Here is a 70,001-nt window from a genome sequence, read left to right as displayed (position 1 = left end):
CCGTGATAAATTTACAATCATTTTTCAAAAACAAAAATGTTTTTAAATGTGCCGTAATTAATTCCTGTGTCAACATTTCGAATAGTTAAGTGGGCCTTCCCACGATCCCGAGTTTGCCGAAGACTGCCGAGTTGTAACGATTGTCTATTCCGAGTTTACCGGAGATGGTCGAATAGTTGTAGGAAGTACCTTTCCTGTTTATTTTATAGCGAATTGACCCATTTCCACGAACATTTACACTGAGGTCTAGTTTCTCTCGAACCTTAACACCATCTATGGGAAGATATTGATGATTCAAAATTAGATTCCATTTTCTCTTTAGTTTCAAAAGATTCACAAACTATATCAAATATATGTTCATTCAGCCACGTCTGTTTATTTTGTTACAAGGAAGAAATAGTTTTGTGACTGATACGAAGAAACCACAAATTACGATCAATGTCACACTGACATAGTTCACGATATCCAAATGATAAGCCTTGTTACAACCCTTCTTAATTAACAATATATTTTTGCAAATCTAAACACATTTTAAACATGCCGAGGTTGTGTCCCGTATTAATTTCAATAGTAGTTAACGACTTCTGGTTAAGTCGGCGTTTCTTCATTCGGAACGCGCAACGAAAAAAGTATATCCCGAGATTGTAGAAGGCTGCCGAATGGTCACGATTGCCTATCCCGCCACATTCGGAAATCCTCGGCCATTTTCGATCGGAAGTACATGTATGCCGGTTCATCTGTAGAAGTAGTTCGTAACGTTTTAGATAATATTATCTGTTAAGTGTAATTTTGAAAGGATATATTATATATATAAGTTTAAATTGATTGCCAGTGAAGTGTATTTATGCATAAACAATTTAGATTCCTAAGAGTAAAGTATATTTGGTTAAATTGAAGTTACTATTCGATCTACTTTGACTTTGTAAACCGTACACATACATCCGAAGTTGTTTTCGATGGAAAAGAGCCGAGATGGTCCGAACGATCCCGCCGTTGCCGGAGATGACCGAGTTGTTGGGGTCACACAACACTAAATAATTTTCTTATAAATTATATCGTTCATTGGCACGACAATTAACACTGACTTGTAGTGTTTAATGACCCCGACATACTATTTATCGGAAGAAAGTTCGAAGTGTGTTACATATCTTTATTAACATTAGGATACCAATCGACCACATGTATACCACGGACCCATGAACCATAGTTTATAGGTCCGTCTGTATACCAAGTAACCTCAAGCGTTCCAATAAACACGAACACCAAGTCAGGAGCGATTCCAGGATTTACGGTAAAGGGGGCGTATACGTTTTGGTATTCATAAGGTGTTACTCTACATACCTTATAAATAGCAATAAATAGGCCGTATTTTCTGTTTTAATAATCTAAGCATAAAACTAACTGTGACAGACTTAATTTAACTCAATGCAGGGTAACAATAACTTTACAACTCTTAGAATTATGTTAGTGTACTACATATAAAACTAACAGTATCAGAAGTAATATTTTTATTCTGAGAGTGAATTTAAAAGTATCATACGTGGAGGATATTTTCTGGCATATATATTAGCATATGAGCGTCAGGTCTGGTGTGCAAGTGGCCGTGGGTCCTGCTGTAGTGGTGGGCGACACCTGAGGAGTAGACATGAGCGTCAGGTCTGGTGTACAAGTGGACGTTGGCCCTGGTGTAGTGGCAGGCGACGCCTGAGGGGTAGACATGAACATCAGGTTTGGTGTGCAAGTAGCCGTGGGTCCTGCTGTAGTGGCGGGCGTCGCCTGAGAGTAGCTATGAGCGTCAGGTCTGGTGTGCAAGTGGCCGTGGGTCCTGCTGTAGTGGCGGGCGAAGACCGAGGAGTGGACATGGGCGACAGGTCTGGTGTGCAAGTGGCCGTGGGTCCTGGTGTAGTGGCGGGCGACGCCCGAGGAGTAGACATGAGCGTCAAGTCGGTGTGCAAGTGGCCTTGGGTCCTGCTGTAGTGTCGGGCGACGCCTGAGGAGTAGACATGAGCGTCAGGTCATGTGTGCAAGGACGTGGGCCCCGTTGTTTTGACGGGCATTGCCTGAGGAGTAGACATGAGCGTCAGATCTGGTGTACAAGTGGCCGTGGGTCCTGCTGTTGTGACGGGCGTCGCCTGAGGAGTAGACATGCGCGTCAGGTCTGGTGGACAAGTGGTCGTAGGTCCTACTGTAGTGACGGGCGTCGCCTGAGGAGTAGACATGAGCGTCAGGTCTTGTGGACAAGTGGTCTTAGGTCTTACTGTAGTGACGGGCGTCGCCCGAGGAGTAGACATTGGCGTCAGGTCTGATGTGCAATTTGCCGTGGGTCCTGCTTTAGTGGCGAGCAACTCTTGAGGAGTAGACATTTGCGTCAGGTCTGTTGTACAAGTGGCCTTGGGTCCTGCTGTAGTGGCGGGCGAAGAACGAAGAGTGGACATGGCCGACAGGTCTGGTGTGCAAGTGGCCGTGGGTCCTTGTGTAGTGGCGGGCGACGCCTGAGGAGAAGACATGAGCGTCAGGTCTGGTTTGCAAGTGGTCGTAGGGTCTGCTGTAGTGGCGGGCGACGTATGAGGAGTAGACATGAGCGTCAGGTCTGGTGTGCAAGTGGTCGTAGGTCCTGATGTAGTGGCGGGCGTCTCATGAGGAATAGACATGAGAGTCAGGTCTGGTGTCCAATTGGCCGTGGGTCCTGCTGTAGTGGCGGGCGTCGCCTGAGGAGTAGACATGAGCGTCAGGTCTGGTGTGCAATTGACCGTGGGTCCTGCTGTAGTGGCGGGCGTCGCCTGAGGAGTAGACATGAGCGTCAGGTCTGGTGTGCAAGTGGTCGTAGGTCCTGATGTAGTGGTGGGCGAAGAACGAGGAGAAGACATGGGTGTCAGGTCTGGTGTGCAAGTGGCCGTGGGTCCTGGTGTAGTGGCGGCAAAGAACGAGGAGTGGACATGGGCGACAGGTCTGGTGCGCAAGTGGCCGTGGGTCCTGGTGTAGTGGCGGGCGACGCCCGAGAAGTAGTCAGGTCTGGTGTGCAAGGACGTGGGCCCCGTTGTTGTGACGGTCATTGCCTGAGGAGTAGACATGAGGGTCAGGTCTGGTGTGCAAGTGGACGTGGGCCCTGGTGTAGTGGCGGGCGACGCCTGAGGGGTAGACATAAACGTCAGATTTGGTGTGCAAGTAGCCGTGGGTCCTGCTGTAGTGGCGGGCGTCGCCTGAGGAGTAGATATGAGCGTCAGGTCTGGTGTGCATAGTGGCCTTGGGTCCTGGTGCAGTGGCTGGCGATACTTGAGGAGTAGACTTGAGCGTCAGGTCTGGTGTGCAAGTGGCTGTGGGTCCTGCTGTAGTGGCGGGAGTCGCCTGATAAGTAGACATTTACGTATACGTGAACTTTTTTTAATTGGTACGAATACGTGATCTTGTCTTATTGTCCGTATATGTGAACATGTGTAATTAGTACGAATACGTGAACTTGTCTAACTTGTACGTATACGTGAAGTTGTCTATGACTGGTACGTATACCTGAACTTGTCAAATAGGTACGCATATGTGAACTTGTCTAATTGGTACGTGATCTTTTCTCATTGACATGGAATCATGTTCGAATGACTTAGTATTATGTCCTGACGACATGGTAGTATGTCCTAAGACATCGTTATGTGTCCTAGGGATATGGTATAGTGTCCTGACGGCATAGTATTATGTCCTAACGACATGGTATTATGTCTTAACGGCATGGTATTATGTCATAACGACACGGTATTATGTCCTTACGACATGGTATTATGTCCTAACGACATGGTATTATGTCCTAACGATATGGTATTATGTCCTAACGACATGGTGTTATATCCTGACGACATGGTATTATGTCCTAACGACATGGTATTATGTCCTAACGACATGGTATTATGTCCTTACGACATGGTATTATGTCCTAACGACATGGTCATATGTCCTAACGACATGGTGTTATGTCCTAACGACATGGTATTTTGTCCTAACGACATGGTGTTATGTCCTAATGACATGGTCATATGTCCTAACGACATGGTGTTATGTCCTAACGACATGGTATTATATCATAACGACAAGTTAATGCGATAAAATATGTTAATTTTAATGCATTATCATTTTTAACTCTTACCTTAAGTGATACACACAAAAAATGATATGATTTGCGTTCAGATAAAAATATAAGCCACCATAAAAAAAAAATGTTTTATACATACGTGGCCAAAAATCCCCAGTAAAAAGAGCCAACCAATCGCTTATTTTATATTTGTACTTAAATGACGTATGTATGTTTGCATGCTATTTGTTTAATAAATAAAGTTTAAACTAAATGATATGCATGTTTTGGTCTTAATCATTAAGTCAAATGAGTTAAACACAATTGTGCTGCATAAATAAATCATTTTTGGCATCAACCTGTAATGTGCGCCTTTAAAAGTTTAACGATAAATACCGTTTGTACATTGACATCAGACTTCAAACCATCTTTAATAGAGCAATGCTTCCTTTATCGACGCACCAGAAATAACTACAATGGACACATTAAACTATAATTGGTATGACAAGAAATTAATATCAAGTACAACAAATACAACAGAGCGAATACTTTAAATATATACGTAAAGTCGAACACCGTTGGCTCGAAGTTCCACGGACAGGCGAAAATACCTCTAGCCTCGGAGAATTCGAGCCATGCAGGAATGTTTACCTTCAGTATAAAGAAGGAAATCGAGCCAAGTGAGTTCGAGGGGGTTGGACTGTACATGTATTTGTTATGTCGTATTCTAAATGCTGTAAATATGTTAGTCTTTTATCATTTATCACACCGTCTTTTCAGGGAATATTTATTTTCAACCACTTATTAGATGTTAAATATTAATTCTAGGATACGCCATATTATGTTTGTATTATTTGAAAGGGCATATCACAAAAACATCAAATACAATATGAGTTTTTAATTTGTTTAAATAATAGAACTTCGGCCTAAAAAAACTTTTGGTTCGAGTTTCCCGGCCATATTCTTACGAAATAGGCGCCGACCTTACCTAACAAATAAGCACAATTTCTTACGTTTTTATTGTCTGTCGGTTAAATGTGTGTGTGTGTGTGCGTGCGTGCGTGCGTACGTGCGTGTGTGTGTTTGTGGGGTGTGTGTGTGTGCTTTCGTGGAATGTTAGTGTTTGTGTGCGTGTGCGTGTGTATGCATGTGTGCATATGTGTTTGTCAATATGTTTTGTAGTTTTTAAAAGCTTTTTACACCATTCCCCAATATTGACACTAAAGTTCTAATATTAAGCCGCATAATAAAAACTCTCTTTAACTTTCTTTTCTGGACAAGATGTAACCCTATCCACGCAATAGTTTGTTTTTTTGCCTTATTTGAAGTGCAGTGAAAAATAAATAACACTGCACTACATCCATAAAAATAACAAGCGAAATGTCCGGGGAAAATCACCGTTTCAAGACACTGTCATCCACATAACCATACCTTTAGATGACTAACGCTTATCTTAAATAAGAAAGTATTTGATCATGACAGGTTATTTGAACTTACTTATTGTATAGTCATATATCCCAATATTGACAATCTAATGCATTGTGAAATTTTTATTACATGTACTACAATGAAGTATATAGGGAAATATCTAGTGGTTGAACATTAAAAAAAACTGTTTAAAGACACAAGTTATGTTGGCCGTAGTAACGTCCTCTTAAAGTGACATGGCATCAGATGATACAATTTGCAAGAAAAAAGAAAATTGTCAAAAAGTTACATAAAAGTTATTATGTTGTGTACAACGCATTGAATTTTACTTGCTTATGTATTACATAACTAACGACACATGTAGCTTTCGCAATTTTAGGCCTCACCAAATTGATAACTTGTTCATCGTATTTTTTCCAAAAAATAATGGGGCGAGCAAGCGAAATGATAATAAAAATATTTGTTTTGCATTTAACAAAAAAGAGGAGCGAGCGAAGAGCGAACACATATATATAGCCATTTAGCTCACTTATGCTAACATTGTATTAACTTATTTACTAAACAATGATATTGTAAACAGTACAAGGATAACATCCCGTTAAAGAATGATAACCCTAAAAGATATTTCTATACAAATATTAGTTTTGAGATCAAACAAATGTTATTTGAGATCAAGCAATGTATTTCTTTCAACTATTTATTAAATGAGAGAACTCAAAACCATATTGTAAAGCATTTCAGCACCAAATATGTCACAGAAAATTCCAGCCAGCACCAGATTTATTTTAGGCTTTCTCAGAAATTAACGCGTAACTTTTTTAAACTTGCAGAATTTCCTTATATTTTGAGATATCTTGTTCAAATTTAGACAAGTAATAGAAAACATAAACATAAATACCAAAGACACTAAGTCTTTTCTTTCTTTTGTACTGCAAATACTGATTGTGTCAATTTTCATATATAGCAAAACATATTTCAAGAAAATACAAAGATATGCAATATTCCTTTCATAGACAAAAAACAATCAGCATAAATATTTAACATTTGGATGGTTTCCATATATAGTTTAAATATACACATGAACATAAAAAAATATACAAACATTTATTCGAAACACAAAGTGTGATTTATACCTTTTTCCAATCACACATGGTGAATGGTAAAACTCATGGGATGGCATGACGCACATAGAAATGCCAGTTAATTTTTAGCGTCATCATACTGTCCACGAACATTGACTCATCGGCGACCAAGGCCTCCACCACGAGCACGCCCTCGTTGCCTCAAGGGGACAGGAATTTCATGATCCGCTGCATCGGAGGAATCTGAAATTTTAAAAAGCAATATTATACATAATTTTTCATTGTAGTATAGTGTAGTATGCATTACTGAAACAATTTGATGATAACACAAGAAAAGTGGTGCTCGTTTCTTAGCCAAACTTTATTTTTCTATTACTGTATTTGACATGCATTGCATATGCATTAAATAAACACTATACTTTGATCTGTAGCAGAATAATAACAAACATGCATAAATCATTAAATGTTTATTTTTGAAGGAAAAAAATAATACAAAAAAATACATCATATTTGCTTTGTTAACAGAAAAACAACAAAAGAGGTTAAAAATACACACCTGAAGTTTTTACCTTGACAGGTGTAGTAGGTATAGATGACCGATTGGAAACTGTCTTTTCACTTTAACGGTCATCCGAATTCCCGTCAGACATGTCCGAATCAAATTCAAACTTTGGATAATCACTGTCATTCACGATGAAATTCAACACTTCTTGCCCAGTATGTATACGTTTACTTTTAGCGGGAGCCAAATTAAAACAAACACATTTGTCCAAAATTTATTCAAACTTTAAATGGTGGTAGAATTGTCATTTATTCACGTATTTTTCAAGAATCAGGAAGTGAAATAGATGTTTTCATGTAACAATTTAGTCTCGATCATCAATACGATTACATCTGGGTCTATATCGTTCATTGACTCTAATTCGAGCGGCTGCATGATTGAGACTAGCCGGTGTTTTAAAAATTATTACGATCGAAAAAAAACGCGGTTATAATGGAAAAGGCTACATTCTACTAAAGAAATTAGCGCTCGTAAAAAATGACTGTTTTTAGATGGTGCGGGCGCAAGTGATAAAAAAATAAAAATATTTTTTTTTATTTTTGCTTTTCTGAAGAAATAGGTGCGGGAAATCCGATGAACAAGTTATTAATTTGGTGAGGCCTTAGCGTATTTTTTCAATTCAAACTGTAATGCGTTTGTCTACGTATCTAAAAGTAAATTTAAAAATAACGTCAGTATATGTATCTGTACTTATCACGTGACTTTCACATGTAAAATATAAAACACAATATAAACTGGGAAACAATTATGCTCGTATTGACAATTCTTTTCTTGTTTTGAGGATATATTGTATTTGCTGATTTGGGAACCATCTGGTGTCTGGTCCCTTATAAAGCGATATTTAGTAGATTCACGACACTTTGTCGTAAATACATGGAACACGTTTTAAAAATCATATTTACCTACACTGCTGACATTTCTATTTTTCATTTTGTTTTCACTAAACAAATTATAATGGAAGTATATAGTTGTCACGACTCTTCCAAAAGTATACCAGAACGCCTTTGACTGAAATGTGTATAATTCATTTAAAACAAAAGCAAAATTGTTAACACAAGTATTTGTGATTCAGAGCAGAATATCAAAGCCTTTAAACATCGGGTTTTCATTGGCTGACCTTTAAACATCGGGTTTTCATTGGCTGACTTTTAAACATCGGGTTTTCATTGGCTGACTTTTAAACATCGGGTTTTCATTGGCTGACTAAAAGCAACTTTAAAAGCAAAATTTCTCAACAGATTAAAACATTATAAGGCGACTAAAAATTAATTTCTAGATTTTCATCCCCCTCTCTTTGCCGCCGCCCCATAAATTTTATTGATTCGAATAAGATATTGAACTAGAGTCTGAATTTGTTTATCGGTCCTGTACTGTACAGGAACGGCGTTAATTCATACCTACGGTGTCGATGTGTTACGGTCGTGTTCCTTGTTGGTCTAAAAAACATGTGTATAGTCCCTTATGCAAAAAGAAAGAGCATGAACTCATATTCAACAGTGAAACAGTCATCAAAGAAAAAAATCACCCACGCCCCAATTTAGAAAAAAAAATGGATACAAATCTAGTTATTAATTTACATTGGCCTACAAGTAAAACATGTCAATTATAGTTACCTGTGTAAATGATATATGAAAACAAAACTGAAACGAAAGATAATGTCTTAATCTGATATCTATAATTCATGTGTGCTTTTAAACATGATAGAAGTTAAATTTTAGGTTGCTATATTGATTTTCCCTGCATTGCCATTTGTTAACTAAAACAAGTTGTTATTGCTTGTTCATTGGTAGAAGAAACAGCTTTAAAAGCTAATAGCCAAAAAACTAAATTAAAAGTAAGCAAAAAAGATAAAACTTTACAAACAAAATTCATTTTATATGTTTTTGAACACAAAATAGTACCTGAAAACCACACCACGTCTTACTGTCAACACGTGTGATTTCAAATGTGTTCATAAATTTAAACAGGCGATGAGAACATGTTGCTTAAACATAAATCTCGAACTAATTGAATGTGATTCAATGTGACTTTATGACATATACATACTTGTCAGATCAAATCTACGCGTATGTTTACTGATTAATGCAACCATTGTTTAATAATCTAGTTTCGGATATTTAGATTTATCAGTTGTTTACCCAGCATCAGTTTAAAATAAATACATGTCGAGTTGTAATGTATACGTTATACATGTTAAAGCAGGGTCGTGAGAGAAGGAGGGTTTGTTATTTTAAGCCAGAGAATGACCAGTTATCTGTTGAAATCAGTCATTTCCTTTCTTAAGTTGAATTCTTAATATTTTCAATTTCATATAAATTTATTAGTGTTTATAACACTAAAGAATGTTGATTTTTAATAATGTTCAATAAAATAATGAATTCTGGAAATTCTTCGTTTTTATTTCATATGACTAAAGAGATTCTTAAATTAGGAAAGTGATTTAAGTTGGAAATGACTTAGGAGGTTTTATGAGTACCGCCCCAGGGGTGATATTTATACTGGTCTTAATTGGATCTTAGAACGATGTATCTAATCGGATTGTTCGGTTTTAATAACGGACCTATACAGTGAATGGAATCAATGATGTATGGCTGTAAGATTGACTTAAATTGTATAATGAATACCATCGCGTTACGTGTTCGTTCGAAAATTAATGGTTTATGGCTAAAAGCGTTACTAACGCTTTAAGTATAATGAATATTTCGGCATAAGACGTTTTTAATGTAAATAAGAAAAATTGTTAATTGATCTTTATTCAGTAGTCTTTTATTACTGGTGTTCAGATGTTCACGCAAAAAATGGTTTATTCCAAGGCGAACAAAAAAGAAGTCGCAACGGTCACTCAGTGAGATTGAAGCTATGAAATAAATAATTAAAGGTAAAATAATATAAATGAAATTAAAGCTTGAATTTTTCAGGAATGATTCTTAAAACTAAGAACAAATAATTATTCATTTACGAAAATGGCATAGTCCAAAATACCGCGTTGCGCCTGTATATGAATACAATACATTGAACGTACCTGTTGGCTTTAATTTTGTTTTGTTTGCTTGTTTTTCTGTGTTTTCCAGAAAACAGGTGTCCCTTCCTAATATCATATGCCCCCTCCTAAAATCAGGTGTCCCTTCTTGGAGCCAGGTGCCCCCTCCTGGAATCATGTGTCCCTTTCTGGAATCAGATGTCCCTTCCTGAAATCATGTGCACCCTCCTGAAATTATTTGTTCTTTCCTGGAATCAGGTGTCCATTAAATAAAAGCTTGTGTACGGTTTCAGCTAAAATAAATAACACCACATTATTTTAAAAAAAGGAAAAATAATGATCTATCTTAAGTAAATGATAGGTTTCATTTCTAACGACAATATTGTTCTTAACATATTATGTTTGTGATTGTTTCATCATAGTGTTTTAGTTCTCACCGTTTAGCCTTTTGTATCAAAAACACTTTAGTTATGGTTCATACTGGACTGAAATGCACCTACCATTTTACTAAATCAGCAGTCGCATTCCAGCTTAAACTGACGATTTTATATGTGGGGTGAAGGTTTCAATCTTACCAAAACTGTAGATGTAACACGTTATATGTAAGTCCCAGTCCAACGGAGACTGTCAATGTAACACTTAGGATGTAAGTCTCAAATTAATCGAGATTTTCGATGCTACACGTGTGATGATAGTCTCAACCTAACCGAGACTGTCGATATTAAACGGAGGCAATAACTCTCAAACTCACCGAGACTGTTCATAAAACATGTGTTATTGTGATGTTAGTCTCAACTTAACCGAGACTATATATGGTTTACGCGGGATGTAAGTCTCAATCTTACGGAGGCTGTCGATGTAACACGTTAGATATAAGTCTTAATCAAACCGGTTTGTCAATGTTTTTCTAGTATGTGAGATGTAAGTCTTATTCAAATTGAGACTGTTGATGTTAAACCTGAAATGTAAGTCTCAGTCTAACCGAGACTTTCGATGTAAAACGTGAGATGTCAGTCTCAATCTTACATAGACTGTCGATGTTTTACGTGAGATGTAAGTCTGAATCTAACCGAGACTGTCGATGTTATACGTGAAATCGATGTTATGCTTTTTGCCTGTGTTCTTGAGAATCGATCGTTCAAACATTTATTTCAGTATACGTTCAAAATCGAGTATGCATTCTTCAAAAGATATTTTTTCGTATGGTTCACGTAAACCCTATCACCGACATTGAAGTAAGACATTGTTTTATTATTTTTCTATTGCGATTCACCTGATTGTGTGTGAATCATACAAGTAAATCTTCATTATATTGAAATTTCCTTTATCATTATGATGGTGTTCTGAAAGTTATAATTGCCAACGTATTTATTGACACCAGAACGAGTTTGATAAAGCATTTATTTGCCTCTTTTTTAATGAGTTTATAAAACGGAGACAGTATAACAAGAAAAGAAAACGTTTATATGCTTGTTAATAGGCAATGTACATACATATTTCACATAGTGTGTTGGATATAAATTGTCCAAAATATGATCAAATAGAAGTATTCATAAGCAGCTTTTGGAATCATATCCGTATTGCTTATAGCATGCGGTGTAAACAAGACAATTATATATAGCCATACTACAATATATTTTACAACAATTAGAAAAATCCAAGTTCGATAGTACCATATCAACATTCATAGCATTAAATTAACTTGATAACAAGAAGTGTGTCTTTGTATTCGCCGACAATCAGGGAGACAGTGCGGCTGCTGAATAATAAATCACGTGGTCCGTACAATCCGTTTTCTTCCCTTGCCAGGGTAGCCAACTTCCTATTCTCGTCTTTGTCAACCTGAAGCACTCTTTCCCGGCAGCAGACGAACACGTGACCAGCAGATGTCACGTGCACTCCGCTAGGGGTTTTAAGGTCAGGGTCAGTAAGAGAAGCCAGCACTTTGCCGTTGATGTCCAGGGTGATCAGTTGATGTGCATCGCCGTTTGTAATGTAGTTTGTCTTCCCGTCGATACTGATGGCACATTTCCACACTGTGGTACCACCAGACTTGTCCTTGTACAGTTTCTTACCTTCCTGTCCCGACATCGTGTAGACGTAAAGTGCGTTACCGGAGGAGATGTAGAGCTGGCCACCATGATGAGCTGCGGCATAACATCGATGGTTGAAACTTAACTTCCGCGTAGTAACGAGTTTCCCTTCCGTAGCATTAATGAAATAAAGTGCTCCTGTATACGCATTATAACCGTCAACACAAACGGCCACTACATTTCCGTTGATGTGGCACACGTCCCATGGTTTCCTTGGGACATCACAGTAGTCGAGCACCCTGTACTCCTTGTCCATGATCTTCACTTTACAATTACCCTTGTCTGCTATGACAAACTCTCCACTAGGCATTTCACATACGCCATTGATATCACATTGATGTTCGTCGTCTCTCATCTTCACGTTGTACTCCTTGTACTCTGCAACACTGAAGACGTGGTTTGGATCGGAAAGGGGATCTTCTTGCAGTTTGGTAATAACAATCGATTCGAACGTCTTTATTGAAAATAAAAGTTCTTCTATAAGAATATTGGCATGAAATGCTACATTGTAACACTCAATGGCTGATATGCCACGAACATGAACGTTTGCTTGTGAAATCATATCCTGACTCTTTCTGTACGTAATATATGATTTTGGCTCGCTTGACTTTGCTTCGGTTTGAAAAGCGGCAATCATGTTTTGCAATTCGATAGTCATTTTATCACAAGTTTCGATATCTTTCTTTAGTTCAGCTATCATTTCGTCTATGTCCAGTAAAGTTGTCTTCTCAATCTTGTCAAGGATTTCGTTGATATGTTTACGTATGTTTTTAAATTCATCAGAAACGGCTGACCGCGTCTTTTTCAGAAATGTTGTTTTCTTCATTCTTGCTTCTTTCATCAGCTCGAATTGCTTTTGAAGATCAGCTATCTTCTTTGGAATTTGTTGAAACTCAATATTTCTCTGAATTCCTTTTGCTATATCTGGAATGGGATGGATTTTGGAACATTGTCTGAAACAAAAATGTTTTAAAACAGTTGTAATCAGGTCTGCATAAACTGCATGTGACCTTGCTTATGTGGGAAAATGTGAAAGAAAATGTTTTAAATTTGACGCAAGGAAGCACTAGCGGTTCCAGGGAGACGCCCCCAACCCCCTCTTAAATCGCCCACGTTTACTTAATTGCTGTGTAGGGGTTAAAAGATAATATAATACGCACCATTCCGGGCTAAAAAATGATATTCTTTTCTTCGGAAAACCAAAACCCCATGACAACACTTTAAACCAATTAAATTTCGGTTCTGAGGGTGTTGCGCAAGCCAACCGGCTACACCCCTGAGTTACGCCCCCTCTTAAGTTAAATCCGTGAGCCGCCCCTGGTAAGTACAGCTTATTTACCGGTTAGTGTCTTAACGCGCACAATATAGGTTGATACAACTATTAGTTTTTTCTTTTAAATTTAATTGCATTTAAAAAAAAAAAATTCTACTTAAATGATCAAAATCACAAAAAGGGTATGATTTGTTTTCATATTAAAAAGATAATATGATATAAATGATATATTGGCGATTTTTCTACTGGAGAATTGATTGCCACGTTATTATTTATACATACATGTGGTCAATGGCAACGCATACAGAACAGCACAGATGGTCATGGTCACCACATACCAGCTTCAGCGCCTCCCCGGGGTGCATCCCGCATCTCTCCAGGGCGTCCGCCACCCCTGGGGCTGCCTCCCATTTCTTCACGTCCTTCCGTCCGAGTACCGCGTGTTTCTGTTATATTCCGTTATGTTTTGAAACACAGTTTTGCCAGTAATATTTTGTGCATTGAGTACAATAATGGTGAGCTTCGGTGTTAAATCCGTTTTCTTCACACGGAGAGCAGGAAAAATCGTGTATGAAGTCACAGCCCCTCTGAAGTGATGATTTAATATTTAAAGTCATATTTAGAATTTTACCGAATGTTTAACGCAACAACCCTTTGTCCATTTTGTAACTATCTGATCCCATGATTATTTGACCTAGCTTTAACTACTGATAATATGGTTTTATTACGACCTGCGGTGCACATAACTTACGAATATTATCATATTATAGCTCATTTATCGATGATATCATAAAGAAATTAGATATATAAATGATAATATTCTATTTTCAACCTTCTATGACTTTAATTGAGGTTACATGTATTTACTATTTACATAAAATAGTCTGGTAGCCTAGTTGTAGTTTCCTCTTCGGGAGCGAATGTCGCAGAGTTTGGTCACCGACAGCTTCTCAACAAAGACGTTCGAATGGTACCGTTTTATTCCTTGCCTGACTTACGTCTTTATAAAGGCAGAGTCGCGATGTATGGAATATTGGAAAACAATGTTAATGTAACTCTCTCATGGTTTGTAAAATGCCCTTTTTAAAATTACGAAATAAAGTGTTGGAAGAGTGTTAAAAGAAAAATACCAAAAGCCGAAACCCTTCAGCAAATGTTGATATGAGCTCAAAAATCGTCTATCAAGACCACAATTTTCTTTAACGTGAATAACGCGATTGAAAATTAATTACGGCTGCGGTGTTGCGTGATTGGTTGATTGACATTATCACGTGATGCTATCAATGTATCTTTATTAGGCCAACATCTCCACTAGTATTGTTGAAGTCCTGGTGCACTAGCCGCCTGTTTTCTGTTGTTTTTTCTTGACTATAGCGGCGTGGGTTGTAACCCGACTTAAACTAAAATACTTTTTATGCTATAACCGTTTGCAATTTCGATATCATAGAATAAAATAATGATAAAATAAGTGTTGGAAAAACTACTTTTTGGTCCAAAAACATGAGCGAGTCACTTTAACGGACACATTGGTATTTCTCATATAGCTCAGTGAGGTAATGTTGTCTCTTTAAGTGCAGACCCTGGGATAACTCAATAATATTACCAACCGCAGATCATTAATTAATGGACCATCATTTAAACTTAAACCCTTTTTAACTGATTTCCTGATGACCTGGCTATGGGGGACATTCACGAGTAACATGATTTCAAAAACTTAGGTGACCACTAGTCAATGTTTATACTAAAATCCTTTTAAACTGATTTCCTGGGGACGTGGTTGTGGTGCACATTAACGAGTTATATGATTTCAACAAACTTAGGTGCCCACTAGTCAATGGCCGTCCGTGCTTAACCTTTTTTATAAACGACTCAAAAATTAGTCTTAGATAATATAATTGAAATACTTTTCTCTCACCTCAGGTAAGTAGATCCAAAAGTTTAACCATGCTAGAAATTATTATCATGCCCCACGGGCGAAGATAAAGCAAGTACCCGTATGGAACTCCTATTTTATTGTCATCACACAATTACCTCCCTTTTTGAAGACTGTCGTCTGTAGCATCATGGAAACCTTGTCTTGTGGCAATATTAAAAATGTTAATTAATTATTTCTCGCTTCAAATGGCACCATAAAAGGTTTTCACGCACCATTCAAGAAATTATGCTTCACTCTCCTCAGAACTATATAAAGACCGATTTGACTATTAGCATAATCTGAATCACTGCGCGTATGTGCACGACAACCACGAATTATCACATATCCATAGGTAATTATTTTCACTACGCACAAAATTATTCCAGCAAAAAATACATTTTTACTTAATTTTGTTTAACTGAGGTAGGAGAAAAGCATCTACCATAGCCGCTCGTGTAAGATCGGTAAACCTTGTTTCCGCAAAACACCCTACGCTCGGGTCGGGATGAACCGATCTTACACCCTCGATCATGGAAGATACTTATATGTTTTTATTTTTGGTCAATCTAAAGACATTTAAAAAGAAAGCCATTGTAAATCGTTAACAAGACATATTTCTACAATATATTATTACGTTCAAAGGGAAGAATAGTTTCTCAACCAAGGTAGTCGAAAGGTATTATAGCAAATATTTTATTTTTATTTTGTGTATGCCGGTATTCCAACATTAAGACACACTATGCTTTGTAGTTTAAGGTGGTGGGATACGTTGCTTCTATCAAACGTTGACCTGAAAAAGATAAGGTTTAACTTTTCATTAATAATGAAATTGCGCAATAGCCAAACAATTTACAAGGACTCTGTTTAAAGCCACAATGTCGAAACCCAACAGACACTTCAGTAGAGACACAGACCGTACTTACGTCTTATTTGAAATGACGTTGACGTCAATGACACTAGACGGTGAACCTGTAAAACTGATACGTATTTGTGACTTTGTCTTATTGATCTGTATATGTGAACTTGTCTAATTGATACGTTAACGTGAACTTGTCTAATTGGTACCTATAAGTGAACTTGTCTAATTGATATGTAAACGTGAACTTGTCTAACTGGTAAGTATACGTGAACTTATGTATTTAATTTGTATACGTGAATCTACATATATATATCTCCGATTATATTTCTAACACAGCTAATTTTCTGTTTTTGCTATTGTTATTTATAGCATTGCACTATTTATTATTAGATACCGTTTTCCCCTAGTTAGAGGCCCGATTTCAAAATATTTTCGCAGAAATGATTCTTAGGTAAGAATTTTATCAAATTTATTAATAATATCGTTCTGTATATTTATGTCATATACTGGTCAGGCGCGATAATCAGCTCATCAGTCAAGAGTTGTTGCCTCCTTTAGTAATTGAAATGTCCAGAGCAAAATAAAAATTTATGTTTATGTAAGTAAATATAATAATATTGCAGTGTTTCTGTTTTCTTTTGATTCAATTAAATTCAATTGAAGTGTCCACTAATGTCGAAACCCAACAGACACTTCAGTAGAGACACAGACCGTACTTACGTCTTATTCGAAATGACGTTGACGTCAATGACACTAGACGGTGAACCTGTAAAACTGATACGTATTTGTGACTTTGTCTTATTGATCTGTATATGTGAACTTGTCTAATTGATACGTTAACGTGAACTTGTCTAATTGGTACCTATAAGTGAACTTGTCTAATTGATATGTAAACGTGAACTTGTCTAACTGGTAAGTATACGTGAACTTATGTATTTAATTCGTATACGTGAATCTACATATATATATCTCCGATTATATTTCTAGCACAGCTACTTTTCTGTTTTTGCTATTGTTATTTATAGCATTGCACTATTTATTATTAGATACCGTTTTCTGAAAATTAAACAATTTTTGGATGATAAAACTAAGCAATTGCGTTAATCTATAAGGATCCTTATATGCATAACAAAGTACAAAAGTAAAGTTTTATGCTAGAACAGTTGTTTGTATTTTCTAATAAAATAGAATGTCCCAAATATATTTTCATTGAATAAAGTAAAATATCACAAGTATATATTTTAGTCGTTTTTAAAAACATCTCGCAAGCATATTAAAACACTTCAAATAAATCATTCTCACATGACTTATATAAAAAAAAAAAGTGTAATCCTCTTGCCTGCGCAACAAATATTTCTTCCTGGTGTCTCAATGAAATATATTGCCATCGGACGACGAAATTTAACAAATATGTTCTATTTAAACACTAAACAGGGAAAGAGATTGTCAAGTGTTGATCCATTACAAGGCCCGTCTTGGGGTAAGTCAAGGTACTTTTGAATTGTGTCAACTTATTCCGAGAGCATCATGTGTCAAAATCACAATCGTCAGTAAGATCAATAGAGCCTTCATGTCATTCAGAGCGCGTGTCAAGCTCTACAGCAATGTGTTCGTTGCTTTCTACTCAATCCATTTAATTTCTTTCGCTTAAAATACAGCCACGTTATTTTGAGATTCAGATAAAAGTCGGTGATTTGTCTGTTCCGCTGCATTGCGAATCTTGCGAGGATCGCTCCAAGGGATACTCAGTTTCCATATAGGAGTAATTGTCATGGCAGTGCTAGTGGCCGGACATAAGCATCATATCCAATATTTCAGTGTGCTTCAAAAATGAAAAAGCAAATAACAGTAACGCATCTTTGTGGTAGAGTTACCTAAAGTAAGTTCATTGCAAATACTAGCTTTACACAAACTGATTATATAAAATGTCTCCAGCAGCGCATGCTTACATTTCTAACTTGTTTGTATTGAACGTTGCTGTTACTTATGATATTTAAGTTTAGTCCTTTCAGCGTTTTATATGTCTCTGTATTAAAAAAAGAAAGACTGCATTCAGGTTCAAATTTGGGCGGAGAAACATATACCATTTAAGTCAATGAACAGCTGTACTCGAACTAAGACTGTCAATGCTATCCGTGGTATGTAAGTGTCAATTAAACCGAGAGCGTCGATGATCGAAGGCATACGTCAGATGTACGTCTCAATCTAAATTAGACTGTTGATGCTATATAGTGGGATTTAAGACTCAGTCTAAACGTAAGATGTAAGTCTCAATCAAACCGAGACTGTCAATGTTAAAGGCGAGTTGTGAGTCTCAATCCAACGGAAAATGTCTATGTTATAACGTGGGATTTAAATTTCTATCCAAGCAAGATTGTCGATTTGACAACGTAAGGGTAAAGACTCAATCTAACCGAGAGGGTCGATGTTAAATATGAGTCGTAAGTCTCAATCCAACCAATACTTTCGATGCCATTGTATTACTTCAGATGTATTTTGTGCTTCCGGTATGTGCTCTCTGGATGAATTATTTATCAGATAGGTTTTTATTAAACGCTCAAAATCTATTTAACTTTTTCCAAAAGAGGAGTTTGATTCGTTTCATTTGGATCCTATAACTACCATTGAGATTGCTTTATTCATAATTCGGTTGCAAGTGATTTAAGTGTGTGAATAAGGCAAGTTGATGTTTGCCTTACGTATACCGATTAAATCAACAAGCTTGTTTTCTGTGCATAATAAATGCCAATCTATTATATGAAGACAGATCTAGTTGTGATAAAGATAAAAACCTTTCGTTTCGATCATCACTCATCTGTTTATTTGGTTCTTTTCTTTCAAGGTTTTACAAATAGAAGATAAAAACTACAAGAGGAAAGAAATACACTATTGATCTGCTAATCTGTTTCAGGCTATAATAAAAATTCATTATTTTAGGTGCAACGTTTTATGTTTACCTTCAGTGCATAATGTTATAAATGGTGTATGTCATTTAAATACTTCCAAATTTAATCATAGCCTCTGAACAATTTTATCGTTTTAAATGAAGTGTTTCTGAATAAATATTCAATGACATTACTGAACAAATAAATACTCACACAATACATGGATTCATATCATATTTCATATAGTCGGTTGTCAAAACATAGCAATTATATATGACCAAACTGCAATAAACTTTGCAACAATATGGAAGAACTGTAAGATAGTGCCAAAGTGGGCATTGTTTGTTTACAGTATTAGATTATCTTGAAAACAAGAAGGGTGTCTTTGTACCCACCGACAACCAGAGAGGAAGTGTGAGTGCTGAAGTATATATCTCTCGGACTTTCAAGTCCATCTTTTTCCCTTGCCAGTGTGATCAACTTTGCCTTCCCGACTTGCAGTCCCGTGTCAACCTGCATCACTATGCCGGAGTCATAGCAGCACACGAACACGTGTCCAGCAGGTGTCACGTGTACTCCGGTAGGTTTTTTCATGTCAGGGTCAGTGATTGAGGCCAACTTGTTGCCGTTGTTGTCAAGGGTGATCAATTGATGTGCATCCTTGTTTGTTATGTAAATTGTTTTCCCGTCGTTACTGAGGACAAATTTCACCACCGTTTTGTCCCCATCCGTGTCCTTGTACAGCTTCTTCACCTTCTGTCCCGACATCGTGTACACGTACAGGGCGTAACCAGATGATACATAAAGCAGGCCACCATGATAGGCTGCGGCATAACATCTATGTTTGAAACTTAACTTCCTCGTTGTTACTAGTTTCCCGTTCGTAGCTTTAATGAAATGAATTTCATGTTCGTCATCATATGAACTATGACAAACGGCTACTTCATTCCCATCTATATGGCATACGTGCGATGGATAAGCCGGGACATCACAGTGGTCGAGCACTCTACACTCCTTGTCCAGAAGCTTTACCTTGCAATTCATTTTGTCTGCTATAACAAACTCTCCACTAGGCATTTCACATACGCCATGGATAAAACAATGTCCTTCGTCGTTCATCTTCACGTTGTATTCCTTTTTCTCTGCAATATTGAAGACGTGGTTTAAATCGGTAAGTGGACCTTCTGGCTGTTTCGCTATTAATGTTTGTTTTCCAAATATTTTTATTAAGGATAGAAGTTCTTCAATAAGGTAGTTTTCCTGAAATGTAACATTGAAACTCTCAATGACTGACTTGCCTCGAAGATGATAATTTGCCTGTGAAATAAAATCCTGGCTCTTTCTGTAGGCAATGTATGACTTGGACTCGCTTGATTCTGCTTTCATTTGAAAAGTGTCAATCATATGTTGTAGTTGGATATTCATTTGAGTGCAAGTTTTGATATCAGTCTTCAAAGATTCGTCAAGTTCAGTTATCATTTCTTCCAAGTTTCCTAATGTTGTCTTCTCAATATTGTCTAGGATTGTGTTGATCTTATTACGTTTGGTTTTAATTTCATCAGAAATGGCTGACCGCGTTCTTTTCAGTGATGTCGTATTTTTCACGTGAGATTCTTTCATCTTCTCGAGTCGCTCTTGAACTTCAGCCATCATCTTTGTAATTTGCTGGAACTTAACATTCCCCTGAATACCTTTAGCTACATCTGGAATATGTTGGATTTTGGAGCAATTTCTGAAAAAGGAGTCGTGAAACGGTTATGAAAAGTGCATAATGTGTATTTGGCCTGGCTTATATTGGACAATGTTTTAGAAAATGAGTTGATGCTTGAAGCACGTACGTATGGATTATTTACCGTTTTGTATCTACAAGATAACGTTTAAAATTTAACTTTTTCGTACTTACCTATGTTCCACGGCGACGCAGATCTGACAACATAGCTGGTCATGGTCACCACAAACCAACTTCAGCTCCTCACCATTGTGCCTCACGCATCTCATCAGGCTGTCCACCACCCCTGGGGCTGCCTCCCATTTCTTCACGTCCTCCCGTCCAAGCACCGCGTGCTTCTGATATAATCCGTTATGTTTTGAAACACAGTTCTCGCAGTAATATTTTGTGCATTGAGTACAATAATGGTGAGCTTCTGTGTTGAATCCGTTCTCTTCACACGGCGAGCAGGAAAAATCATAGATGAAGTCACAGCAACTCTGAATGGATGGCTCAAAATTGGATGCCATTTTCTCTCTTGTGTTTGAAAAAGACTCGCTGACTAGTGTCATTAGTTTCCATTCCGTCCCTTCTGTTTATTTTGTAACTAGGAAGTATTTTTTGAGCGGAGCTGATAAGAAGAAATCCAATAGTTTGATCAATTTGAACACTGACATTTAACTCGATATCCAAATGATTAGCGTTGTTACAACTGTGCTTAGTTAACAATACTTTTTCCCGAATCTATAACTATAAACCATAAACTATATTTTTAAACATGCAGCGATGAAGACCCGTTTTGTTTGGGGTTCCTACACTCGGAACGAACAATATCCCAAGCTTTTCGCAAACTGCCGAATACCCACGATTGCCTATCCCGAGCTTGCCGGAGATAGCAGAGTTATGAGGTCAGAGACATCTAAATAATATTCCTGTGTATTCGATAGTGAATCGACCGACTTACAAAAAAAATAACACTATTTCCAGTGTTTCGTGACCCCAACAGGGGTAATTATCATATCGGCGTGTAGTTAGTCATACCGATGCGTTTTGTAAACCGTATCGTCTCAACCCTAGTAAATACTACAATGACAAAAAAAAATATTTTTTCGTCACGAAGGCATGAAGTTCACAAACATCAAACCTTGCAATATAGATAAGCGGATATGTTTATCATTGATAACATGTGTGATTAAGGTCTGTATTTGGGTCTGAATATTTAAGGTTATTATATATAACAATGTTTTAGGAAATGGCAATAAAACAATGGGCGTTGTTGTTTTTCGTGCCAACAGGGAACTGGGGTTAAGGTGAACAACTTGGAAAGCGGATACCAACCAGTGTATTCTTTCAAAAACATTGGCTTTTTCAAGTTTACGGTGGAAAAAGACTGGGTAGTGTATAAAATTGCAAGATACATAACTATAAAAAGTATGCAATTTTACGACTTACGTTTTATCAAATAAAGGTGGAGTAGGATGATATCATATATAAACTTTTTTATAGGCGGTGACCTCTAATTTAAAGATTCAAGCCCCAAGCCGAGACACTAGCGGAATAATCTAGCCTTTAAATAACTGTTCGGTCGAATATACCATATATATTTTTTTATATATATTTATGCTTCGTTTTGTTTCAGTAAATCATCAAAAGAAATAAAATGATCAACATAATGGACCAAAAACTGGTAATGTAGTTCTTTATATTTGTATTTAGGTACAGGGTGGCACGGATTCAGGGATAAGTCAGTCCATATGTTCATATTAATACTGCACACACACTTGTTAAAAAAGCTACACCAATCTCAATTATAATCGTGTTTATTATTTTGTTTAGAAACACAACAACTTTGCATCTCTTTTTATTAATCTTAATAAACAGTTGTTTGCCAGATTATATAAATACTGAAATTAATATATTGTATTCGGTTAAAATATGTTATTGTGCACAGTAATAGCATTTCGAAAATATGTAAAAGATCAATAAATATACTAGATTGGTGTGATTCACATATACCTTTCTAATAGCCTGGTTGTAGATTCCTCTTCGGGAGCGAATGTCGCAGATTTGGTCAACGGCACCGTCCTGACATTCTAATACTACCGTTTTATCTCGTGCATGGCATTCATAAAGATTGAATCGCGATGGTTATCCGGCGTGAGACCACAGTTATTTTTACCATATGTTTCATATAGACACTAACCTGGCTTTTGACTTTATACACATCCCAATTGAAATACAAGGACATGGCATCTTTAGAACAATTCAAGACACAAAGCATAATCACAAGAAAACACCATATTGGCCATTGACCCGACTGTCAAAATTGAGTCAAATACATAACCCTTCCGCCAAGGAGTCAATCGGCTACAAACAACTAATTTTTAGACTTCCACAAGCTATGATTTTTCCAATATTTACACTGAAAACTATCAATTTCTGCAATAGAGTGTCAAATTCAGTCAAGTTCTCTGCATTTTTTGCTTCTTTTTCATTTAATTTTAATAAAATATTGATACTTGAACACAAGCACTCTTTTGTCTGTATTCACATCCGGATCTTGGTCACCGGGGGGCAGATAACTGTGGTCTTGAGCCATCCACAGAAATACAAACAAACTCCGAATTGTATGTTTTTGAACACAAAGTAGTACCTTAGGACCACACAACGTCTAACTGTCACCACACAATGTGTGATTTCAAATGTGTTCATAAATTTAAACAGGCGTTGCGAAAATGTTATTTAAACATAAATCTTAAAGCTATTGAATGTAATTCCTTCTTGACCTAAACATACTTGTCAGATCAAATATAATAATGATATTTAATAATAATAATAATAATAATAATAATAATAATAATAATAATAATAACAATAATAATAATAATAATAATAATAATAATAATTTTCATTCGGAACCTTTTCACGGGTTTCGGTCTTTACCATAAGTTTAACATGGGACCTGTAATTCGTACAATACGGAACAAATATGGGATTTTTGTACGCGCGTGCGTCCCAATACGGAAATATATTTTACGGCCACGTGGTTCAAAATAGCGTCTACGATTGGACGTATAAATTAGGTATGGAATAATATACAGTACAAAGTGCATATTTATAAAAAAAAATATTTTTCTCCTTTTCGTAACTATAATATTTAGTTCGGAATTATAAGATTTAAAAAAAAATGAGTTTAAAAATCCGGTGCCAGTGATTAATGCAACCTTTTTATAATAAATTAATTTTGGACATTTAGATTGATGAGCTGTTTATCGTGATTTAGTTTTAGATAAATACGTGAGTTGTAAATGTATATGTAAAACATACTGAAGAAGGGTCGTAAGAGAAAGGGAGTATGTTATTTTAAGCCAGAGAATGACCAGTTCTGTTGGAATCAATCATCTCCTTACTTTAGTTGATTTCTTAAAATTGCAAATTCAAATAAATTCATCAGTGTTTTTATTATTTATGTATGGACATACAACAAAATAACAAAAACAATGTCAAAACAGTCAACCTTTGAGAGTGAAGCTATAAAAAAATAATTTAAGTTAAAATAAATGAAAAATAAAGCTTGAATTTTTCAGAAATCATTCTTGTTTTGTTTTTAATTATTCATTGAAATGGCATAATCCGAAATACTGCGACACGCCTATATATAAATACAATACATTGTTCGTAATCATGTGTTCCTTCCTAAAAACATGTGTCTCTGTCTGAAATCATGTGTCCCCTCATGAAATCATGTGTCCCTTCCTGAAATTATGTGTCCCCTCCTGAAATTATGTGTCCCCTTCTGTAATCATGTGTCCCTTCCTAAACTGATGTGTTTCTTCCTGAAACCATGTGCCCCTTCCTGAAATCATGTATCTACTACGCAAATCATATTTGCTGTCCAGAAATCAAGTGATCCGTCCTGAAATCATATGTCGCTTCCGGAAATCATGTGCCACTTCTGAAATCATATATTTCTTCCTAAAAGCTGTTGTGACTTCCAGAAAAAATGAACTGTCACGGACATTATATTTATTGATACATTTGTGTTATATCTGTCACGGACATAACATTTAATGGAACGTCAGAACTGTCATATGTTCTAATATCTTATGCTTTATGTGTAGTTGACATGCTATTGTGTTTAACTGGCATTTTATTGTGTCAAACTGACATGTTATTATGTCTTACAGACATGTTGCCATGCTATCATGTCTAACCGACATGTCATTATTCGTACATAAGTGACATGCTATTATGACAGACTGACATGATGTTATTATGCATAACCAGCATGTTATTTTGTCTAACCGAAATATGATTATTTGTATCTGAAATGTTATTATGTCTAACTAGCATGTTATCATGTCTAACTGACATATCCGCATGTCTTACTGACAAGAAACTTTGTCCCAAAAATATGTTATTTGTCTAACTGATATGCTTTAATGTCTAACTTACATACAATTACGTCTGACTAACATGTAAGTATGACAAATCAACATTGAATAATGTGTGTGTGTGAGTGTGTTTCTGTGCGTGTGTGAGTGCGTGCGTGAGTGCGCGCGTGCGTGTGTATGGGTGTGTGTGCGTGTGTGTGTGCGTGCGTGCGTGCGTGCGTGTGTGTGTGTGTGTGTGTGTGTGTGTGTGTGTGCGTTAAAGCTTTATATTAAAGTTCGCTTTTACGCCATTCCCCAATAGTGACAATAACGTTCATACATAAAGCCGTATAATAAAACAGTACCTACCCTCCATAACTGTCTATTGATAAATGACAAGATGTAACCCTAACCACGCAATAGTTATTTGGCCTTACTTGGAGTGCAGTGATTGCTAAATAAAACTGCACTACATTCATAAATTAACAAGCGGAATGCCCGGGGAATATCAACGTTTCAAGACACTGGCATCAATATTATCTTACCTCTAGATAAGGAAGTACTTTATCATGGCAGGTTGATTAAACTTCATAACTTAAAATGATAAAGCTCATTTTAACCTTATATTGAGAAATCTAATGCAAGGTTATATTTTAAATAAAAGAATGAAAACTACAGGGATAAGCCCAGTAGTTAAACATTTTAAATTAAACCGTGTTTAGAGTCACAAGTTGTGTTGGCCGTAGTAATGTCCACTTAAAGGGACTAAGCACCAGATGATACAATTGCAAGAAAAAACATTTTCAAAAATGTTACATAAAATTCATATTGTTGTATACAGCGCATTGAATTTTACTTTCTGATTTATCACATAGCTTACGACACACGTACCTTTCTCAAATTTTAGCGTATTTTCCCAATTCAACATTTATTGCGTTCGTCCACACCGTATATACCAGTAAACCCAAAAAAAGCGTCGATATATAAACACGTATCTGTACTAATCGCGTGTGCTCTATTTTCGAACGGGTAAACTCAGCTGAGACAGTGGCAACATGGTTTTTATCTGTTTCATTCTAGCTCGTATTGATTTTGTTCGCTTGTTTTGGGGAAATACTGTATTTGCTGATTTTTGACCATCTGGTGTCTAGTCCCTTTAAAGTGACGATGAATAGATTCACTACAGATGTCGAGAATACATGATACACGTTTAAAAATCATCTTTACCTACGCTTCTGACATTTCTGACAAATTGAAGTATTATAATGGTCACAACTCTTCCAAAAATATACCAGACTGTCTTTAACTGAAACGTGTAAAATTCATTAAAAACAAAAACAAAAAATTTAACACCAATATTTTTATATCGATAATTTATCTATGCGGCTGTGCATGGAATGATGATTGTTTTGATGATCATAGGCTGTATATTCTTGAACAGTCGAACCCTGTTGGCTCGAAATCACTTGGCTCGAATTCCTCGTAGGCTCGAACTGGATTTAAGAGCCGACTTCGTTATATTGTAGGTAAGCATTGCCGATTGGCTCGAATTTTCCGAGGCTCGAGGAAGTTCCAGCCAACAGGGCTCGATTGTATCTGAATAAATGTTCCGTTCTGTTTTGTGATATCGAGCAGAATGTCAAAGCGTTTGATCATGGTGTTTTATTGGTTGAATAAGACAAAAAATTAAAAGCAAACATTTCTAACAGATTAAAACAGATCAAAAGTAAAACCAAATGTCACCTGAATAAAGGCTATCCGAAACAATCTAAAAAGAAAATAATATAGAGGATATTTAGTTGTTTCAGTTCAAGATCGTTGTTTCTTCCATGCTTTTCGGTAAAATATGGGGTTTTATCAGTGAAATAACAGCAGTGAAAATGTCAATTTGATATTTTCACTGCAAAATAAGAAGTGAAAATATCAACTTTTAGAACTACTTTTAAAATCCTATGTAGCATCTCCCCCTTGATCAAAACAGAAAAATTCACTTTGAACCAGAAAATGTTGGCAAATTTAAAGAAATGTTTTATAAATTTAAATAAATATATATTTAGAAATTAACAACTCACCGTTTACACTGGTTATCCCGTTTTTCTAAAGTTTTCTTGATCTTGAAGCTGAATGTTCGAACATTTGCTTTCATACCAAACAAATTACAGACGAAAACAACTGTTTGAACATAAAAAAGAATGTTACCGACGACAATATATCATCGTTCACATGTATTTCGAACTGTTTGTTGTTGTAATAAGTAAAACGAGCTTCCCGGAAAATTCACACAACAATTTGCAGATAATCTGACATTTTTTACCCCACCCACGCCTCAAAATATGTCAACAAACTAGCGTGGTCCTCATCATTACCTTGAAAACGACCTGTCTTCAAGCAAAAAAGACTGGTCTCTGACCGTAAGATCACTGAATATCCATGTAACATGAAACACACTCTAAAACTAAGAAAAATGTTTATAATCCAATGATTATCCGCATTTGTTTTGCTAACACATTTGACCTTTCAAATTTCATTCATTAAATCGCGGCGTAGTTATTTGGTTATGTATTTATGTCCCGCTTAAAATAAAAGTGTTTTCGTTATATTTTGGAACATCTGTGCATTTATAAAACTTCATTGATTACTGTTCATAAAAGCTTTGCATTAAAAAACGAGCGAATAATAAACTATAAGAATGAATAGCAGAGAACTTTTTCTCAACAAACCGGAAATAGAAAAGTTGACAGCTATAATTTTGCGTGAGGGGCGCCCTACGGGTAGCGGCGTAAATAACACCTTTTTCAAAAAAGGGGGTAATTAAGAAATAAATATTTTTTTAATACAACTCCGAAAATAAGCATAAAAGAAACAGAAAATTTGTCAAATATCCTCTATATATTTCCCCGAGTAAGCACCAGAAGGTATATTTCACGAGTGCTGTACCAACGAGTGAAATATTTACTTTTGGTGTTCACGAGATGAAACATAGTGCGATCTCACTCTTAAACCAACATTTTTTTCAATATGTTTTAAAATGGATAGGAATGACTGTTTATTGTATTTTTTCAGAAAAGCGCGCCAATTTGTATGCGAACCTATTTTGGAAATGGAATAGGAGAGTGGACTAAAATTTTAAAACAGTCAAAAGTATCAAATTGATATTTTTACTCATTGATACAGTAAAATATCAATTGTACTGATAAATCTATATATACAAGCGGAAGTCATATAATAAAAAGAATGTCTTTGATTGAAATGTATCATACATGTGTGCCTTTAAATTACATATTCCTTTGTATTATAAAAACGAATAGTTATGGTGAGCAAAGCATATTGCTTGTTCATAAGTAGAAACAATTCTAAAAGCAAATAGCCAAACAGGAAAAACTGAAATAAAAGTAAGCATTAAACATAAAACATTATTGATCTATGAACAGGAAATGCTAAAAAATCCTCCTTTAGTCTTATATGTTTTTGAACACAAAGTAGAACATTAAAACCACACTATGTCTAATGGTTAACATACATTGTGTGATTTCATATAAATTTAAACAGGCGTTGAGAAAATGTTATTGTAAAATAAATCTCAAACTCATTTAATGTAATTCCTTTATGACTTATACATTCAGGTCAAATTAAATCTACGCGTATATTTACTGATTAATGCAACCATTGTTTTAATAATCTATTTTTGGATGTAAAAATTTATCAATTGTTTACCCTGCATCGTTTTTGTATTAACTTAGTGAGTTGTAATATATATGTAATGCAGAACCGTTAGAGAAGGGAAGTATGTTATTTCTAACCCGAGTATGACCCAGTTATCTGTTGAAATCATTGCACTCCAATAAATCACTTTTGTAGATATTCAATACTGGTCGTAATTGGATCGTAGAACGGTGAAGCTAATCGGATTGCTCGTTATATTTAACGGACCTTTGCAGTGAATGGAGTCAATGATGTATGACCATTAGATCGACTTAGTAATAGTTAAATGACAAGCTCTTCTTAATCATTAGAAATTACTTGGGTGTGTATATCGGATGACTGGCAGGACCTTTAAACACCCGAGAAACACCCGAGAAATTTATTCTGATTAAGCCTAGAACTTAATGATTGATTATTAATGAATCATTTAGAATTGTCAAACAACAATTTCAAAGAATGAACTTACCATTTTATGTATGAACTATTTCAGGCAATATATTGTTACAATTAACCCGCTTGGTAGGTATCGGTTGAATATTTATTTGGCCACATGTGCTAGTAATAGGGTTGTAGATCATTTCTACCTTCAAACTCTAATCGCTTACATGAATGCACACACATTTTGAATTTGACAAATTTCCTTCAACAGTTTACCTTCAATGGCGTAGCTACATATAAGCATTATAGGCCTGGGCCTATAAATTTTATGAAAAAATGACAAAATTCAATAACCTCAAAATGCAATAAAAACAAATAGCTACTCACACATTTTGAACAACTTGAAAATTTTGTTTTATTTTAACCAAAGCAAATTTGTGTTTATTTAAACTGCATGCAGATGGTATTGCTTGATTTTATTGTAATCATTGCAAATATATTAAAGTGGTCGTAATGTGCATATAAAAGTCCCCAAACTCATACAGAATCATCGCGCCTACAGGTTTTTAGGCCCTAGCTACGACCCTTTTCATCAGTTCATCAATTCAGTTTTCTTTTTGAAAAATAGTATAATGCTTTGAAAAGGCTTGCCCAAAAGCTGATCGATAATGGTGTCCCGCCTAATCGAATAGTTTAGATCATCGGCCATAAATAATTGAACAATTATAGTAGATTGAAAACCAGACACAGAACAGCACAAAAACAGAATTCCGTTGATTTTACGCATACACACTATTATAGTCCATATTTTTTAATCTAAATCTATTGAAATTGTTTTTGAATGTACAAAAAAGCCACATGCCACGGTTTCATTCACTTCTATTTCTACGCGATATGTTTTTTTTATTTCCGAAATGCTTTTGATTAAATACATGTTTTGTGGCTCAATAAATGTTAAAATCATATGTTTCAATGATGCTAGAAGGGTTTTATTTAAAGTTAATTTAAATTGCAACAACCATTTCCATAAGGTAGGGAAATGTTTTAGTGGACGTACTGCTCGCGCGAAAAGGAGTAACCTTGACACATCGGTTATGCCATCGTTACTCGTGGTAACAGAAACATATTTTCAATATTTTTTCTGTGACCACTCGTGAAAAACATGTATGATCTTATTCTAAGCATAATATGTTTGTATATGTTATATACTATTTTCAGTTCTCACCAAATTGTATAGGTGTATGTAACAAAAACACAGGCGTTATCGTTCAATTATTGCATGAAATGTGTGGGTCCGTTATCGCGGTGCGTTAAAGCGTAAAACCCCGGGCGTTTTCAGTAGAAAACGTGCATTATTCAGTAAATTCACGTGCCGTTAATGACCGGCTTTTTGTTTTACATAAGCGGTATCAGTGACCGCATCAGAACACTGGACGCTGAGCGACCTGGTTTCTGACCGAAATTGGGTCCACGATGCAAACCTCTTGCACAAAACATATTTCAGCATGCATAGCTGTATACAAATATTAAACAACCATTAACATACATTTCTTCTTCTGTGTTGTCTTTTCCTGGCAAGCTGAGGCGTCTTTCTAGACAGTACTTTCTGCAGTTGTTTGACTATTTATTTGCTTAAAAAGCACTAAATTAGGTCTAAAAACCTTTAACTCTTCCCAACTTTAGTTATTTCTGTCGATTTTATTCAGAACAAACGACTTAAATGGACATGATTCCATAACGTCGTATGCAATGAAGAGAACATTTTAACATTTTTTTCCGTTTTAAATTAGTTGCCAAAACATATTAATGTTAAATTAGGAATACATCGGTATTAATCGATTACCCGATAGCTATTGTGTGTAAATAATCCAAGTTATCCAATAAATTAAAAAAAAACACAACACTTTCCATTCGACTGAACACTTAACAAAATGGCGTCGAAACAAAAATGGAACTGTCGAGTTATGTTGCGGCCCTAATCGAGCTTAATGTTAAATTTTTTCAACGACATCACTCGTGACGTCACACACGTACCTGTTATGGAGGTTAGTTTGAACTAAATGTTTTTACATTTTCGTGACATTGAATAGCTTTTTTAACATAAAAGTTACTCATGGTGTGTATTTTTATGCAATAATAACGATAATACACATTTTTTCGGTTGTTACCATCTGCAAAGGCCTGCAAAATGGTTTACAGCCCGATCGCGAAGGTGTATTAACCCTATAATGTGGAATGAGATGCACCGACTAGTTCAGCCATCGCAGTCCAGCTGAAACCGACGATTTCAACCGAACTAACCGAGACTGTCAATGTTATACGTGAGATGTAAGTCTTAATCAAACCGAGACTGTCGATGTTGAACGTGGGATGTAAGTTTCAAACTAGCCGACTAGCCGAGAATGACGATGTTGAACGGGGATGAGTCTATAACTAGCCGAGACTGTCGATGTTAAAGGTGAGATGCAAGTCTCAATCTTACCGATGTATCAATGTTATATGTGAGATGTAAGTCCCATTCCATCGGAGACTGTTTATGTTAAATGTCAGTCTCTTTCTAACCGAGAATGTCGATGTTTTACGATAGTATACGTCTTACGTATTATACGTAAGTCTCAATCAAACCGGGATGTATATGTTATATGTGAGATGTAAGTCGTATTCCAACGGTGACTGTTGGTGTTAAACGTGATATGTAAGTCTCAATCTAACCGAGACTATCGATGTTATACGTGAGCTGTAAGTCTCATACCAACGGAGACTGTCGATGTTTAACGTGAGATCAAATTATGTGTTCTGGAGATGAACTAAGAGATTGTTTTATTATTACTTATTGCAATTCACCTGACGACTGTGATTCATTATGCAAGTAAATTGTCATTACAGCTCGAATCAATAATTCAATATGATGGTGTTCTGAAAGTAATTAGTGCGAACGTATTAATAGACACCATGACGAGTTTGATAGGCGGTTTATTTGCTTCTTTTTTAATGATTTTAAAAATAGGATACAACATATTAAAACACAACAACAACAATACGTTCATTTTCTCGTTTATAGGCAATGTATATTCACGAATATTGAATAATCTACATTCATCGAAAAGAACATATTATTACAAATAGTTTGTGTCATATAAAATTGACACAAATTCGATCATATATAAGAATTCACAAGAAGCTTTTGGATTCATGTCATATTAATTATAACCAGGGGTCTAAACTCAACATTTATATATGCAAATACTGCAATAAACTTTGAAAAATCCCAGTTCGATAGTACCAATTCAAACATTGATAGTTTTAAGTATTAATTTAACTTGATAACAAGAAGTGTGTCTTTGGATCCACCAACAATCAAAGAAGAAGTGCGGCTGCTGAAAAATGAAGAACACGGTCCGTACACTCCGTCTTCTTTCCTTGCCAGTGTGGCCAACTTCTTCTTCCCGTCTTTGTCAACCTGCAGCACTGTGCTGGAGTTCCAGCAGCAGACGAACACGTGTCCAGCAGGTGTCACGTGTACTCCGGTATGGTTTCTCATGTCAGGGTCAGTGAGTAAGGCCAGCTTCGTGCCGTTGTTGTCCAGGGTGACCAGTTGATGTTTACTGGAGTTTGTGATGTATATTGTTTCCCCGTCGTTACTGATGGCACAATTCCTCACCGTGACACCCCCAGACTTGTCCTCGTACAGCTTCTTCACCTTCTGTCCCGACATCGTGTAGACATACAGGGCGTCACCGGAGCAGATGTAAAGCTTGCCACTATGATAAGCTGCAGTATAACAGTCATGGTTGAAGCTTAACTTCCTCGTAGTTACGAGTTTCCCTTTCGTAGATTTAATGAAATGAAGTTCTTTGTTAATACAAACGCCCACTTCATTTTCGTTAATGTGGCACACGCCATAAGGACTCCGCGGGACATTACAGTGGTAGAGCAACCTGTAATTCTTGTCCAGGAGCTTTACTTTCTTACTATTGAAGTCTGCTATGACAAACTCTCCACTAGGCAATTCACATACGCCAAAGATACCACATTGACTTTTCTGATCACTTATCTTAACGTTGTACTCCTTGTACTCTACAACACTGAAGACGTGATTAGGATCGGAATGGGGATCTTTTCGCTGTTTGGTCATAACAGTTTGTTCTTCAATCGCTCCAAACGTCTTTACTGCAAATAAAGGTTCTTCGATAAGAGTATTGGCTTGAAATGTTACATTGTAACACTCAATGGCTGATATGCCACGAAGTAGATCGTTTGCTTGTGTAATCATATCCTGGCTCTTTCTGTACGCAATATATGCTTTTGACTCGCTTGATTTTGCTATGGTTTGAAAATCGGCAATCATGTTTTGCAGTATGATAGTCATTTTATCAGAAGTTTCGATATCTTTCTTTAGGTTTTTTTCAAGTTCAGCTATCATTCCGTCCAAGTCCTGTAATGTTGTCTTCTCAATCTTGTCAAGGATTTCGTTGATTTTTTTACGTATGGTTTTAATTTCATCAGAAATGGCAGCTCGCGTATTTTTCAGAAATGTCGTATTCTTCAATCGTAATTCTTTCATCTTTTCGAATTGCTCTTGAAGTTCAGCGATCTTCTTTGGAATTTGTTGAAACTCAATATTTCGCTGAATACCTTTTGCTTCATCTGGAATGTGTTGGATTTTGGAACATTGTCTGAAACAAAGAAGTTGTGAAACAGTTGTAATCAGTTCTGCATAAACTGTATATGACGTTGCTTATGTCGGAAAATGTTATAGAAAATGATTTACATATGACGCAAGTAACCAATAGCGGTTCCTCTTAAATCGTCCAAGTTTACTTTCTAATGTTATATTAGAGAACAAAAGATAATATAATACGACCAAAAAACACCATTTCGGACTAGAACTTGTAAGATATTTTTTGGAGTAACCAAACCCCTATGCCAACACTTAAAACCAATTAAATTTCGGTTCTGAGGGAGTGGCACAATTCAAACGGCTACGCCCCTGAGTTACGCCCCCTCTAACGCCGAATCTAAGAACCGCCCCTGGTTAGTATAGCTTATTTACCGGTTAGTGTTTTTAGGCGCACAATATAGGTTGATTCCAAAAAAAGATTTTCCTTTTAAATCTTAATGCATTTTAATGTTTTATTAATTCTATTTAAATGTTCAAAACCACAAAAAGCGTATGATTTGTTTTCAGATTAAAAAAATAATAAGATTTAAACTATATATTGGTGCATTTTTAACTGGGGAATTTATGGTCACGTAGCTATTTATTAAAACACCGTATGCATGTATAAAGGCTTTTTTAATCATCAAAAGTCGAATTGGTTAAATATTATAACTTATAGAAATATAATATACTTCTGCAACAGCTTATGTTGGGTGCCTTTAAATTGATGTTTTGTTCATACATACCTGTGGTCAATGGCAACGCATATAGAACAGCACAGCTGGTCATGGTCAGCACATACCAGCCTCAGCGCCTCCCCGGGGTGCATCCCGCATCTCTCCAGGGCGTCCGTCACCCCTGGAGCTGCCTTCCATTTCTTCACGTCCTTCCGGCCGAGCACCACGTGCTTCTGATATAATACGTAATGTTTTGAAACACAGTTTTGGCAGTAATATTTTGTGCATTGAGTACAATAATGGTAAGCATCGGTGTTAAATCCGTTCTCTTCACAAGGAGAGCAGGAAAAATCGTAAATGAAGTCACAGCCCCTCTGAATGGATGATTCAAAATTGGATGCCATTTTCACTCTTGAGATTAAAAATGACTCACAAACTACTTCAAACAGTCGGATTCTGTTTATTTTGTAACTAGAAAGTTTATTATTTTGTACTGAGCTGATACGAAGAAAACCAATAGTTCGATCAATTAAACACTGACATCTAACACGATATCAAAATGATAAGCGTAGTAACAACCGTATATAATTTACAATCATTGTTCAAATACAAACATCCCGTATTTTATTCCTGTGTCAACATTTAGAATAGTTATCGACTTTCCAGTGGGCCTTCCCACGATCCCGGGTTTGCCGAAGACTGCCGAGTTGTAACGATTGTCTATTCCGAGCTTACCGGAGATGGTCGAATAGTTGTAGGGAGTACTTTTCCTGTATATTTTATAGCGAATTGACCCATTTCCACGGACAATAACACTGAGTTCTAGTGCTTCTCAAACCCCAACACCATATATTGGAAGATATTGATGATTAGAAATTAGATTCCATTTCTCTCTTGAATTTCAAAAGATTCACGATCTATATCAAATATATGTTCATTCAGCCACGTCTGTTTATTTTGTTTCAAGGATGTAAATTGTTTTGTACTGACACGAAGAAAACACATCAATGTAACACTGACATATTACACAATATCCAAATGATAAGCGTTGTTACAACCTTGCTCAATTATTCTTGTCAAAATCTAAACACATTTTAAACATGCCGAGATTGTGTCCCGTATTAATTACAATAGAAGTCAACAACTTCAGGTTTAGTAGGCGTTTCTACACTCGGAACGCACAACGAAATAAGTATATCCCGAGCTTGTAGAAGGCTGCCGAATGATCACGATTGCCCCAGAGACATTGGGAAATCCTCGGCAATTTCGATCTGATGTATGTTAGTACATCTTTGGAAGTAGTTCGTAAGGTTTTAGATAATAGTATCTATTTTAAGTAGTTTTGAATGTGTATTTTGTGTATTCAAGTTTAAATGGATTGCCAGTGAAGTGTATTATTGCATAAAAAATTTGGATTCCCAACAGTAAAGACATTTTTCCTGTTAAATTGAAATTACTACTCGATCTACTTGCAGCGGAATTAAATGTATTTGTAAACCATACACATACATCCGAAGTTGTTTTCGATGTTCCGAATGATACCGACGTTGCGGAGATGGCCTAGTAGTTGGGGTCACACAACTCTAAATAATTTTCTTATAAATTATATCGTAAATTGGCCGATTTGCACGACAATAAACCCTGACTGAAGTGTTTAACGACCCCAACATACTAAATTTGGAAGAAAGTTCGAAGTGTGCAGTTATCCTTATCAACATTACGGTACCAATCAACCACATGTATACCATTAACCATAGTTTATAGGTCCGTGTGTATACCAAGTAACCTCAAGCGTTCCAAGTAACAAATACACCAAGTCAGGGGCGGTTCCAGGATTTGGGGTGGGGGTGGTGGCGTAATTGTTTTACCTGTATAAGGTGTTACTATACATACCTTATAAACAGCAATAAATAGGTCGTTTTTTTTGTTTTAATAATCTAAGCATAAAACTAACTAAAACAGACATAATTTAACACAACGCAGAGGTTGTGCGAGTAAAATAACTATACAACTCTTAGAATATTGTCAGTGTACTACATATATAACTAACAGTATCAGAAGTTTTAAATTTTTATTCTGTAGGTGGATTAAAAAATATCATACGTGGGGAATACTTTCTGACATATATATATGAGCATATGAGTGTCAGGTCTGGTGTGCAATTGGCCGTGGGTCCTACTGTAGTTGCGGGTGACGCCCGAGGAGCAGACATGAGCGTCAGGCAAGTTGCCCCGTTTCATTAATGGTCGCATCGCAAATCCAGCAAAGTCGCAAGAAATGCGACCGAGTTTGCGACACAGCGCAATTTGCGTTTCATTAATCGCGTCGCAAAATAGAGCTTGCGACTTTTTCCTCTATCGATAATTTGCGATACGCAGTCTACGAAATGACGTCACAGCATCACTGCGAGTACCTGTTTGTTTACGCGCCATCTGTCAGATTGGACAGACGGACTTCTGCATAGAACTTCACAATGTCAGAAAGGAAGCAAAATTGGTCGTCGCGGGAGTTGGAAGAACTCGCTACTGGGCACACAAAACACAGCACCTTTTTAACTTCCAAGCACGGCCCAAGTTCTTCAGAGGCAGAGAAGAAAAGAGTTCTAAATGAAATTTTGTTGAGGTTTGTATTTTGTACAGTAGCTGCCACTTCAATGTGCGTAGATTTTTATCCCTTTAATACTAAGTTAGTGGATGCAATGCTGTCAATGATGAGTTTTATCTTTATGCATCTTGTTCAAATTATTACATATTTAAGTCAGCCCGGGTCATAAAAATGATTATATATCACGAGTAGAACGACATATGCCATCTAATCAATGTTATAACAGAGAATAACGTATATTACTGTATATTCAACTCTACAACATTTTTATATCAGTGTGAACAGTGTTGGCGGGAATGGGAGGACGATTGATGAAATGTCCAAGAAGTGGAAGGATTTGAAGGTATTATTTATATGTTGAACTGTCTTAGTAATTATATATAAGTATGTTTAAAATAACAATGATAAAATTATATCACTATTTATATAAGTTACATGACTCATGAGGTCAACCTACTCTTATGACAACTACAATGTATAGTGATATTGATCAATATTTCTAGCCCAAAATATTCATAAAAATTACTCAAAACAATTTTCCTGATGCATGTCATGCTTGTTTTTATATAAAATGCTAGAATTGTTCTACTCATCACAGAGTCGAACAAAGAAAAAGGAGCAGGGTCGCCTGAAAGCCCTGAGGAGTTCAGGATTGGGGGAGATACCAAAAACCCTTATCCTAACAGAGCTGGAGGAAAGGGTATGTAAACAAAATCATCGATAACATTTTGAGAAATATATATTGTTCGTGTGTTTATGTAAGTGTGTGCAAGGAGAGGGAAGGGTGGGTAATTTGTTATTTGCCTATAGTTAAAAAAGAACCATGTGTGTGTGTGTCGGAAGGGGGGGGGGGTCTTCTAATTTCAATATAGTTAAAAAATGACAGGCAGACATATGCAATCATTTTTTGTTATATTTCTAAAGATGTAAATTTCATTCTTATCTTTTACATTAAAGCTTAGGTGCAGTGAATGCTGTTTCTTTAATGTGTGTCACTCATTTCTGCTACAGGTCCTATCATGCATTCCAGCGGTATCTGTGACCGGTATTCAGACTGGAGTGGACACTAACAGATCATGTGAGTTGTAAAACACTCCCACTAAACAGCAACATGAAACATCTTTTAACTTAAATATTTAAATATTGAAATTATTCAATTGTCATTTGTTTCACTTAATAATGTCTTACTTATTATATCAAAAGCATTTTTTTTTATATTGGTGTTGACATATAAATATATGTATTTTATCATTATATATCATTGTTTTGATTTGTGATAAGTGAAATGTAATGAGCCATTATGTATTACTTTTTAGTTACCAAGTTCTTAGGAGTGGCCAATGAAGATGAGGTAGAAGGTATGTATTAACAATTGTATCATAATAAAAGATGAGGAAGAAGGATTTATAAACATGTTTTATTATAAAAGTATTTCCATAATGTTCAATACTTTATGGCAGTTAAAGCTACACTCTCACAGAATAACCATTTTTTACAACTTTTTTTCATTTTTTGTCTTGGAAAGAGTACATTTTTGCGTAAATATTTGCAATCCAATGATATAAGATTGGTGACAAAAGATCAGATTGTAGATTTTCATATTTCCGTTCGAAAATTAATGTTTTATGGTTTAAACCGTTTACTAACGGTTTAAGAAAAATGCATAAAACATTAAAAAATTAACTTAAATATAAAAACCTGTAATTTAATTTTGTCAGCAGTCGTAAATAACTGGTTTCCATGGATATTTGCAAAGATTGGCTCGTTCAAGGATGAAAAATAAAAACTTGTCAAATCGTTCAATCTGTGAGGGGGCAGCTTTAAGAAACGTTTTGGATAACTAATTTTTGACACTGAAACATGATGATTTATACAGCAGTTCAAGATTGTTTGAATGATTTTGCATTTAACTATTAAAGGAGTGTATTCTTGACAAGCTGAAGTAAAGAAATTTAACCAATTTAATTCAAAATTTGCTTATTAGGTTATCATCAATAAAATATTTATACATTTATTTTGACATTATTGTATTTGCAGTGGCCGCTAAAGAAAATTGCCCTTCAGCGGCTGACTACACAAACTGTGCTGGTAAGAACTAAAAGTATTCAACAGTTAATTCTTTTTTGTAGTGTATTAAGGTGTTCTATATACATTAATTTGAAGTGGCAGCTATACAAAATTCCCGTAGGTGAGAAGGTGTCAGTAGATCTGATTGCAGCCCAATTTCGTCTTATCGGTTTCTTTTTTGTCCTGTCCTACTCTTTCTCCTAATGGTTTGATTTTAACCACATATATCATTAAAGATACCTAACTTAACAAAATGATGTGTCATTCACAAGACTTACGTTCAAACTTAAAGTCAAGGTCACAACATTGATCTGGTATTAATATGTTTTGCTAAATAAGCTAAATAAAGGTTTAATGATGAGTTTATGTTACTAACCAGTACCATTTTTTTTCCAATATTCCGCAATGTACATTAATTGCAATTCTTTGGCACATTTAGATTCAGTGAAACAAATTTCACATGCAATAAATGCACTTTTTTGCATAACATTTATAAATAATACTTTCCAATATGTAGCCAGTGTGCGGTCAAAGTTTAATAAATAGCTTCAAGAATTAATGTTGTTTGTTTCAAGTTTTTCTTTCCTTACAGAATCGTCAAGTGACACAGTAAAAAATGTAAGATGTAGTTCTGGGACATCCTCAACAGGAAAAAGGAAGCGTGAATATTATGGTATAAAATTAACTCTTAAGAACAATTGTTTTGCCAACAAAACCTTTTTCACAAACAATGTTTAAAAAAAAAGCTTTGTGTTTGCTACTATCATTGTCTGTTAAGTAATAATAATTGATGGAGGTCAGGTGTGTTAGCTTTTTATACATGCACTCAGGCATTACCCATACAGCCAGTGCTCTGTTAAGATTGAAAGTCATTTCATATTTTTTAGCAGATTGCACAGACAGAATGTTACCCTGGTAAGAAGCTTCCCTGGTTATTAAACATGAACAGGTGTATAGCACTGTCACAGGGGACTCCCGGACGACAACTAGTACTTTTTAGTGATGAGACTGGGAATCGAACCTGCGACCCCTTGATTGATAAACAAGTGTGTTACCATTAGAACACAGATTCACCACTGAAATTTAGTAATGATTTAAAGCCTTGATAACAATGTATTTATTATATTATTTGAAATGAGATTTTTTGTTGCTGGTAGTCATACCTCTTAATTCCTTTATTTTGTATATGCATAAACTCCTTCAAATGATTTATAATGACATGTTTGATGAGAATCATTACATAATCATTTTTATTAAACACTGATTCAATACAGTGGTACAGTACATAATTTATTCATTACTTGCTGTTTTCTAAATTGAAAACCCTACTACATCTATCCCATTTATCTGTTAAAGTTTGAATGATGATAACATTACAATATATTGTTTCCAAATAGGTGTTTTAAACATTATCAGTTCAATACATTGACTTAAAAAATTGAATATGTATCTTTATAGACTGCCAGTGCTCGGACGAGCTGATCAGTTTACAGAGGGAACTGTTGGCAGAGAGCAGGAAGTGGCATATTGTTGTCAATACACAGATTGTGTAGTTTACAGCAGGCTAAAAAAACCCGACAGCTCTTTCCTGGTGAAAATGGCAGCACACCCCCCGATCTGTGTAGGCATCTGGAAAAAAATCAATTGTTATATAGCAAAAAAACACAACCATTAATACAGATGAATAGCTGAACAAACAAATATAAACATTTAAGTAAAAATTACTAGATGTGGTGATGCTGAATGTTGTATTGAAACCATTTGTATTTAAAGTTAATCGGGAAATACTCAAAAATATAGTCTTTGTACTATTCAAAAATAATTTAGATTTTTTTTAAGTGCATTGAAAAAACGGTATAGAGGGTTGTTTTTTCTAAAATCCCAAATTGCCCTTAACTTTTAATTGCCTAAAACTTTAATCTACGTCAATCAGGAGCCATCACTTGTATTTAGAATATGGAGTTATGTAACCTTATTGGGTGATGGTCCTGAACAATTATGTGAAGTATTAAGTCAATTAAATGAAGGGTATAGAAGTTATTAATAAATATCCCAACTTGCCTTAAAACTTGAACCTAAGTTTCATAGTCAATCAGAGGCCATAATTTGTATAAAAGATAATATAGAGTTATCTAACCTCATCATGTGATGGCACTGAACAACTGTGTGAATTATAAAGTCAATTGAATGAAGGGTATTGGACTTATAAGTGAAAATCCTAACTTGCCCTAAAACTTTAACCGGACGCTGAAGCTGGGGCTAGTAGTATAGCCCACCTATTCTTCGAATAGTCGAGCTAAAAATGGCTTACCTAAATCTTGACTTCAAAACACCAAAAGCCCTCTCAACAACTTCTCTTGCAGTCTTGTGGCGTCTGTTGTACCTCTCCTCATTCTCATTTGATGGGTGCAGAATAGGAGTAATTAAATAACGCCTCAGCGGGTACCCACTGTCGCCTAGAAGTACAGCCTCCAAGTCTGCTTCTAGATAGTCCTACATGTAGATATAATACATTGCATATTGAAGTGAGAATAAATTAAATATGGGTGACACTCCATGTACATTGTAATATAAAATTTATATAAATTGACATTATTTCAAGCTTTTCTTACACAGCCATGATTTCTTTATATATATATACAGGGCCTTTTATCGGTACCTTCCCTTATTCAATGAATTAAGACGAAAAAAGAGAATGAAAATAAACAGGGGCTTTCGAAGAGATAACAGGCCAGCTTTACAGTAGATACAATAATTGCAGTTGTTCATATACTTTATATAACAAGGCATATTAAAATAATATGCAAGACCTGTGTATGACATTGAAGTAAAATCACATTGTGAGACATGATTACTTCTTTAACCATGCATTGTTTATACCTTTAACACCGAATTGTCAAAAACACCAGCATCATGTGAGGAACCAGGCCACTTTGCCACTATGTCAATGAATCTGAAATTGCCAATAATTAAAACATTAACTAATACAAAGCCATTTTCTTCATTTAACATCATTGATTTAACAAAAAAATTCATTCAACAAGTTATGCTCCAGAAAAGTTATACTAATAATATATATAAACAAATAGGCAAGTATATCATTTAAATTATTTTGTTTTTGTTTTTTTGCATCTCAAGATTTATTTCATGTCAAAAGGAATAAGTCACCTACCTCAAGTCTGAGGAAGCCACTGCTTGGCAATTGATGGCATGAAACCCCTTACGGCATACGAATGACTCTTCATTTGCTGTTGGGGCCAGAATCGGTACTAAAGTACCATCAACAGCACCTACAATGTTTGGGAATTTACACTTCCTGTAGAAACCCCTCTTCACTGACATCTGGTCATCCCTCTGAACAGGAAACCTGCAAATTTTTGAGTGTTTCTTTTAAATATAAGCAAAGTATAAGATTAACAGATATAGGTGTATAAGAAGTCAAGAACAGATATATGTGTATAAGATGAATGGATATAGGTGTCAGTAAACAATGACTGTTTTATCACTGTAACTCTGAAACAAAAGGTATGAGCATTGAATTTGACAATATCAACAATTCAAAAATACTTATTTCATTACTATTCACAGTCTAGCAAAAATATTGTGAACAAAGTTGTTATTGGGTTATTACAAGATTGCATTGTATTATTACATACACAGTCCATCATGTAGGCACAATGGAGTACCAAGATGAGACCCACTTGTCGAACATGGTAAAAATCTATAAAAATTGTATTGCTTAAGCCGTGCACCAATTCTGGTCGTCTTTGTCATAAGCAAGTATGCTTACATCAGCCTTTAGTGGACAATTACATCACTATGTTATGCACTCACACCATGCTATCCTAAATGGCATTTGATTTTCTGTAGAGAATTGATATAATATCAATATGTTAATTATGAACAGAAAGGTGAATGAGTGATGTTACTTGATATTGTCAACGTTGTTGATTACAGCATCGACAAATCCATGGATAATTCTGCAGACACTCGATCTGCTCACTCCGTGTGTGTCAGCAACCTCCGAAAAAAAGGCACCTTTTGCCAGGCACCGGAGACCAACAAGAACCTGAAATAATTTCTCAATGTTAATATGAGAATAACACGCAAACATTTACATTCAGAGTATTCACTGGGGTTAATTCAAGAACCATGTATTCTCTTAAATGATGATGAAATTATAAAGTTTTACTTGAATCTCCGGCTTACTCTACATTGTACATGAAACCTATAGGCTATAGGCACCCATTTCATAACACCTAATATACCTCCAATGATATGACAGAAGCATATTTGGTTTTCATGTTGAGTACTGTTAAGACTAAACACTTCCTACCACTTTTCAAATAGAACAGATATGTCAACATTAAAAATGACAACTGGGTCTGACAGATTGTGATGTCCAATATCCATAGAATTGTCCATTAACATACAATTTAGCGAATTAAACAGCAAATGACGAGATAATTCAATAAAGGGGCTGTATATCTACATTATGAATGCCCAAACTATCAGAAAGAAACGTATCTAAGATGGAAAACTTAGCTGCATTTATCCCAAACGTATTTGCATTTTGCTCAGTGACGGTGAAGGTCAACCGGATGTTGATTTCATACATACCTATGTACACCGTATTTCCCGTTCGATTTCGTACCGACTAGTACATTAAATAATGATGTAAAGTACATTTGACTCTTACTTGAGTGTCGGGAGGAATAGTATGTCCACCGCGATAGGTCTTTTCCAAAGTCTGGCCGACTGTTTCAAGCAAATTTTGAAACAACACCCGATCCAAACGGTAACGGGAAACAAAATCAAGATCCCGTACCACTATCGATGAAATGCGAGCATTAAAAACTCGCCTTATGGGCACTTTTCTTCGACGACAACGTCGTTGTTGGAAAATAACCGCAACTGCGTCGGCCATTTTTGCGTCTTAAAGTCAAGTTGCGACTGGTAGTACGACGTCGCAAAAAAAGCACCGATATTTGCGACCAGCAGGTGCTCTTTGCGACGTCGCAATTTTGATGAAACGCATTTTGCGATGCGATCGGCAAATTTGCGACGTCGCAGTCTAATTTTGCGATGCGACCATTAATGAAACGGGGCCAGTGGATCTGGGTCCTGCTGTAGTGGCGGGCGACACCTGAGGAGTAGACATGGGCGTCCGGTCTGGTGTGCAAGTGGCCATGGGTCCTGCTGTAATGGCGGGTGACGCCCGAGGAGTAGACATGAGCGTCAGGTCTAGTGTGAAAGTGAATCTGGGTCCTGTTGTAGTGGCGGGCGACGCCTGAGGAGTAGACATGGGTGTCCGGTCTGGTGTGCAAGTGGGCGTGGGCCCTGTTGTAGTGGAGTAGACATGAGCGTCAGGTCTGGTGTGCAAGTGGCCGTGGATCCCGGTGTTGTGGCGGGCGACGCGTGAGGAGTAGACATGAGCGTCTGGTCTGGTGTACATGTGGCCGTGGGTCCTGCTGTAGTGGCGGGCGACGCCTGAGGAGTAGACATGAGCGTCAGGTCTGGTGTGCAAGTGGATCTGGGTCCTGCTGTAGTGGCGGGCGTCACCTGAGGAGTAGACATGGGCGTCCGGTCTGGTGTGCAAGTGGCCATGGGTCCTGCTGTAATGGCGGGTGACGCCCGAGGAGTAGACATGAGCGTCAGGTCTAGTGTGAAAGTGAATCTGGGTCCTGCTGTAGTGGCGGGCGACGCCTGAGTAGTAGACATGGGCGTCCGGTCTGGTGTGCAAGTGGGCGTGGGCCCTGTTGTAGTGGAGTAGACATGAGCGTCAGGTCTGGTGTGCAAGTGGCCGTGGATCCCGGTGTTGTGCCGGGCGACGCCTGAGGAGTAGAATGAGCGTCTGGTCTGGTGTGCATGTGGCCGTGGGTCCTGCTGTAGTGGCGGGCGACGCCTGAGGAGTAGACATGAGCGTCAGGTCTGGTGTGCAAGTGGCCGTGGGTCCTGCTGTAGTGGCGGGTGACGCCTGAAGAGTAGACATTAGCGTCAAGTCTGATGTGCATGTGGCCGTGGGTCCTGCTGTAGTGGCGAGCGACGCCTGAGGAGTAGACATGAGCGTCAGGTCTGGAGTGCAAGTGGCCGTGGGTCCTGGTGTAGTGGCGGGCGATGCCTGAGGAGTAGACATGGGCGTCAGGTCTGGTGAGCAAGTGGCCGTGGGTCCCGCTGTAGTGGCGGGCGACGCCTGAGGAGTAGACATGAGAGTCAGGTATGGTGTGCAAGTGGTCGTAGTTCCTGTTGTAGTGGCGGGCAACGCCTGAGGAGTAGACATGAGCGTCAGGTCTGGCGTGCAAGTGGTCGTAGGTCCTGCTGTAGTGGCGGGCGACGCCTGAGAAGTAAAAATGAGCGTCAGGTCTGGTGTGCAAGTGGCCGTGGGTTCTGCTGTAGTGGCGGGTGTTGCCTGAAGAGTAAACATGAGCGTCCGGTCTGGTGTGCATATGGCCGTGGGTTCTGCTGTAGTGGCGAGCGTTGCCTGAGGAGTAAACATGAGCGTCCGGTCTGATGTGCATGTGGCCGTGGGTCCCGCTGTAGTGGCGGGCGACGCTTGAGGAGTAGAAATGAGCGTCAGGTCTGGTGTGCATGTCGCCGTAGGTCCTGCTTTAATGGCGAGCGACGCCTAAGGAGTAGGCATGAGCATCAGGTCTGGTGTGCAAGAGGGTCGGGGTCCTGTTGTAGTGGCGGGCGTCGCCTGAGGGGTAGACACAAGCGTCAGATCTGGTGTGCAACTGGTTCTGGGTCCGGCTGTAGTTGCAGGCGTCGCCTGAGGATTAGACATGAGCGTCAGGTCTGGTGTGCAAGTGGCCGTAGGATGCTGTAGTGGCGGGCTTCGCCTGAGGGGTAGACATGAGCGTCAGGTCTGGTGTGCAATAGGGTCTTGGTCCTCCTGTAGTGGCGGGCTTCGCCTGAGGGGTGGACATGAGGGTCAGGTCTGGTGTGCAAGAGGGTCTTGGTCCTGCTGTAGTTGCGGGCTTCGCCTGAGGGGTAGACATAAGCGTCAGTTCTGGTGTGCAAGAGGGTTTTGGTCCTGCTGTAGATACGGGCGACGCCTGAGGAGTAGACATGAGCGTCAGGTCTGGTGTGCAAGAGGGTCGGGGTCCTGCTGTTGTGGCGGGCTTCGCCTGAGGGGTAGACATGAGCGTCAGGCCTGGTGTGCAAGTGGCCGTAGGCCCTGTTGTAGTGATGGGCGTCGCTTTAGGAGTAGACATAAACGTCAGGACTGGTGTGCAAGTTGTTCTGGACCATGTTGTAGGGGCGGGCGTCGACTTATGGGTAGACATTGGCGTCGGGTCTGGTGCACTAGATGACGTGGGCCTTGCTGTAGTGGCGGGTGTCTCCTTAGAAATAAACATGGGCGTCCGGTCTGGTGTGCAAGTGGGTCTGTGTCCTGTTTTAATTGCGGGCGTCTCCTGAGGAGTATACATGCACGTCGGTTCTGGTGTGCAAGTGGACATTGGCCCAGTTGTAGTGGTAGGCATCTCCCTATAAGTATACGTGGTCGTCGGTTCTAGTGCGCATGTTGAAGTGGGCCCTGTTGTAGCGGCGGGCGTTGCCTTAGGAGTAGACATGGGCGTCGGATCTGGTGTGCAAGTTTTTCTGGACCCTGTTGTAGTGGCCGGCGTCGTTTGAGAGTATACGTTGGTGTCGGGTCTGGTCCCCAGGTTGTCGTGGGTCCTGGTGTAGTGACGGGCGTTTCCTCAGAAGTAGGCGTGGGCATCGGGTCTGGTTCGCAGGTGGATCTGGGCCCCATTGTTGTGTCGGGGGTCGCATTAGTGGTATACCTGGGCGTCAGGTCTGGTGTGCAAGTGGGTCTGGGCCCCGTTTTTGTGGCGGGCGTCGCCTTAGGAGTAGACATGGGCGTCGGGTCTGGAGCGCATGTGGACGTGGGCCCCGTTGAAGTGGCGGGCGTCGCCTCAGGGGAGACATGCGCGTTAGGTCTGGTGTGCAAGTGTGTCTGAGACCCGTTGTAGTGGCGGGTTCGCCTAAGAAGTAGACATGGTCGTCCGGTCTGGTGGTCTGGTGTGCAAGTGGGTCTGGGCCCCGTTATAGTGGCGGGCGTCGCCTCAGGGGTAGACATTGACGTCAGGTCTGATGTGCAAGTGGACGTGGGCCCCGTTGTAGTGGCGGGCGTCGCCTCTGGGGTAGATATGGGCGTCAGGTCCGGTGTGCAAGTGGGTCTGGGCCCTGATTTAGAAGCGGGCGTCTCCTGAGGAGTAAACATGGTGAAGTGGCGTGCGTCTCCCTAGGAATATACGTGCACGTCGGTTCTGATGTGCAAGTGGACGTGGGCCCCGTTGTTGTGGCGGGCATCGCCTGAGGAGTAGACATGGGCCTCAGGTCTGGTGTGCAAGTGGCGGTAGGTCCTGTTTTAGTAGCGGGCGTCGCCTTATAAGTACACGTGAGTGTCAGGTCTGGTGTGTATGTGGCCGTAGGCCTGCTGCAGTGGCGGGCGTCGCCTTAGAAGTACACTTGGGCGTCAGTCTGGTGTGCAGGTGATGGTGGACCCTATTGAAGTGGCAGGCGTCGACTGAGTAGAAGAAGTGGGCATCAACTCTAAAAACGGAGGTATCAAGCAACATAGAACAGGCGGGGGCATTTAACGTAACATAAACATAATGAACATGATAATAATATTATTTTAAATGATCGTGTTTTACAAGACGATAAATTTTAAATGCGGGCAGCCACTCGTGTACCTGCTTTAAAGTCTTACGTTTCTCTAGTATGCGGACAGATGTCGAGTGTGGGTGAGACGCATGGGTTGTCTCAGGGTCCGATGCAAACAGGTTTGTACACGAGGTCTAGGGGTTGTCTCAGGGTCCGACGCAAAGAGGACCATGGTTTGTCTCAGGGTCCAATGCGAACAGGTTTGTACACGAGGAACAGGGGATGTCTCAGGGTCCGACGCAAACAGGTTTGTACACGAGGACAAACGTCCTCTCCACTGAAATATGATTTTTTATCGTTGACGTATAGTAGGAATCTATAGTCGAGAGCACATGTTAGCCACTGAGTTTAATGTTTTCAACCAGAATGTTATTTGATACGCATAAATATGTTATTATTACTATATCTGTATGTAAATACATGAAAAAATGTTGTATAACAGTTTTGCGATTTGACATATGCACCTTTCCATGATTGATGCAGCTATTCGAATTACACATTGGTGTCAGCGAAGATAGGTCGTGCAAGATCATCTACATATTTGCACACTTAGTTCTTGTTTACAATTTCTACACCAGTTCATGTTTCCTTTTTTACAAGTTCAACACCCGTTTAGACACCAGTCCTTTATTTCACAATGTTTACGTTACCTCATATAAACCTTCGCTATATACCAGGCAAAATATGTATAAGACGGAGGTTTCAGTTACGGGTGGAATTTCAGGTAACGGTAGGAATATCAGGTTAAGACGGGAGTTTCAGTTACGGACGGAATTTCAGGCTACGGGTGGAATATCCGATTAAGACGGGAGCATGAGTTACGGGTGGAATTTTACAAAGGCTGAAATTCAAATTAAGACGGGAGTTTTACTGGCGGAATTTCAAAAACAATCATTAAAAAAAATATTATAATTCCCAGTTAAAAATTATTACACCATCAATGTAATTTTTTTTTATAAATATATATTTTGTACTGTGTACTTTTAATCAAAAATTACAACAAAGGTTTAAAGGAACTGATGTTCCATTTTTTTGTCTGCGGAGAACGCCGCTGATCGGTTTATCACGCTCGTACGAGAAATACATTGTAACTGCTGATCTTAATTCAGATTTGTTTAATTGTAATCCCAGAGACTCTCCGTTATGTAGTCACTGTATTGCTGAAAAAATGCAAAACGTGAACTTGTCTTATTGGTACGTATACGTGAACTTGTCTAATTGGTACGGGTACGTATATGTGAACTTGTCTAATTGGTACGTATATGTGAACTTGTCTTATTGGTACGCATATGTAACCTTTCTAATTGGTACGAATACGTGAACTTGTCTAATTGGTACGTATACGTGAACTTGTCTACTTTGTACGAATACGTAAACTTGTCTAATTGGTACGTATACGTGAACTAATCTAATTTGTACGTATACGTTAACTTGTCTATAACTGGTACGTATACCTGAACTTGTCAAATTGGTACGCATATGTGAACTTGTCTAATTGGTTCGTGATCTTGTCTCATTGACATGGAATCATGTTCGAATGACATAGTATTATGTCCTGACGACATGGTAATATGTCCTAAGACATCGTAATGTGTCCTAGGGACATGGTAATATGTCCTAACGAAATGGTAATATGTCCTAACGACATGGTGTTATGTCCTTACGACATGGTATTATATCCTAACGACAAGTTAATGCGATAAAATATATTAATTTTAATGCATTATCATGTTTAACTCTTACCTTAAATGATACACACAAAAAGTATATCATTTGTATTCAGATAAAAATATCAGCCTCCATAAAAAAATGTTTTATACATACGTGGCCACAAATCCCCAGTAAAAAGAGCCAACAAATCGCTAATTTTATATTTGTACCTAAATGACGTATGTATGTTTGCATGCTATTTATTAAATAAATAAAGTTTAAACTAAATAATGTGCATGTTTTGGTCTTAATCATTAAAGTCATATGAGAAAAACACAATTATGCTGCATACTAATAAATGAATTATTTTTGGCATCAACCTGGAGTGTGCGCCTTTAAAAGTTTAAGGATAAATACCATTTGTACATCGACATCAGATTTCAAACCATCTTGGAGCAATGCTTCCTTTATCGACGCACCAGAATGATCTGCAATGGACACAATTAAACTATAATTGATATGACCAGAATTTATTATTAACAAATACAACAAAGCGAATACATTAAATAAACGTGAAATCGAACACCCTTTGGCTCGAAGTTCTACGGACAGGGGAAAATACCTCGAGCCGCATATATATCACAAATACATCAAATACAATATGAGTATTATTTTTTTAAATAATAGAACTTCGGCCTAAATATACTTTTGGTTCGAGTTTACCGGCCATATTCTTACGAAATAGGCGCCGACCCTTCCTAACAAATAAGCACAAATTCTTACGTTTTTATTGTCTGTCGGTTAAAGCATAGTGTTTTCTATGAATGTGTGTGTGTGTGTGTGTGTGTGTGTGTGTGTGTGTGTGTGTGTGTGTGTGTGTGTGTGTGCTTGTGTGTGTGCGTGCATGCGTGTGTGCGTACGTGCGTGCGTGCCGTGAGTGCGTGCGTGTATGTGTGTTTTAAAAAGCTTTATACTTAAGATTGCTTTTAAGCCATTCCTCAATAGTTACAATAATGTTCTTACATAAAGCCGTATAATAAAACAGTACCTACCCTCTCTAATTGTTTATATTCGACAAGATGTAATCCTAACCACACAAAAGTTTTTCTTGGCTTTACTTGGATGGAAGTGAAAAATAAATAACACTGCACTACATCCATTAATCAACAATGCCCGGGGAATATCACCGTTTCAAGACACTGTCATCAATATTATCATACCTCTAGATAAGGAAATACTTTATCATGGCAGGTTGATTAAACTTCATAACTTAAAATCACAAAGCCCATTTTAAGCTTATATTGAGAAATCCAATGCATTGTTAAATCGTTAATAATAGAATGAAAACAACAGGGACAAGCCCAGGAGTCGAACATTCAAAAATAAACCGTGTTTAGAGCCACTAATTATGTTGACCTTAGTAATGTCCACTTAAAGGGGATGCTACAATTGCAAGATAAAATATTGTCAAAAAGTTACATATAATTTATATTGTTGTGTACAACGAATTGAGTTTTACTTTCTGATGTATCACTGATTTTGGGACCATCTGGTGTCTAGTCCTTTTAAAGTGATGTTGATTAGATTCACTACAGATGTCGATAATGCATAACACACGTTTAAACGTCATCTTACCTTCAATGCTGACATTTCTGACAAATTATAATGGAAGTATTATAGTTGTCACAACTCTTCCCAAAATATACCAGAACGTCTTTGATTGAAACGTGTTAAAACCAAAACAGAATAGTTAACACCAATATTTGTGATAACGATAATTTATCTATGCGGTTGTGCATGATATGATGATTGATTTGATGATCATAAACTGTATATGCTTTAACAGTCGAACCCTTTTGGCTCGAACTCGCTCAGCTCGGATTTCTGGTTGGCTCGAACATACCCGCTTGACTCGAATTTTCCGAGGCTTTGTGTATTTTCACCGGTCCCTTGAAGTTCGAGCTAACGGGGTTGGACTGTGTCCAAATAAATGTTCTTCTCTGTAATCTCGAGCAGAATGTCAAAGCGTTTTGAACATTGGTGTTTTATAGGTTGAATAAGACGCAAATTTAAAATCAAGCATTTTATAATAGATTGATGCCAATCAAAAGTAAAAAATTGTCATTGTTGGTCACGTGAATAAACGACATCCGAAACAATCTAAAAAAAAGATATGTTTCAGTGTTAGATCGTTATATATTTCACTTTTATTATAGTCAGCACCAAATGGTATATTTCGCGAGTGGCGAAGTCACTAGAATAATATTTACTTTTGGTGTTCACGAGGTGAAATATATGCGTGTGCTGTATATGAAAAACGCGTTGAGTGTCGGTATTCGATTTTTTTTCTGTAATGAAATATTTAAGCGATTACATTTATTGTATTCTCAAATATACGCACGTTCTCGGTGTTTTCACAGTCGGCAAATTCTTAACTGGCATTCAATATTGAAGAGGTACAAAGTCTTCGACATCTATATTATCAAGGTGCATCTTCTAGTATGGCCTTGATTTCCAATTATATCGATAATTGACATGGGTATATGCGCTAATTGGCATGTCCTATCACTAGTGTCATAAACCGTGTGACGTAGCCGAGCGCGTGGAAATTATGCAGACGATGTAGGACGATCCGGTTTCGGATTCTTTTTTTTAAAATGAAAAACCACGAATACCCACGAAAATGTAAATCTTCGGAAAACCACGAAATTTCATGCCAACGAATATAAATGATTTCACAGTAGCCAAACTGGAAGAACTAAATTTAAAGTAAACATTATACATACCACTTTATTCACATATGAGAAGAAAATCCACAAAAATACAAACAAAATCCACGTTCCAAATTTCAAAGTAATTGTAATTAAATTTGAGTGTTTGAATTGCCTATGCATACTTGTCAGATCAAATCTACGCCTATGTGTACTGATTAATGCAACCATTTTTTTAAATAATCTTTTTTCGGACATTTAGATTTATCAGTTGTTTACCACGTACCGTTCCTTTCTTAAATACGCGAGTATGTCGTTTTTTACCAATATAGTCAATAAAATAATGAATTTTGGAAATTGTTCGTTCTAATTTCATGTGAGTAAGAAGATTCTAAAATTAGGAAACTGACTTAAGTAAGAAATGACTTTATGATGTTTTATTAATACCGCCCCAGGGGTGGTATTCAATATTGGTCTTAATTGGGTCTTAAAACGATGTGGCTAATCGGATTGCTCGGTATAAATAACGGACCTATACAGTGAATCAAGTCAATGATATATGACCATAAGATCGACTTAAATTGCATATTGAATACCATCACATTACATGTACGTTCGAAAATTAATGGTTTAAGGCTGAAAGAAGCATTACTCACGCTTTAAGAATAATGATTTTCTTCGGCATAATACATAATTTATTTTTAACGTAAAAAAGTGTAAATTGAGCTTTCTACAGTAGTATAATTACCGTTGTTCAGATATTCACGCAAAAATTGGTTTATTCCAGGAAAAAAAAAAATAAGTGGTCAAAACGGTCAATCTGTGAGAGTGAAGCTTTAAAAAAATGATAAAAATAAAAATAAAAGGTTGTATATTTCAGGATTTAAAAAAAAATAATAGAATAATCAAATATTGTAAATTTGAAATGGCATAAGCCAAAATACTGCGTCGCACCTAAACATACACACTATAAATTGTCCGTAATCATGTGTCTCTTCCTAAAATCATGTGTCTCTTCCTGAAAGCATGTGTCTCTTCATGAAAGCATGTGTACCCTCCTGAAATCATTTGTCCGTTTCTAAAATCATGTGTTCCTTCCTGAAACCATGTGTCCTTCCAGTAACCATGTGTCCTTCCCAGAAACTATGTGTCCCTTCCTGAAATAATGCGTCCCCTCATGAAATCATGTGTCCCTTCCGCAAATCATCTGTTCCTTCCTGAAATAATATGTCCGTTCCTGAAAGAAGGTGTCTCTTCCTGAAACCATTTTTCCCTTCCTGAAAACATGTGTACCTTCTTGAAATCATCTGTTCCTTCCTGAAATAATATGTCCCTTCCTGAAAGGAGGTGTATCTTCCTGAAATCAACTGTCCCTTTCTGAAATCATATGTCCCTTCCTGAAATAATATGTCCCTTCCTGAAAGGAGGTGTCGCCTCCTGAAATCATGTGTCCCTTCCTGAAATCACCTGTCTCTTCCTAAAATCATATTTCCCTTCCTGAAATAATATGTCCCTTACCGAAAGGAGGTGTCTCTTCCTGAAATCATGTGCCTCTTCCTGAAACCATCTGTCCCTTCCTGAAATAATCTGTCTCTTCCTGAAATCATATGTTACTTCCTGAAATAATATGTCCCTTCCTGAAAGGAGGGTCTTTTCCTGAAATCATGTGTCCGTTCCTGAATTCACCTGTCCCTTCTTGAAATCACCCGTCCCTTCCTGAAATCACCTGTCCGTACCTGAAATCACCTGTGCCTTCCTTCCTGAAATCATGTGTCCTTTCCTGAAATCACCTGTCCCTTCCTGAAATGACCTGTCCCTTCCTGAAATCACCTGTGCCTTCCTTACTGAAATCACCTGTCCCTTCATGAAATTACCTGTCCCTTCCTGAAATCATGTGTCCCTTCCTGAAACTATGCATCCTTTTCTGAAATCATGTATCCCTTAATGAAATCATGTGTCCCTTCCTGAAATAATATGTCCCTTCCTGAAAGGAGGTGTCTCTTCCTGAAATCATGTGTCCCTTCCTGAAATCACCTGTCCCCTCCAGTAACCATGTGTCCCTCCCAGAAACTTTGTATCCATTTCTGAAATCATGTGTCCCTTATTTCAATCTTGTGTCCCTTCCTGAAAATATGTGTCTCTTCCTGAACTCATGTGTCCCTTCCTGAAATCATGTGTCCTTTCCTGAAATAATATGTCCCTTCCTGAAAGGAGGTGTCTCTTCCTGAATTTTTTTGTCCCTTCCTGAAATCATGTGTCCCTTCCTGAAATCATATGTCCCTTCCTGAAATCACCTGTCCCCTCCAGTAACCATGTGTCCCTCCCAGAAACTTTGTATCTCTTTCTGAAATCATCTGTCCCTTATTAAAATCTTTTGTCCCTTCCTGAAAATATGTGTCTCTTCCTAAACTCATGTGTCCCTTCCTGAAATCATCTGTTCCTTCCTGAAATAATATGTCCCTTTCTGAAAGGAGGTGTCTCTTCCTGATTTTTTTGTCCCTTCCTGAAATCATCTTTTCCTTTTTGAAATCTTATGTCCCTTCATCAAATGGTTCTTATTGAAAAATTTGTCCCCTCCTGAAATGATGTGTCCATTCCTTAAATCATATGTTCCTACATGAAAGCAGGTGTCCCTTCCTGAAATCCGGTGTCCCTTCCTGAAAGCAGGTCTATCATCCTCAAATCAGGTGTCCCTTCCTGAAATCAGGTGTCCTTTCCTGTAATCAATTGTCCCTTCCTGAAATCACCTGTCTCTTCCTGAAATCAGGTGTTCATTCCTGAAATCACTTGTCCCTTTCTGAAATTTGGTGTTCATTCCTAAAATTATGTGTCCCATCATGAAATCATGTGTCCCTTACTGAAATCACTTGTCCTTTCCTGAAATCACCTGTCCCTTCCTGAAATCAACTGTCCCTTAATGAAATCACTTGTCCCTTCCTGAAATCATGTGTCCCTTCCTGAAATCAACTGTCCCTTACTGAAATCACCTGTCCCTTCCTGAAATCATGTGTCCCTTCCTGAAATCAACTGTCCCTTACTGAAATCACCTGTCCCTTCTGAAATCATGTGTCCCTTCATGAAATCATGTGTCCCTTACTGAAATCACCTGTTCCTTCATGGAATCATGTGTCCCTTCCTCGAATCATGTGTCCCTTACTGAAATCACCTGTCCCTTCATGGAATCATGTGTCCCTTGCTGAAATTACCTGTCCCTTCCTGAAATCATGTGTCCCTTCCTGAAATCATGTGTCCCTTACTGAAATCACCTGTCCCTTCATGGAATCATGTGTCACTTGCTGAAATTACCTGTCCCTTCCTGAAATCACCTGTCCCTTCCTGAAATCATGTGTCCCTTACTGAAATCACCTGTCCCTTCATGGAATCATGTGTCCCTTGCTGAAATTACCTGTCCCTTCCTGAAATCATGTGTCCCTTCCTGAAATCAACTGTCCCTTACTGAAATCACCTGTCCCTTCCTGAAATCATGTGTCCCTTACTGAAATCACCAGTCCCTTACTGAAATCACCTGTCCCTTCCTGAAATCATGTGTCCCTTCCTGAAATCATATGTCCCTTCCTGAAATAATATGTCCCTTCCCGAAAGGAGGTGTCTCCTCCTGAAATCATGTGACCCTTCCTGAAATCACCTGTCCCTTCCTGAAATCATGTGTCCCTTCCTGAAATCATCTCTCCCTTCCTGAAAGCAAGTATCTCCTTTATAAATCAGATGTCTTTTCCTGAAATCAGGTCTCCCTTCCTGAAATCACCTGTCCCTTCCGGAAATCAGGTGTCCTTTTCTGAAATCAAATGTTTCTTCCTGAAATCATGTGTCCCATCCTGAAATCAGGTATTCCTTAATGAAATCACGGCCAGGTGACCACATATTAATTAGGTATCATTTCAAGGGAAGTTATGTGTACAGAACGAATAATATATACACATAAGACGTATTAAACATAATTTTACAACTAAGCTTTGTGGATGTTAAAAATTGATTATAAATTATAGCACCATTGGCCAGCTTCTGTTTTTGGTTGTCCGGTTAGCGCAGTGGTCAGCGCCCTCGCTTCTAACCAAGGCGACCCGGGTTTGATTCCCGGCTTAGGCGCATGTGAGTTTGGTATGTTGCCACCAAGTCGAACAAGTAGGTTTTCCCCGGGTAAGCCGGTTTCCCCTACAACACAAGACCACACTCTCGCGTTACATCGTGCACCTACCATTTCTGTGTATCAGCAGTCGCATTCAAGCTAAAACTGACGATTTATATGTGGAATGAAGGTCTCAATCTGACCGAGATTGTCGATGTCTGAACACGATAGATGCAAGTTTCAGTCCAACGGAGACTGTCGATGTTTATTATGGGATGTAAGTCTTAAACTAACCGAGATTGTCAAAATTACATGTGTGATGAAAGGCTCAATCTAACCGAGACTGACGATATTAAGCAAGGGAAATAGGTCTCAAACTAACTGAGACTGTCCATAAAATACGTGTTAATGTGATGTTAGTCTCAATATAACCGAGTCTGACCTTGGTGCAAATGGGATGTACGTCTGAATCTTACGGCGACTGTCGATGTTACACGTTAGATGTAAGTCACAATCAAACCGGTATGTTAATGATTTACTAATAAGTGGGATGTAAGCTCATATCAATTGAGACGGTTGATGTTAAATCTGAGATGTTAGTCTCAGTCTAACCAAGACTGTCGATGTTAAACCTGAGAAGAAAGTCTCAGTCTAATCAAGACTGTCAATGCAAAACATGATATGTTAGTCTAAATCTAACTGAGACTGGCGATGTTATACGTGAGATGTATGGCTGAATCTAACCGAGGCAGTTGATGTTATACGTGAGATGTATGTCTGAATCTAACCGAGGCAGTTGATGTTATACGTGAGATGTATGGCTGAATCTAACCGAGGCAGTTGATGTTATACGTGAGATGTATGTCTGAATCTAACCGAGGCAGTTGATGTTATACGTGAGATGTATGTCTGAATCTAACCGAGACTGTCGATGTTATACGTGAGATGTACGTCTGACTCTTACACAGACTGTCGATGTTATACGTAATATTTATGTTTTGCTTTTTGTTTCTTGAAAGTCCATCCTTCAAAATTAATTTCAGTATACGTTCAAAATCGAGTATGCATTCTTTAAAAGATGATTTTATTATGTTTCACGTTAACCCTTTCACCGACATTGAATTATGAGATTGTTTTTTATGTTTCTATTGCAATTCACTTGACTTTGTGTATATTATGCAAGTAAATTTTCATGACGTTCCATTTGAATAAATCAAAATGGTGGTGTTCTGTAAGTTATAAATGCCAACGTATTTATTGATGCAAAAACGAGTTTGATAAAGCGTTTATTCGCCTCTCTTTTAATGAGTATACAAAACGCGAATAGCATAATAAAAATAATACGTTTCTATGTTTGTTAATAGGTAATATATATATACACACGAAAATTGAACATTCTACATTCATCAAATAAAACATGTATGATATTAATATTTCACAGTTTGTGGGATATAGATTGTCCCAAATATGATCAAATAAAAGTATTCACAAGGTGCTTTTGGATTTCTATCATATAACTTATAGCCAGCGGTCTAAACAAAACAATTATATATGACAAAACTGTAATATACTTTGCAACAATAAGAAAGATCCCAGTTCGATAGTACCAAATCAAACATTGTTTTTAGTTTTAATTTAACTTGATAACAAGAAGTGTGTCTTTTTTTCCACCAACAATCAGAGAGGAAGTGCGGCTGCTGAAGAATAAATTTCGCGATCCGCCAGTTGCCAGAGTGGCTAACTTCTTCTTTCCGTCTTTGTCAACCTGCAACACTGTGTCGGAGTCCCAGCAGCAGACGAACACGTGTCCAGCAGGTGTCACGTGTACTCCGGTAGGTCCTTTCATGTCAGGGTCAGTGAGTAAGGCCAGCTTGTTACCGTTGTTGTCTAGGGTGATCAGTTGATGTTTACTGTAGTTTGTGATGTAGATTGTCTTCCCGTCGTTACTGATGGCAAATTTCCCCACCGTGCCACAAGACTTGCCCTCGTACAGCATCTTCACCTTCTGTCCCGACATCGTGTAGACGTACAGGGCGGTAAAGGAGGAGATGTAAAGCTGGCCACCATGATGAGCTGCGGCATAACAGGCATGGGTGAAGCTTAACTTCCTCGTAGTTATTAATTTCCCTTTCGTAGCATTAATGAAATAAAGTACACTATCAACACAAACGGCCACTTCATTTCCGTCAATGTGGCACACGTCCAATGAATCCCCCGGGACATCACAGCGGTCGAGCATCCTGTACTCCTTGTCCAGGAGCTTCACTTTACAATTGTTAAAGTCTGCTATGACAAAATCTCCACTAGGCATTTCACACACGCCCCAGATAATACATTGACATTTGTCGTTCCTCATCTTCACGTTGTACTCCTTGTACTCTGCAACACTGAATACGTGGTTTGGATCGAAAAGGGAATCTTTTCGCGTCGATCCAAAAGTCTTTATCGAAGATAAAAGTTCTTCGATAAGATAATTGGCTTGGAATGTCACATTGTAACACTCAATGACTGATATGCCACGAAGATGATCGTTTGCTTGAGAAATCATGTCCTGGCTCTTTCTGTACGCAATATATGATTTTGACTCGCTTGATTTTGCTTTGGTTTGAAAAGCGGCAATCATGTTTTGCAGTTCGATAGTCTTTTTATCACAAGTTTCGATATCTTTCTTTATATATTTTTCAAGTTTAGCTATCATTCCGTCCAAGTCCTGTAAAGTTGTCTTCTCAATCTTATCAAGAATTCCGTTGATCGTTTTACGTATGGTTTTAATTTCATCAGAAATGGCTGTCCGCGTCTTTTTCAGAGATGTCGTATTTTTTATTCTTGCTTCTTTCATCAGCTCCAATTGCTTTTCAAGTTCAGCTATCTTCTTTGGAATTTGTTGAAAATCAATATTTCTCTGAATACCTTTTGCTACATCTGGAACGGGATGGATTTTGGAGCATTGTCTGAAACAAAGAAGTTGTGAAACAGTTGTTATCAGATCTGCATAAACTGTATATGACCTTGCTTATGTGGGACAATGTTATAGAAAATGATTAAACATTTGACGCAATTACGTATAGATTAGTTACCGTTTTGTGTTTTAAAGGCGCACAATATAGGTTGACGCAATTACGTATAGATTAGTTACCGTTTTGTGTCTTAAAGGCGCACAATATAGGTTGATGCAATAACGTATAGATTAGTTACCGTTTTGTGTCTTAAAGGCGCACTATATAGGTTGATGCAAAAATGATTTTCTTTTAATTTTTAATGTATTATTATGGTTTATTCATTTGACTTGATTGATCAAAACCGAAAAAAAATATTTGTGTACAGATTCAGTGATTTTTTTTTAAACTGGAGAATTTGTGGCCACATAGCTATTAATTGAAATCACCATTTGCATGTTCAAAGACTAATCTTTTTGTAAAATGTACACAATCAGTCAAATAAGTAACAAATAATAATTTATAGAAACAATAAAATATTTTTGCATCAACCTATGTTGTGCGCCCTTATATTGACGATTTCTTCCTTCAAACCTGTGGTCCACGGCGACACACGAATAACAGCAAAGGCGCATAATATAGGATGACGCGAACAATGCATGCTAATGTTTAACTCATTTTATATTTAAACGATCAAAACCAAAAAAGGCATATGATGTGTATATGGATAGAAAATATTAATGATATTTTGTACTTTTTAATCTGGGGAATTTGTGGCCACGTAGCAATAATTGAAAAATGTCATATACATACATTGTAGTTGATATATATTTTTATATATTCACAAATCGAAAGCTTTGTTTTGTTTAAAATTCAAATGAGTTAAACTTTATAATAAATAAAATATAAAAATAGTTTGCATTATCCTGATGTTGTGCGCCTTTAAATTGCCATATTTCTAACATACCTGTGGTCCACGGCGACGCACACATGACAACACAGCTGGTCATGGTCACCACATACCAGCTTCAGTGCCTCCCCGGGATGCATCCCGCATCTCTCCAAGTCGTCCACCACCCCTGGGGCTGCCTCCCATTTCATCACGTCCTTCCGTCCGAGTACCGCATGCTTCTGATATAATCCATTATGTTTTGAAATACAGTTTTGGCAGTAATATTTTGTGCATTGAGTACAATAATGGTGAGCTTCGGTGTTAAATCCGTTCTCTTCACAAGGAGAGCAGGTAAAATCATGGATGAAGTCACAGCCCCTCTGAATGGATGATTCAAAATTAGATGCCATTTTCACTTTTGTGATTAAAAATGACTCACAAACTAGTTCAAACAGTCAGTTTCTGTTTATTTTGTAACTAGGAAGTTAATTATTTTGCACTGAGCTGATACGAAGAAAACCAATATTTCGATCAACTTAACACTGGCATAAAACACGATATCACACTGATAAGCGTAGTAAAACCGTGCTAAATTTTCAATAACTTTTCAAACACAAAAATGTTTTTAAATGTGCCGTAATTAATTCCTGTGTCAACTTTTCGAATAGTTAAGTGGGCCTTCCCACGATCCCGAGTTTGCCGAAGACTGCCGAGTTGTAACGATTGTCTATTCCGAGCTTACCGGAGATGGCCGAATAGTTGTAGGAAGTACATTTCCTGTTTATTTTGTAGCGAATTGACCCCTTTCCACGAACAATAACACTGAGGTCTAGTTCCTCTCGAACCTTAACACCATCTATGGGAAGATATTGATGATTCAAAATTAGATTCCATTTTCTCTCTTGAGTTTAAAAAGATTCACGAACTATATCAAATATATGTTTATTCAGCTACGTTTGTTTATTTTGTTACAAGGAAGTAAATTGTTTTGTACTGATACGAAGAAACTACAAATTACAATTAATGTCACACTGACATATTACACAATATCCAAATGATAAGCCTTGTTACAACCTTGCTTAATTAACACTATTGTTCTTCAAATCCAAACCACAATTATGCCGAGATTGTGTCCCGTATTAATTTCAATAGAAGTTTACGACTTCTGGTTTAGTAGGCGTTTCTACACTCGAAATGCGCAACGAAATAAGTATATGCCGAGCTTGTAGAAGGCTGCCGAAAAGTCACGATTGCCTATCCCGGGACATTCGGAAATCCTCGGACATTTTCAATCGGGTGTAAGCCGATACTTCTATAGAAGTTGTTTGTAAGGTTTAAGATTATAAGTATCTTCTGAGAGTGTAAAATATGTTCATCCCGACCCGAGCGTAGGGTGTTTTGCGGAAACGAGGTTTACCGAGTTCCCCGGAACACCCTGCGCGAGGGGTGGGATGAACCTATCTTGACACGAGCGGCTATGGTAGATGCTTATTCTCCCACCTCAGTTAAACAAAAATAAGTAAAAGCTATGTTTTATTAAATAAATGTGTATGGATATCCGATAATTCGTGGTCGTCATGGATATGCGCGCAGTGATTCAGTTTATGTTAATAATCAAATCAGTCTTTGAATAGTTCTGAGGAGAGTGAAGCATTTTTTGAAAGGTGCGTGAAAACTTTTTTATAGAAATATTTGAAGCGAGAAATAATTAATTGGCATTCTAAATATTGCCACAAGAGAAGGTTTCTATGATGCCACAGACGACAGTATTCAACAAGGAAGGTAATTACAATGTGATGACCATTAACAAGGAGTTCCGTACGGGTTCTTGTGTTATCTTTGCCCGTGGGCTAGATAAAAAATTCTAGCATGGTTAAATTTTTGGATCTACTTATCTGAGGTGGGAGAAACTAGTATCTATTAAGTGTAGATATTAATGTGTATTTTGAATATATTTAAGTTTATATTAATGTGTTTTTTTGGTTAAATTGAAACTACTGCTCGATCAACTTGCAGCGTAATTCAATGACTTTGTAAACTGCACACATACATCCGAAGTTGTTTTAGACAGGGGTTGTGCGAGTAAAAATTAGTAAAATAGATATATGTTACGGTGTACTACATATATAACTTACAGTATCAGAAGTGATATTTTTATTCTGAGAGTGGATTTAAAAGTATCATATGTAGAGGATATTTTCTGGTATATGAGTTACAGGACTGGTGTGCAAGAGGACGAAGGCCTTGCTGTAGTGACGGGTGCCGCCTTAAGGGTAGACATAGACGTTGGGTCTGGTGTGTAAGAGGACGTTGGCCTTGCTGTAGTGACGGGTGTCGCCTTAAGGGTAGACATAGACGGCGGGTCTGGTGTGCAAGTGGACGTGGGCCTTGCTGTAGCGACGGGTGCCGCCTTAGGGGTAGACATAGACGGCGGATCTGGGGTGTAAATGGACGTGGGCCTTGCTGTAGTGACGGGTGCCGCCTTAAGGGTAGACATGGACGGCGGGTCTGGTGTGTAAGAGCACGTGGGCCCTGCTGTAGTGACGGGTGCCGCTTTAAGGGTAGACATGGACGGCGGTTCTTGTGTGCAAGTGGACGTTGGCCTTGCTGTAATGACGGGTGCCGCCTTAAGGGTAGTCATGGACGGCGGGTCTGGTGTGCAAGAGCACTTGGGCACTGCTGTAGTGACGGGTGCCGCCTTAAGGGTAGACATGGACGGTGGGTCTGGTGTGTAAGTGGACGTGGGCCTTGCTGTAGTGACGGGTGCAGCCTTAAGGGTAGACATGGACGGCGGGTCTGGTGTGCAAGTGGACGTTGGCCTTGCTGTAGTGACGGGTGCCGCATTAAGGGTAGACATGGACGGCGGGTCTGGTGTGGAGGTTGACGTTGGCCTTGGTGTAGTGACGGGTTTCGCCTTAGGGGTAGACATAGACGGTGGGTCTGGTGTGCAAGTGGACGTGGGCCTTGCTGTAGTGACGGGTGCCGCCTTAAGGGTAGACATAGACGGCGGGTTTGGTGTGTAAGAGGACGTGGGCCTTGCTGTAGTGACGGGTGCCGCCTTAAGGGTAGACATAGACGACGGGTCTGGTGTGTAAGAGGACGTTGGCCTTGCTGTAGTGACGGGTGCCGCCTTAAGGGTAGACATGGACGGCGGGTCTGGTGTGCAAGTGGACGTGGGCCTTGCTGTAGTGACGGGTGCCGCCTTAAGGGTAGACATAGACGGCGGATCTGGGGTGTAAGTGGACGAGGGCCTTGCCGTAGTGACGGGTGCCGCCTTAAGGGGTAGACATAGACGGCGGGTCTGGTGTATTAGTGGACGTTGGTCTTGCTGTAGTGACAGGTGCAGCATTAAGGGTAGACATGGGCGGCGGGTCTGGTGTGTAAGAGCACGTGGGCCCTGCTGTAGTGACGGGTGCCGCATTAAGGGTAGACATAGACGACGGGTCTGGTGTGCAAGAGGACGTGGGCCTTGCTGTAGAAACGGGTGCCGCCTTAAGGGTAGACATAGACGGCGGTTCTGGTGTGCAAGAGGACGTGGGCCTTGCTGTAGTTACGGGTGCCGCATTAAGGGTAGACATGGACGGCGAGTCTGGTGTGCAAATGGGCGTGGGTCCTGCTGTAGTGTTGGGTGCCGCCTTAAGGGTAGACATAGACGGCGGGTCTGGTGTGCAAGTGGACGTGGGTCCTGCTGTAGTGACATGTGCCGCCTTAAGGGTAGACATAGACGGCGGGTCTGGTGTACAAGTGGACGTTTTCCTTGCTGTAGTTACGGTTGCTTCCTTAGGGGTAGACATGTTCGGCGGGTCTGGTGTGCAAGTAGACGTGGGCCTTGCTGTCGCGACTGGTCTAAACCCTGTTGTAGTGGCGGGTGTCGGTTTTAATGTGCACGTTGACGTGGTCTCTGCGTAGTGGCGTGCGTCTTCTTAGATGTAGGTCTGGTGCGCAAGTGGATCTGGGCCCCGTTGTTGTGTCGGGCGTAGCCTGAGGAGTAGACATGAGCGTCGGATCTGGTGCGGTAGGGGACGTTGGCCCTGGTGTAGTGACGGGCATCTTATAAGAAGTAGACGTGGGCGTCGGGTCTGGTGCGTAAGTGTATCTGGGTCTTGCTTTAGTGACGGGCGTCGCCTTAGGGGTACACATGGGCGGCGGGTCTGGTGTGCAAGTGGGTCTGGGCCCTGTTGTTGTGGCGGGCGTCGACTGAGGTGTAGACATGGTGTAGTGGCGGGCGTCTCCTAAGAAGTATACGTGGACGTCGGCTCTGGTGTGCAAATGGTCGTGGGCCTTGTTGTAGCGGTTGGCGTCTCCTTAGAAGTATACGTGGACGTCGGTTCGAGTGCGCATGTTGACGTTGGCCCTGTTGTAGGTGCGGGCGTTGCCTTAGAAGGAGACATGGGCCTCAGGTCTGGTTCGCAAGTATATCTGGACCCTCCTGTAGTGACTAGCGTCTTCTTTGGAGTAGACATGACCGTCCGGTCTGGTGCGCAATTGGATCTGGACCCTTCTGTAGCGGCGGCCGTCACCTTAGACGTATACGTGGCCGTCCGCTCTGTGTGCAAATGGACGTGTGATTTGTTGTAGTGGCGGAGTCGCCTTAGAAGTAGACGTGGGCGTCCGGTCTGATGTGCAAGTGGGCTCTGGCCCTGCTGTAGTGACGGGGTCGCCTTAGAAGTAGACGTGGGCGTCCGGTCTGGTGTGCAAGTGGGCTCTGGCCCTGCTGTATTGACGGGGTCGCCTTATAAGTAGACGTGGGCATCCGGTCTAATGCGCAAGTGGGCTCTTGCCCTGCTGTAGTGACGGGGTCGCCTTAGAAGTAGACGTGGGCATCCGGTCTAATGCGCAAGTGGGCTCTGGCCCTGCTGTAGTGACGGGGACGCCTTAGAAGTAGACGTGGGCATCCGGTCTAATGCGCAAGTGGGCTCTGGCCCTGCTGTAGTGACGGGGACGCCTTAGAAGTAGACGTGGGCATCCGGTCTAATGCGCAAGTGGGCTCTGGCCCTGCTGTAGTGACGGGGTCGCCTTAGAAGTAGACGTGGGCATCCGGTCTAATGCGCAAGTGGGCTCTTGCCCTGCTGTAGTGACGGGGTCGCCTTAGAAGTAGACGTGGGCATCCGGTCTAATGCGCAAGTGGGCTCTGGCCCTGCTGTAGTGACGGGGACGCCTTAGAAGTAGACGTGGGCATCCTGTCTAATGCGCAAGTGGGCTCTGGCCCTGCTGTAGTGACGGGGTCGCCTTAGAAGTAGACGTGGGCATCCGGTCTCATGCGCAAGTGGGCTCTTGCCCTGCTGTAGTGACGGGGTCGCCTTAGAAGTAGACGTGGGCATCCGGTCTAATGCGCAAGTGGGCTCTTGCCCTGCTGTAGTGACGGGGACGCCTTAGAAGTAGACGTGGGCATCCGGTCTAATGCGCAAGTGGGCTCTTGCCCTGCTGTAGTGACGGGGACGCCTTAGAAGTAGACGTGGGCATCCGGTCTAATGCGCAAGTGGGCTCTTGCCCTGCTGTAGTGACGGGGTCGCCTTAGAAGTAGACGTGGGCATCCGGTCTAATGCGCAAGTGGGCTCTTGCCCTGCTGTAGTGACGGGGACGCCTAGGAAGTAGATATGCGTCAGGTCTGGTGTGCAAGTGGACGTGGGCCCCAATGTTGTGGCGGGCGTCGCCTAAGGAGTAGATATGGGCGTCGGGTCTGATGCGCAAGTGAACGTGGGTCTAGTGAAGTGGCGGTCGTCGACTGAGTAGATGAAGTGGGCGTCAACTATTAAAACGGAGTTATCACGTAACATAAAACAGGGGGGTGGCATTTAATGTAACATAAACATAATGAACATGATAATACATGTTAGTAATATTATTTTAAATTATAGTTAACAGACATTATGTTTTACAAGATGGTAAATTTCAAATGACGCTGTAGCCACTAATGTACCTCCATTAAAGTCTTATGTTTTTCTAGTATGCGGAAAGTTTGATTTTTCCTATCAATTAAAGGATTTTGGAAAGGGCCGTAACTGATGTAAGAATATGTCCTGATCCCAAAGCTCGTGATATTTACTGATAAGAGTGATTGTCCGTCGTCCGTCCGTCGTCATTATTTTCTTCAAACATTTTCACATCGAAACCACTGGGACAATCTCAACCAAACTTCACAGGAATGTTCCCTGTGTTGTCCTCTGCCAGATTCATTCAAAAAAAGTGGTTCCATGCAAGACTCTTGTTAACATGGTAACCGAAAGGACAACTTTGAAAATCTTCTTAAACCGCTGGCCTGATTTCAAAATAAGTTAACAGTAAAGACTAAAGTTGACACTATCAAATTCCTTCACCCATGTTGATTCGTAGAAAACATGGCCGCCATGGGGCGGAGCTACTTATATATATATATTTAAGGAAAACTTTGAAAATATTTCTAGATTTTTAAGATAATTATACAGAAATGAATGTTCCATATGTGACCCTATATTAAATTCCTTATAAATTATAAGACACAACTACCAAGGACGGAGTTAGGTTTCATTATATACGTCTATTTGGAACACATTGAAAATCGTTCCAGAAACCATTGTTCCAATTTCAATATATTTGAACAGATATGTACCTTATAATCAGATTACTTTTAAAGTATCATTTGTTTGTGTATATTGGCATAAAATCTTGGTCAGGTGCGCTGACGAGCCATATCGCTATAGTCACTCGAGAGTTATGATTATCGCCCTTCAAATATAGAAAGTACCTAATATAGGTGTTGTTCAATGTACCTCCTAATATAGGTCTTCTTCAATCTACCTCCTAATATAGCTCTTGTCCAATCTACCTCCTAATATAGCTCTTGTCCAATCTACCTAATATAGGTCTTGTTCAATGTACCTCCTAATATAGGTCTTCTTCAATCTACCTCCTAATATAGCTCTTGTCCAATCTACCTAATATAGGTCTTGTTCAATCTACCTCCTAATATAGGTCTTGTTCAATCTACCTCCTAATATAGCTCTTGTCCAATCTACCTAATATAGGTCTTGTTCAATCTACCTCATAATATAGGTCTAGTTCAATCTACCTCCTAATATAGGTCTTCTTCAATCTACCTCCTAATATAGCTCTTGTCCAATCTACCTAATATAGGTCTTTTCAATCTACCTCCTATTATAGGTCTTGTTCAATCTACCTCCTATTATAGGTCTTCTTCAATCTACCTCCTAATATAGCTCTTGTCCAATCTACCTGATATAGGTCTTGTTCAGTCTACCTCCTAATATAGGTCTTCTTCAATCTACCTCCTAATATAGCTCTTGTCCAATCTACCTAATATAGGTCTTGTTCAATCTACCTCCTAATATAGATCTTGTTCAATCTACCTCCTAATATAGCTCTTGTCCAATCTACCTAATATAGGTCTTGTTCAATCTACCTCATAATATAGGTCTAGTTCAATCTACTTCCTATTATAGGTCTTCTTCAATCTACCTCCTAATATAGCTCTTGTCCAATCTACCTAATATAGGTCTTGTTCAATCTACCTCCTATTATAGGTCTTGTTCAATCTACCTCCTAATATAGGTCTTCTTCAATCTACCTCCTAATATAGCTCTTGTCCAATCTACCTGATATAGGTCTTGTTCAGTCTACCTCCTAATATAGGTCTTGTTCAATCTACCTCCTAATATAGGTTTTTTTCAATCTACCTAATATAGGTCTTCTTCAATCTTCCTAATATAGAGCTTGTTCAATCTACCTCCTAATATAGGTCTTGTTAAATCTACCTCCTAATATTATTCTTGTTCAATCTAACTAATATAGGTCTTGTTCATTCTCCCTCCTAATATAGGTCTTGTGCAATCTACCTCCTAATATAGGTCTTGTTCATTCTACCTCCTAATATAGGTATTGTTTAATCTACCTAACATAGGTCTTGTTCAATCTACCTCCTAATATAGGTTTTGTTCAATCTACCTCCTAATATAGGTATTGTTTAATCTACCTAATATAGGTCTTGTTCAATCTACCTAGTATAGGTCTTGTTCAATCTACCTAATATAGGTCTTGTTCAATCTACCTAATATAGGTCTTGTTCAATCTACCTAATATAGGTCTTGTTTAATCTACCTAATATAGGTCTTGTTCAATCTACCTTATATAGGGCTTGTTCAATCTACCTCCTTATATAGGTCTTGTTCAATCTACCTCTTAATATTGGTCTTGTTAAATCTACCTTCTAATATAGGTATTGTTTAATCTACCTAATATAGGTCTTTTTCAATCTACCTAATATAGGTCTTGTTCAATCTACCTAATATAGGGCTTGTTCAATCTACCTAATATAGGGCTTGTCCAATCAATATTTTAGAAGTCTTTGTCCGATCATCATAAATTTGGTCAGAATGTATATTAGAAGTTCGATAACCGGCCATGTCGCTTTAGGCACTCGAGGTTTCTAATCATTTAATTATAAAAAATACCTAAAATTGGAATTGTCCGATCATTCCATTTAAAAGCCTTTGTCAAATCATCACAAGTTTGGTCGGTATTAATATTGGCATAACATCTTGGACAAGTTCGATTACCAGCCATATCACTCTAATCACTTAAGAGTTATCGCCCTTCAATTATAGAAATTACCTAAATTGCTCTTGTCCGATCAATCACTTTACAAACATGTGACCAATCATCACCAAATTTGGTGGGAGTGTGTATGGTCATAATACCTCGGACAAGTTCGATAACCAGCCATATCGCTCTAGTCACTAAAGAGTTTTCGCCCTTTAATTACAGATTTCTCGAGTCCGATCAATCCCTTTACAAACATTTGTTTAATCATCACAAAAAAAGTTAAATGATTGGTGAGTGCTAAAAGATTAACTGTGGTCTAGTATAGTCTCTTAAGGTAGAAATGTCGTGTTTATGCTCATTTCTTTCAAATTGACCTCGGAATCCTTAAAAAAACCATTGTTTTCGACATTTATTCATTCTTTTTGGAATATTACAAATATTATTAATTGTGGTAATTCTTATTTGGGAGTAAGAGTGCATCTTTAAATATTAGCGCATAATAATTTTCCAGTTTCATGATAGCATGTCCATTTAGGATGTGAAAGTAAGGTGATTGGTGCAGATACATATTCAAACGCTATTTGTTAATTTAACTGAAATACATGGTTAAAACGCCAAGTGAATTTCGAATTGGAACAATACGCAAAAACTGCTAAAGATACATGTGTCGCATTAGCGATGTGATACAACAGTAAAAAAGATTCAATGCGTTGTCCACACCGTTATTGTCTATTTTATGTAAGTTTTCACAATTTTCCTTTTTTTCTTGCAATTGTATCATCTGGTGTCTAGTCCATTCGTAGTTCAACAAGAAACAAAGTCGGTGTTCTTTTAATCGGTGATATAATACAATTCGGATCACTCTTGAACTCCAAAAATCATATTTGCAATCGTGACTACGCCACTCATTAATAGATTGTTTCTTGTGATCATTCGGTTAATTCACTTCTGGTTTGAAAAAATCAGATGTTCACGTGGCTACGCCACTCATTAATAGATTTCTCTTGTGATCATTCGGTTAAATCACTTCTGATCTCAGAAAATCATATTTTCATTCGTGGCTGTACCACTCATTAATAGATTGTTTCTTGTGATCATTCGGTTTAATCACTCCTGGTCTCAAAAAGTCATATGTTTACGTGGCTGTACCACTCATTAAAGGATTGCTTCTTGTGATCATTCGGTTAAATAATTTTGACACAGAAATTGGA

The 70,001-nt window shown here is 38.4% G+C and overlaps 11 protein-coding genes across 11 annotated transcripts; 1 reads left to right on the top strand and 10 right to left on the bottom strand.

The window, feature by feature from the left end:
* Window positions 1-19,488: 19,488 nt before the first annotated feature.
* Window positions 19,489-21,372, bottom strand: LOC128216088 (uncharacterized). Its single transcript, XM_052922679.1, has 2 exons — window positions 21,038-21,372; window positions 19,489-20,866 (listed from the first exon to the last, which is right to left on the bottom strand). The coding sequence occupies exons 1-2, from the start codon at window positions 21,370-21,372 to the stop codon at window positions 19,489-19,491; spliced, it is 1,713 nt and encodes a 570-aa protein (XP_052778639.1).
* An 11,200-nt stretch (window positions 21,373-32,572) lies between these two features.
* LOC128216087 (uncharacterized) lies at window positions 32,573-35,036 on the bottom strand. Its single transcript, XM_052922678.1, has 2 exons — window positions 34,702-35,036; window positions 32,573-33,971 (listed from the first exon to the last, which is right to left on the bottom strand). Exons 1-2 carry the CDS (start codon window positions 35,034-35,036, stop codon window positions 32,606-32,608), a joined length of 1,701 nt encoding a protein of 566 aa, XP_052778638.1. The 3' UTR covers window positions 32,573-32,605.
* A 1,889-nt stretch (window positions 35,037-36,925) lies between these two features.
* LOC128216086 (myb-related transcription factor, partner of profilin-like) lies at window positions 36,926-39,335 on the top strand. Its single transcript, XM_052922677.1, has 6 exons — window positions 36,926-37,254; window positions 37,513-37,579; window positions 37,835-37,936; window positions 38,248-38,314; window positions 38,553-38,594; window positions 39,274-39,335. The coding sequence occupies exons 1-6, from the start codon at window positions 37,106-37,108 to the stop codon at window positions 39,333-39,335; spliced, it is 489 nt and encodes a 162-aa protein (XP_052778637.1). The 5' UTR covers window positions 36,926-37,105.
* Window positions 39,336-40,572: 1,237 nt separating this feature from the next.
* On the bottom strand, window positions 40,573-43,923 carry LOC128216654 (putative nuclease HARBI1). Its single transcript, XM_052923273.1, has 5 exons — window positions 43,233-43,923; window positions 42,476-42,670; window positions 42,184-42,256; window positions 41,615-41,796; window positions 40,573-40,932 (listed from the first exon to the last, which is right to left on the bottom strand). Exons 1-5 carry the CDS (start codon window positions 43,415-43,417, stop codon window positions 40,791-40,793), a joined length of 777 nt encoding a protein of 258 aa, XP_052779233.1. The 5' UTR covers window positions 43,418-43,923; the 3' UTR covers window positions 40,573-40,790.
* Window positions 43,924-44,547: 624 nt separating this feature from the next.
* LOC128216085 (putative uncharacterized protein DDB_G0290521) lies at window positions 44,548-44,952 on the bottom strand. The gene has a single exon (XM_052922676.1). The coding sequence runs from the start codon at window positions 44,950-44,952 to the stop codon at window positions 44,548-44,550; it is 405 nt and encodes a 134-aa protein (XP_052778636.1).
* A 1,127-nt stretch (window positions 44,953-46,079) lies between these two features.
* Window positions 46,080-46,787, bottom strand: LOC128216084 (mucin-2-like). Its single transcript, XM_052922675.1, has one exon. The coding sequence runs from the start codon at window positions 46,785-46,787 to the stop codon at window positions 46,080-46,082; it is 708 nt and encodes a 235-aa protein (XP_052778635.1).
* Window positions 46,788-46,816: 29 nt separating this feature from the next.
* Window positions 46,817-47,530, bottom strand: LOC128216082 (putative uncharacterized protein DDB_G0290521). The gene has a single exon (XM_052922673.1). It carries the CDS (start codon window positions 47,528-47,530, stop codon window positions 46,817-46,819), a length of 714 nt encoding a protein of 237 aa, XP_052778633.1.
* Window positions 47,531-57,707: 10,177 nt separating this feature from the next.
* LOC128217136 (uncharacterized) lies at window positions 57,708-61,413 on the bottom strand. The gene is made up of 3 exons (XM_052924050.1): window positions 61,327-61,413; window positions 60,328-61,108; window positions 57,708-59,375 (listed from the first exon to the last, which is right to left on the bottom strand). Exons 2-3 carry the CDS (start codon window positions 60,660-60,662, stop codon window positions 58,055-58,057), a joined length of 1,656 nt encoding a protein of 551 aa, XP_052780010.1. The 5' UTR covers window positions 60,663-61,108; window positions 61,327-61,413; the 3' UTR covers window positions 57,708-58,054.
* Window positions 61,414-62,464: 1,051 nt separating this feature from the next.
* Window positions 62,465-63,469, bottom strand: LOC128216081 (mucin-2-like). Its single transcript, XM_052922672.1, has one exon. The coding sequence runs from the start codon at window positions 63,467-63,469 to the stop codon at window positions 62,465-62,467; it is 1,005 nt and encodes a 334-aa protein (XP_052778632.1).
* A 629-nt stretch (window positions 63,470-64,098) lies between these two features.
* Window positions 64,099-64,464, bottom strand: LOC128216080 (beta-mannanase/endoglucanase A-like). The gene has a single exon (XM_052922671.1). It carries the CDS (start codon window positions 64,462-64,464, stop codon window positions 64,099-64,101), a length of 366 nt encoding a protein of 121 aa, XP_052778631.1.
* Window positions 64,465-64,484: 20 nt separating this feature from the next.
* On the bottom strand, window positions 64,485-66,178 carry LOC128216078 (G8 domain-containing protein DDB_G0286311-like). The gene is made up of 3 exons (XM_052922670.1): window positions 66,173-66,178; window positions 65,744-65,906; window positions 64,485-64,984 (listed from the first exon to the last, which is right to left on the bottom strand). The coding sequence occupies exons 1-3, from the start codon at window positions 66,176-66,178 to the stop codon at window positions 64,485-64,487; spliced, it is 669 nt and encodes a 222-aa protein (XP_052778630.1).
* Between the last annotated feature and the right edge of the window lie 3,823 nt (window positions 66,179-70,001).

This window comes from Mya arenaria, chromosome 14 (genome assembly GCF_026914265.1).
Source record: "Mya arenaria isolate MELC-2E11 chromosome 14, ASM2691426v1".
Classification (NCBI taxonomy): domain Eukaryota; kingdom Metazoa; phylum Mollusca; class Bivalvia; order Myida; family Myidae; genus Mya; species Mya arenaria.
The sequence above is the reverse complement of the archived record's forward strand: the minus strand, read 5'-3'. Positions and strand labels throughout refer to the sequence as shown.

What these genes read in the sequence shown, in the direction of transcription:
- LOC128216088 (XM_052922679.1), bottom strand. Translation starts at nt 21,372, where the DNA reads ATGGCATCCAATTTTGAGCCATCCATTCAGAGTTGCTGTGACTTCATC. An exon ending in TGCGTCGCCGTGGAACATAG is followed by an intron (nt 20,867 to 21,037) that starts GTAAGTACGAAA and finishes CTCCTTTTTCAG; the next exon opens with AAATTGCTCCAAAATCCAAC.
- LOC128216087 (XM_052922678.1), bottom strand. Translation starts at nt 35,036, where the DNA reads ATGGCATCCAATTTTGAATCATCCATTCAGAGGGGCTGTGACTTCATT. An exon ending in TGCGTTGCCATTGACCACAG is followed by an intron (nt 33,972 to 34,701) that starts GTATGTATGAAC and finishes TCTTTGTTTCAG; the next exon opens with ACAATGTTCCAAAATCCAAC.
- LOC128216086 (XM_052922677.1), top strand. Translation starts at nt 37,106, where the DNA reads ATGTCAGAAAGGAAGCAAAATTGGTCGTCGCGGGAGTTGGAAGAACTC. An exon ending in CTAAATGAAATTTTGTTGAG is followed by an intron (nt 37,255 to 37,512) that starts GTTTGTATTTTG and finishes TTTTTATATCAG; the next exon opens with TGTGAACAGTGTTGGCGGGA. An exon ending in AGTGGACACTAACAGATCAT is followed by an intron (nt 38,315 to 38,552) that starts GTGAGTTGTAAA and finishes ATTACTTTTTAG; the next exon opens with TTACCAAGTTCTTAGGAGTG.
- LOC128216654 (XM_052923273.1), bottom strand. Translation starts at nt 43,417, where the DNA reads ATGTTTGCGTGTTATTCTCATATTAACATTGAGAAATTATTTCAGGTT. An exon ending in AACAACGTTGACAATATCAA is followed by an intron (nt 42,671 to 43,232) that starts GTAACATCACTC and finishes AAAAATTTGCAG; the next exon opens with GTTTCCTGTTCAGAGGGATG. An exon ending in GTGGCTTCCTCAGACTTGAG is followed by an intron (nt 42,257 to 42,475) that starts GTAGGTGACTTA and finishes TGGCAATTTCAG; the next exon opens with ATTCATTGACATAGTGGCAA.
- LOC128216085 (XM_052922676.1), bottom strand. Translation starts at nt 44,952, where the DNA reads ATGTCTACTCCTCGGGCGTCACCCGCCATTACAGCAGGACCCATGGCC.
- LOC128216084 (XM_052922675.1), bottom strand. Translation starts at nt 46,787, where the DNA reads ATGCCTACCACTACAACTGGGCCAATGTCCACTTGCACACCAGAACCG.
- LOC128216082 (XM_052922673.1), bottom strand. Translation starts at nt 47,530, where the DNA reads ATGTTTACTCCTCAGGAGACGCCCGCTTCTAAATCAGGGCCCAGACCC.
- LOC128217136 (XM_052924050.1), bottom strand. Translation starts at nt 60,662, where the DNA reads ATGGCATCTAATTTTGAATCATCCATTCAGAGGGGCTGTGACTTCATC. An exon ending in TGCGTCGCCGTGGACCACAG is followed by an intron (nt 59,376 to 60,327) that starts GTATGTTAGAAA and finishes TCTTTGTTTCAG; the next exon opens with ACAATGCTCCAAAATCCATC.
- LOC128216081 (XM_052922672.1), bottom strand. Translation starts at nt 63,469, where the DNA reads ATGTCTACCCTTAAGGCGGCACCCGTCACTACAGCAAGGCCCACGTCC.
- LOC128216080 (XM_052922671.1), bottom strand. Translation starts at nt 64,464, where the DNA reads ATGTCTACACCTCAGTCGACGCCCGCCACAACAACAGGGCCCAGACCC.
- LOC128216078 (XM_052922670.1), bottom strand. An exon ending in GACCCCGTCACTACAGCAGG is followed by an intron (nt 64,985 to 65,743) that starts GCAAGAGCCCAC and finishes TCTACTTATAAG; the next exon opens with GCGACCCCGTCAATACAGCA.